The following is a 68,806-nucleotide window of genomic DNA, read 5'->3' on the forward strand; positions in this document are numbered from 1 at the left end:
GGACGATCTAATATGTGACAACCGTTAGAGCAATAAACAGGACAAAAAATAATGAAATAGTTCATTGAAATTAAAACTTCTGAACAAACTGAAGGTGACACAAACATGGTAAATGAGTTCATCCCAACTGTCCAATCCATCCATGTTAAAGTATGATGAGTTGGAGGATTTTGTGGCGATCATGTCAGTCAGTTGCCATTCTCCTTTAGTCTCCATGTACTGTAGAGATTTTTTGAGTGTGGCCTCCACTGGCTCCAAAAACAATATCTGAACATCTCGAACTGTAGAGGGAGAAATCGATTTGCATTAGTTCCAAGTGGCTGTCAAAAGACTGTTTAATGTGTAAAACTAAGTTTATAGGTTTGAGACACACAAATTGCCAAATCCAAACAAATTGCACATTTTGTATTGCTTCCTTAAATTAGAACTGAACTGAAATTGGAACTTTAATGGACAGCCTAAAAAAAATACTTACTTGTATGCTTGTAAGAGCCAAATGTGATCGTGCAGTTTTGAATGTCAAAAGGAAAGGTGTAGATGTCTAGGTTGCAGGAGCTTATCACATGGATTGGCAGACGATCTTCTGCTTTGCCGTTGTTGTAAAGATAAAGGTAATAGGTCTTTGGGGCTTGGTTGTCACTTATGCTGCAATTAAATAGGACAGCATGTCACAGACAGCCACAACAGTTATGCTTATTATTGCAGCAATAAAAAAAAAAAACGCTGTTGAATCTATAGCAGCCATAGAACCACTTATGGGAAAGTTGAAAATGTTATAATTTAATTTAATATAACAAAAATATAATTTTGTTTAGAACTGAAAAGTTTGGCCGTAACATTGGTTTTGATAGATTTGGAATGGCATACCAAATCAAACATTACTCAGTTTTTCTATGTCGGCCATGTTGGATGTCTTTAACAGGCGTCTCAAACCCTGCTTATACTGCAGAGTTCAGCTCCAACCCTAATCAAACATACCTGAACCAGCTAATCAGGGCTACTTGGAGCCTACTTGGAGCTCTAGAAGCAGGGTTAGAGAACCCTGGTTTTTAGTGAGTAATTAAAGATTCATTAAAAATTCATTTTGCCTATGTTGCGCTTGGCCCATTAATTGCTGCTTGCAGCTATTTCTTAAGTTAAAGTTGTAGAATAGTAAAAGCTTATATAATAACCTTATGTAATGGTTTGATTTTTAAATCTGTATTTTGGAACTCACAATTCATTGATGATAACATCAGGCCTCCAGAGTTTTTTTCTTGGCAGTGTGATACGGTCTGTTCCACATTCAACGGGATCCCAGCTCAAACCCTCAATAGTCCAGTCCTTCAATACACCAATGTCATTACCGATTAGCTTTTACTTATATAATACAAATATCAAAATATTTTATTATTTTTAATAATACTATATTTATAATACAACATTATAGATTTAAGTAATTGAAGGCAAAGAATAAATGGCAAGGTAACAGTTCATAATAGATAGATCTCTTACAAACTGCAGCCAAATAAATGAATCCAAGATTTGGGCTTTCTCATCCTGAAAGGGAAAACATTCACAATTCTTATGGAGCTATTTAGATATGTAATATGATTGCATATTTGGTATTTTTGGATATTTTCTCACCACATCTAAAACTGCATACAATATGAAACCCAAATGGATCTTTGTAGGTGTCCTTGGATTAATAACTGGCCGCATTTCGGTTTTGTTGAAGACACTCTCTCTGAGCGCTTGTAGGAGAGACTCTGCAGTCGGCTGGGAGCAGTTTATAGTGTCTGCAGATCTCATGAGAGCAGCTGTGTTTCAGACCCAAAGAAAGAAGGGAGTGCAAAGCGATATGCTTATTAAACCAAAAAGATGGATTACTGTCCTAGAGGCCATGAGCACCAGGCACTTTTTTATGATTTGCGCATATTTTGGACTTAGTGAACTGATTCTTACATTGCATAATGAAGCAGATGAAGATGAAATGTGTTATAGAAGATTGGCAGTTCATTGTTTAGCCTGCAATGACAAACATGTTTCTGAATTCATAACAACCAAATCTCTAATAAATCAACAAGTAGGGTTCTTGAACACAGTTGGACCTTTTGGACTAATCAATCAACAGTTTGATCAGACCAGACCTACATGAATATTTCCTTACGAGTTATATCTACAAAATGCAAATAAGATTTGGACCTAGTATTCAACCAGTTTACTTATGATAGGCAAATGAAGGTCCACATTAAGATTTAGAGGTTACCATAAATATACTAAACATATACCAGAAACAGTTTTCACTTTGCTAGAAATTGCTAGTAAATTTACAGTTAATTACAAAGAATCATCTCAATGAACAATTTTTTTTTTACAATGAATTAAACAAGAAATTTTGAAGAAGAAAGACTGGAATAGTATTTTCTTGTAATACCCCAATAATCTTGTATTTACAGCTTTGAAAACATATTTTAGACATACAGTTCATGAAATGCAAATTAAAAAAAAATATTTTTGGTAGGAATAACCTGTCACACTTTATTTTAAGGTCCAAATCTCGCCAACTATGACTATTAACTATTAACCATTAACTTAATCTTGCCTCAATCAACTCATAATTAGCTGCTTATTAACTATAGTAATAATTTTCAGCTTGGAACCAGGCCTTTTTATTAATTACCAAATCTTACCTTGAATGTTGACAGAAGTTCTATATCCATTAAGTTCTTGGTCAGTGTTGTGACTTACTGGGCCCCACAGATTTTCATTTCAGAATCATTTCTCAGTTTGACAGATAATGAGTTAGAATGGTGTGTATGTATCATAAATACAAATAACTGATTTGCTTAGGCAAATGAATTATTCATTGGAGACACAAGCCCAACATGCAAAATATCAAACGTGTGTCAAAATAAATGTGGCGGTAACTGGGGTCTGTGGTGGAGCATACTTTTGCATGCTTAAAGCTGAGGTTAAGAAACGTGGCATTGTCTCAAATTGTGGTATAGATATGACATTAATAATGCACGGTGCGACACAAAATACGAAAGTCTCCCTCTTTTACATCACATTTCCATTTAATGCTTACGCACTTTCCAGGTTAATGAAACACCAGTTACCGTACACTATCAATAACAGATATACAAACAATTATATCTTAAAAGTACTTTAGAACAGTGATTTACACATTATTTGATCTCACTATTTTAGATAATGTCACCCTTGTCTCTTTAGAGAAAAATCAGTGCGTGGAAATTGCAATGGAAACTATATATAGATAAAACCAAAATGCTAAAAGCCAATTTTAGCAAAAACATTATATATTAAACTAATCCAGGGTTAGTCAACTTACATTCAAGTGTTTGACAAGCCTCGTATAGAATCCCATTGATCAAAACATCATGTGATAGTGTTTCTAGTCATTATTTACACAAACCCCCCTGATCTTTTGGTGACAATATTTCTTTTCTTGCTGCTCTAGGATTATTACAAATTGAAATGAGACTTAATGATTTGCAAATTGTTTTGTAAATTAATCTGTTTATCTACCTATTAAATGTAATTGTTTGACACCCTTGTACAGTACATGTGACACACTACACATAAATCAAGAAGAATAATGTAAAGTTTTAAACTAGACTGAATATAGATGCACGGTAACACTTTAAAATAGGGAACACTTATTCACTATTAACTAAGACTTTTCCCTCAATAAATTCCTAATTTGCTGCTCATTAATAGTTAATACGTTTAGGTATTGGGTAGGATTAGGGATGTAGAATAAGGTCATGTAGAATAAGGCATTATTATATGCTCAATTACTACTAATAAATGGCTAATAATCTAGTAATATGTATGCTAATATGCAACTTGACCCTAAAATAAAGTGTTACCAGATGCACAAATAAAAATGTTTTCTCAAATGTCCAACTCCTATTCTAACATATGCAAACAGATGACACTCCATATTAATGGTTTTCAGATATCAATCAGTTCCATTTAATACAGTATGCGCCATAATTTCCATCAAACATATTTTTGCCTCTTAATGCTGAAGGCATATGAATTCAGAAATATCTTTAGATAAAATGTAGTCCTTATTAACAATAAAAAAATACTAAAATAAAATGCCATCCATCAGCATAATGCAAGTCATGTCTTCCTTTGGGAGTGGTTAGTACTATCCTAATTTTCATTAAATTATAATCATACATATGTGGATTAAGGATGGATTATGAGGAGAAGATAAGGTGGTGTAAAGATTCATGTTTTGTGGAAACCCACTTGACATCCTCGAATCTCATTTAAAAGGTCATGGTCAAACTCTTAATTGGCATTTTTCCTAGTTTTATTTTTTTTCTTATGAACACAGGTCCTTGAAAATCAGTGACACAGTTCAGAAATCATACATTTATTGATTTCCTCTTTTCAAACAACAGCAAGGAGGAGTTTATTTTTGTCATATTTCAGCCATTCCCAACTTCCTAAGTGCTAGAATCTATAATCAGTGTTTCACGAAAGACCCAAAAGATGTGGGTAAAATCATGAACACGTAGATGAAATCATGAACTTTATCTATATATAAACACCCATTAATATACAGTGATCTAAAAGTGCATAGCCATATATAGCACATAAAAATAATATTTTTATAATTCGTTCATAGTTTCCAGTTATTTTTCCATGCTACTCATCCTTTGGCAATTGGAATAACAACAAAACAAACAAGTACGAAAGTACAGAACAGAACATTTTCAGAAAACATTGCAGACAATTTGATTTAATAATTGGTGACTTGTATTTACAGGTTCAGTTATCATAAACACTGATCAGCTACAGCATTTAAACACCTGCCTAATATCACATAGTTCCCCTCGTGCTGCCAAAACAGCTCTAAAGCATCAAGGCATGGACTTCATAAGACGTCTGTACGTGTCCTGTGGTATTTGGCACCAAGCAAGGATCTTTAATACCTACGTGTTGCAAGGTGGGGCCTCCGTGGATTAGATTTGTTGGTCCAGCACATTCCATAGATGCTCAATCGGATTGAGATCTGGGAATTTGTAGTCCAAGGCAACACCTTGAACTCTTTATCATGTTCCTCAAACTCTTCTTGAACAACTTTTACAATGTGGTGGGGTGCTTTATCCTGTTGGAAGAGGCCAATGCCATCAGGAACACCATTGCAACGGAGAAGTGTATGGGGTCTGCAACAGTCTTTAGGTGTCAAAGTAATATCTATGATTGCCAGGACCCAAGGTTTCCCAGCAAATCTCATCAGTAAAGCCGGCTCTGTGATTGGTAGTAAATCGCCATCACGTACTTTCAAATGGAGCGGCATTTACTACACAGAGCCATAGTTCACTGACAAGCTAGGCAATATCTCGTTCATAATTGAATGCGATTCATCTGCGATCATAAACGCGATATTGCCCAGCTTGTCAGTGAACTGCAGCTCTGTGTAGTAAATACTGCTCCATTTGAAAGTAATCCGTGTTAATATCAGTTAATATAATTAGTGTTATTCACTTCACCTCTCAGGGGTTTTAATGTTGTGGCTGATCAGTTTACACATAGTTTTATTTGGTTTATTTATATTAAAGATGCTGATTTTTTGTACCAGCACATCCAAAATACCAAAATAGTGATGAAACTTACTGAGAGAAACAAAATGTAAAGGCAGAAAAACAAGCGGTCTATGACTTGTCCCAAATGCATCCACTCCTCTGTGCGCTCATCAGTTGTCAAATATTTTTCAACTTGCTGATGGATGGATAGTAACTCGTGGCTTATCTTCTTAAGTTCCAGAAGAGTGGGTGTCTTATGTATTGCTTCCCTCTGTAGGGTTTCAACTGCAGGATCACAGCATTTGGTCTCAGTTTGGTGCTCTACAGGTACAAGAGAAGTTATTGAACAACGCCCTTTTTACCTTGTCAAAAACACTTCTGTTCACAGTGACCCAATTTGTTGATAATTATCTGAGTGTCACAAATTCAGCATGATCACCGCACACTGTGTTTGCTTCTATGACCTACGTCTACTAACTAGCCAATAAAAATGTAAATGGTGTGAAATGGCATGTTGATCAACGCAACATGGTGCTAAAACTTAAAACTGCTTACATCAAACTCTTTCGCAGCTTCCTCGTTTTTTCAGCACACATAAACAGCACAACTGCCAAACTGTGGTTCGTCATGCTCTTTTTGTTTACTGCTAGCGCATACTGATGACGTTTTATTCTTATATAGTAACAGCCTACGAGTCACTAGGTTTCATCATCGTAGAGTCTGCATACATGTTGTACACGAGTTTATTAGGTCCATGTCGCACAGTATGATTTGAAAAGATCTTATAAGTTTGCTGAAACTGCACAGTCTTAGAAGGCATTACGACTCTTAATGCCTGCATTACAACTTTTACGACTCTTAAGAGTATTTACATTGGAAGTGTTTGTACAGCGTCACAGCAGTGGTGTCAAACCGCCTTATGTTTTACATACCGCCACTTTTACATCCAACTACAAAACACCTGCATTGCATACAAGTAGGGTGACCAGATGAGATTGGTTGAAATTCGGGACGGGGGGGTAATGAATAACGAATAATAAAGATAATGAATTTCAAACGAAAGTGACTGAACCGATCATGTTTTTATTAATATAAGTAGCCTACATATACATATAATTTTATATAATATAGAAGTAACGTTAGGCTATTTTTATACTTCAAACTGAAGTTAATGAACCAAAAAAAAACAAAACAAGATGCTGCAGCCAATGAGCAGCCGGCGGGGGCTGGTTGCCAGGCTGCAGGATGACTCAACCTCGCTCCACGGACAGTTTTTTATGTTTTATCAGACAATAACTATTTAAGATTTTGCTTCAGTATAATTTTCGGGACAATTAGAGCGGGATTCGGGACAGCAGCTTAGATTTCGGGACTGTCCCGAATGTCACCCTACATACAAGTCATAGTTGTCGCTACAGCCACTCAAGCGCAGAAAAAATGGAGGACAGCATACAACTGAGGGCGTAAATGTGCTACTACGGTCTCTAATAGAGTACTCTTAAATAAAATTTGGAATACTTAAGATGAACAAAATATTCTTAATTTTGGCTGCTCCTGTTAGGAGTTGCCACAGCTGATCATTCATTTAATAAACAAAACTAGATAGACTTACTAAATTTTACATGGGACGAATCACCTTCAAGATCACAGTTTTGGTTACTGGGTTTCTTGCTTAAACAAACAAGTCTGGCGACATAGTTGAGGAAAAGCGCCTTGGCCCATTGAGGTACAGGTCCATAGCAAATGGAGCCACACTGGATATTAGTGATGAGGATTGTCTCCAGAAGACTGGACACCATCAGAGCAAAGCAGAGGGAGAAAAACACATCTGGAAAGAGATTGAGTTTAAAAGAGAGGTAATAAACTAGAGAAGAAAAAGGCGCTTTAAAACTGTCGTAACCAGCAGTGACTGCGATGAGTAACAAGAAAACCTACATGTCACGTGGCTGGTTAGAATACAGTAAAATGCTACAACAAAGCTTCTATACAAACTTATGAGAGGTAAGGAGTTTCCAGTCACGGGCAGCAGGTCGTTCATTAGCAGCAGGAATACAGTGTAACCAAAAATGAGGGTCATTTTGAAGGCAGAACGATCCACGTTTTGGGGAGGCAGAAGAAAGCTGAACAGATCTACAGTAATAAGGAAGCAGCTGGGAATCAGGAGGTTCACCACGTACATGGTGGGTCGGCGGCTGAGAATGACCTGAATCATAAAAATATTTTAATGTAAATGTGAATCATGTAAATCACTTAAAAATTAATTTAAGTGATTTAATTCCAATAAAAAATAAATGTAAAAATGTTTAAATAAAATTCAAGATTTTTTTTTTTTCAATTTATCCTTATACAAGTTATACAATTGAATCAATTTGTGTCCATACATGGTAAATGAGTGCATCGAAAGTAAAAATGAGCTCTTCTGGAAGCATCTGAAGTTTCTCAGCATGCATGTTGACAAGCTCCCACTCTCCTTTAGTTTTCAGCACAGATAAAGAATTTTGAAGAGTTACCTCCACTGGTTCAACAAAGAACAATTGAAGATCCACTGCTGTAGAAAATGCCAAACCAATGAGATATAATGGGATTATGAAGTTAGGAGTTATAATTAATAATGCATCCTTCAGTCGTGCCAACTTACCAGTGAGCTTGTATGAATTAAAGGTGAATGTGCAGTTTTGAATATCAAATGGAAAGGTGTAGATGTCCATGTTGCAGGAACTGATCACATGAATGGGAAGATCATCCATTACCCAACCAGTATGTTCAACATAGAGGTAGTGTGTTTCTGGGGATTTACTTTCATCCATGCTTTAAAATAAAATGTACTCGGTTACTAACGTAACCTCGGTTCCCTTAGATACGGGAACGAGTACTGCGTCGCTAGACGATATGGGGAAAACTCCTTTTCTCCGAGGACTGAAGACTTTTTCAATCACGCAGTGTGACTGCACGGCCATTGGTTCGTGCAGTAAATAAAAACGAACCAATGGCTCGTCAGCGGCACTGCATGAGCCTATGGCGGCAAAGCCCGCCAGAGCCCGCCAAAAGGGGCGGGGTCATCTGGCTATATAAGCGGGCGCTTCGCCATAGGAAAACAGGCCAATTCGACTGAAACGACAACCTGAGTCGTGCAGCTGCATGGCATGACATAGTACGCAGTACTCGTTCCCGTATCTAAGGGAACCGAGGTTACGTTAGTAACCGAGTACGTTCCCTGTCGATACTTCACTCGTACTGCGTCGCTAGATGCTATGGGGAACAAATACAATCCTGCCATGCCATGAAGAGAAACGACAAACTAAAACTGGCCTTGAGCAATAAGGCTCAGAGGGACCAATTATGAGCAGGAAGAATCCTGCAGGAGGCATGAGGACCGAACTCTTAGAGGTCAGTCCAGCCTAGAAATCGTTTCAACGGTCATAAGTACAGCCTCAGCACCAGGAATGGGGCCAAGAGCGTTCTTGGAGAATCAGGCAATGCCTGAGGGGACCGCTTAAGACAGGCGTGTGCCCTCTAAGCAGAGAGAACCCGAGCCTGTAAGGCTGGGACATCCAAGTTATAGAACCTGGCAAATGTGGACGGCGAGGCCCAGCTGGCCGCCGCACAAATGTCTGCCATGGACACACCACTAGACCACGCCCAAGAAGAGGCCACGCCTCTAGTGGAATGGGCTCTCACTCCAATGGGGCTCTGGAGGCCCAGGGAGGAGTATGCTAGTGCAATAGCGTCAACTAACCATCGAGATATCCTGTGCTTTGTGACCGGAGACCCCTTGGTGCGGCCGCCAAAGCAGACAAAGAGTTGTTCCGTCTGCCTAAAGGGCGCGGAACGCTCAATGTAATTTTCAATGCCCTGACCGGGCAGAGAAGGTTGAACTCTCGGTACTCCTCAGAAGAGGGGAGTGCAGAAAGCGTAATAACCTGGGCCCTAAACGGAGTGTAGAGCGCCTTAGGGACATAGCCGTGTCTTGGCTTTAGGACGACCTTAGAGTCGTTAGGCCCAAACTCAAGACAGGCAGGGTTTACAGAGAGAGCCTGCAAGTCACCTACTCGCTTCACCGATGCTAGCGCTAGTAGCAGAGCGGTCTTGAGCGACAGTGTTTTTAAGCTTGCAGATTGTAGTGGCTCAAAAGGAGGGCCCTTAAGGGCTCTCGGGACCGTGGGCAGGTCCCATGCAGGGACTGTGAGGGGTCAGGGCAGATGGAGCCTCCTAGAAACTCTCAGGAAATGGACAACCAGGTTGTTCCGGCCCACCGACTGTCCGGCTATAGGAGCGTGAGAACCTACTATAGCTGCCACGTAGACTTAGCGTGGAAGGGGCGCGGCCCTTATCCAACAGCTCTTGTAGATATGACAATATCACTGATATGTCACATGTTGTCGGGTCCTCACCGCGGGCTTGACACCAGGCGGAGAAAATCGACCACTTAAGGGCATAGAGGCGTCTCGTGGACGGGGCTCTAGCCTGTTTAATGTTATTCAGGACATTCTCGGGGAGATCTATTGAGTCCCATCGAGTGCCCATAGATGCAGGTCCCACACCTCAGCTGGGGGTGCCAGATCGTTCTGTTTGCCTGAGAGAGGAGGTCTCGTCTCAGGGGAATGGGCCATGGAGCCGCTATTAGCAACTGAGATAACTACGGGATCCAATGCTGGTTCTTCCAGAGTGGGGCCAATAGAAGCACTCTGTGCCTGAATTCCCTGATTCGCCTGCTTACTTGAGGAATCAGAGCAATCGGGAGAAAAGCATATAGAAGGAGGTTGGGCCATTCGTGGGCCAATGCGTCCTCGGTCTTCGAAAAGTAAATTTGGCAGTGAGAGTTGTCTTTGGAGGCGAAGAGGTCGACCTCTGCCCTGCCAAAGATTTGCCAGATTTCTTGAACCGTCTGTGGGTGGAGCATCCACTCCTCTGAGGGGACGTTGTTCTGAGAGAGCATATCTGCTCCTTGGTTCAGCACGCCGGGCACATGAGCTGATCTCAGTGAACGCAGGTTGAGATGTGCCCATACTAAGTGGTGCTCTGCCATCTCGAAAAGGCGTTTCGAGGTGAGCCCGCCCTGGTGATTTATGCATGACACCACCGTCATGTTCTGCCGTGTGGCCAGAACACGATCTGGCGAGACTTTCGCCGTCATGCGGGCTGAGATGAAAACTGTCCCCAGGAACGAAGTTCGTTGGCTGGGGGACAGGGAGCTCCTGGCCAAATTGATCCTGAGTCCCAGGTCCAAGTGACTGAGGAGGAGGGACCTGTGGGCTACCAGCTCTGCCTTCGACTGCGCTAGAATGAGCCAGCCGTTGAGGTAATTCAGGACACGGATTCCCATCTGTCTCAGAAGGGAGGAGCAGCATCTATGCACTTCGTAAAAGTGCGGGGAGCTAGAGTCAGCCCAAAGGGCAGGACCATGTATTGATAAGCCACTCCCTCGAATCTCAAGAATCGTCTGTGACGGGGGGGGGGGGGGGGGGGGGGGGGGCTATCTGGATGTGAAAGTAAGCGTCTTTCAGATCCAGCCAAAAGAACCAGTCCTCTGGGCGAATTTGTGAGAGGATCTGCTTCAGTGTAGTCATTCTGAACGGCCATCTCATGAGGGCGCGGTTCAGATGTCTGAGATCGAGGATGGGAAAGAGAAAATTACTTAATTACTTACTTCAGCTTAATAGTGAAAATAGCGCTAGCAGATCAAAGAGCTGCGAGAGGCGCTAATCCTTAGTGCAAACACACCGGCAGATCAAAGCGCTGTGTGCAGAGTGAAACACGCGGGGCTATGCCAGCGCGCAAAAATCACTCGGGCCAGCCCACTCAGCCACGCGATCTCTCAGTTTCCTGAGAGTGAAGCGGGGAAGGCGGGGCCAACCAGCGCAGTATTGTAAGATCTGTATAAAAGGATTGTGCCACTCAATGCGATGAGGAGCGCTGATCCTCACGTGTTAACACACTCTAGCAGATTAAAGTGAACACACGAGATAAACCGGCATGCAATCACTCAAGCCTGATCGCTCGGCTCCGCGAGTTAAGTGTTCCTTCCTCCGAGGTGTCTGGGAGAAGAGGAACATGAAAGCGGGGAAGGCGGTGGGCGCCTTATAGCGAGCGAATCAGGGGCGGCTTTCGGCGAAAGCAGTCTGTTTGTGAGGGAGCAGCTTCAGCGACTCACACACACATCTGTCAAAGATAGCTTTCTACTCCGGTCCGCCCAAGAGGATATAGCCGCTCATGTAACGAGGGGCGGTGATTCTCACGTGTAAAAACACTGGCGGATCAGAGCGCTGTGGTAAGAGTGAGCACGCACGCGGGCTCTTGAGCCGGCGTGAGATCACTCAAAACCGGTTACTTAGCCCCTTAGCTCTATCGTTTCATTCTCCGAGCTTGCTGAGAGAGGAGAAACGGAAGAGCGGAGCTGCCTTACTAGAAGGCCAGCGAGTGGAGAAGAGCGAGACTCATACTCGAGTGAGCATTCTGTCTCAGTGAACGTGCAGCCTGTGTGGGCGTTGCCCACAGAGGTGAAGCGCTCACCGCCCTTCTGCATCGTGCAGAATTCCCTGTGCGAACCACACTTGCAGTGCGACATTTGCAACAACGTCGCTTGAAATTTGCTCTTTCAGAAAATCTTTCAGTCTTGAGTGTCAGCGAAGGGATGATCGTCATCGCTGAAGGAGAATTGATCTGTTTTCCTATGGCGAAGCGCCCGCTTATATAGCCAGATGACCCCGCCCCTTTTGGCGGGCTCTGGTGGGCTTTGCCACCATAGGCTCGTGCAGTGCCGCTGACGAGCCATTGGTTTGTTTTTAGTTACTGCACGAACCAATGGCCATGCAGTCACACTGCGTGATTGAAAAAGTCTTCAGTCCTCGGAGAAAAAGGAGTTTTCCCCATAGTGTCTAGCGACGCAGTACGAGTGAAGTATCGACAGGGAACAAAAGATTAGGAACAATTAATGTTGAAATGTTACAGAGCATTTCTTCTATTGTCCATCATATTTTGAGTCCGTCTCAAATGTACTAAAATGTACTAAATGTACAGGAGACAGATTTCAGATTTATTTGCAGTGTTCAGCATAAAATATAATAGCTTGATATGTTTGAACTCACAATTCATTAATCACAACATCAGGCATCCACAGTTCTTTTCTTGGCAATGAGATTCTATCTGTTCCACATTCAACAGGATCCCAGTTCAAGCCTTCAATATTCCAAAACTACAAACAAACAAAATAAAGTTGCATGAAAAAGCAGGAAATTGCACCACTTTCACAGAAGCCTAAAGACAGGTACAGAAGGACTTACCAAATACACCCAAATGAATGAATCAAATATTTGAGCTTTTTCATCCTGAAAGAAAAAGATTGAGAACATACAACATTTTATCGCTCAATTGCCTGAAGACCTGCTTACGAATGTGTGTCTTATAATGAATTATGGAGTATCATTGCCAAACCAATTCAATTTGACTTCAAAATAAAAACAAACAAACAAACAAACAAACAAACAAAAAGAAAGAAACTTGCATTTAAATGAAAAACTTCAAACAGTCCATTTTTAAAAAAAATCTAAATAAATATTAATGAATACATTTTAAAACCCCAGGGTTCGGTGCTTGGCCCCTTCCACTTTTTGAAATACGCAACCACAGAGCCTCTCCAATTACTGCTATGCAAATTATATGCAGCTCCATTTATCATTCCAGCAAGACAACTCAACAATGTCTGATCGTATTTCTGGCTGTCTCGCCTTTTTAGACTCTTGACACTAATTCTAGAATATGTGGCTTACCGTTTTGTGCTAATTTCCACGTTTGTTTGTCACTGATATTAATTAAACTTACCACACCTAAAATGCCATACAGAGTGAAGCTCAAACTGATGTTGGTGGGAGTTTTCTGGTAATAAACTGGCCTCACATCAGTTTTATCCAAGATGCTGTCCTTCAGGGCAGCTAAAAGAGCATCTGAAGTGGGTTCAGAGCAGTTGATAGTCCCTACAGATTTCATTAACAGAGCTGCAAGAATAAATTAATACATTAAATAAACAGCTTTGAATGAAAAATGAGAAATAAATGTTTTAAAATGTCGTCTAAATTTGAAAAAAGTAGACATGTTATACCATTTTAGACTAGCAACTGAATAATGTAGAAATCATGAGCATTTATCACTTAACATTCATTATTTACTGAACCGAAAAAGAAAAGAAAAAAAAAACCTTTTAAAAAACTCTGCCATTCCTTCAACTTTATTTATGATAAGTATTTTTAAAACAGTATTAAAATCTACACAAACAACTATGTCAAATTTGAATATTACATGACTTACTTTATCAATTAAAAGAATTAACTAAGTGATAAACTTGTATTCTTAATTAAATTTTAGTTTGATCTTACATTGAAAAAGGATACAGTAGATAATGAGCTGGAACTGTGAAATAACAGCTATGAATCCAGCAGCCTATAATGAAGAATAAATAAGTTATTTGTTGAATTATCAAGTATTTTCTTTCACCACATGTAATAAACACATAAATAACAACAGTTAATAGTGAATCTCTAAACCTCTGACAACAGATGCTTTTTTAGCTTATATGTCATTTTACATTTGTCATTATAGAATGTTTACTGTTATTAAATGTGAAAAGAGAAATTTATTAGTTTATTAGAAAAGGTATTTATTTTCAATACAAAAATTTCAAAGACTTGTGAATATTTTATGTTTAGTAATGGACATTTGGACTGAGTGACATTTTACACTACAGTATCTGTATTACATAACGAGTTAAAATAAGAAACAACTAAATGTGTAAACTGTTCCTGGAAGCGATTACATATTAAAAACAGTTCATTGCATATATAATAACACCATAATGTATAGAAGACAAATAATAGCGTATTATTCATAATTATTGTATTAATATTTTATTCAACAATTTGCATGCAGTAGACAGTGTTGAAAATAAACATTTAGAATAATATCAGAAACGTACTATTTTAACGTTATATCTTACCTGTGGTCGTGAGAGCAAAGCTACAGCCATCATCTTCTTAAGAATGTAAAAACAGTTGGCAAAATCTTACAAAATATCTTTAAAAATATTATTAAATCTGCAGTTCCATGTTGTCTGCAAGGATTAAAATAGAGTGACAAACTATATATCAAAACTGATTTGCCTAGATATTTGTCTGTCCCATAGTCTGAGAAGCCAACAACATGCAAAGCAAAAAAAAAAAATGTGGTGTAAACCCCACATTACAAATATGGTGGTTTCTGTGTTTTCCATTTGAAGAGCAAAATGAATAACTGGTAAGGATTAAGAATATATTTACAAATTTTAATGAAACAATAAACAACACAAATCAGTAATAACTAATAAAACCATCTTAGTTTTACAGTTAGCATGGCTTCCTTGACATTTCATAAACCTTATTCACACTGATTAGTTTGTGGTAGCTGACGAATGAAATGTTCATCTTCAGATATTGTTAACCAAATCCTGATAACATAACTAAAAAGTTTAAGTGTTAGTATGATAAAGATACAAATATAAAATTCCAGTTCTGATTTTATCTATAAAAATTCTCTTCATGTAATAAAATTGAGTATTATTATAGCAATTTGAAATGAAATGTGCAAACACAACAAAATGAACAGTCTCGATAGAACATACTGTACATTTCAAATATGATTGAACCTGTTTTGATTCTACTTTCAAAAATGACTCAAATGCAAAATCACTCATGTTGAGTCTTGGTAGTGACTCAAAAGTCTATTTTTAACTTTCAAGTCATAAGAAACAAAACCGAACCTAGTGCATACGCTATCTGTTTTGATTTCCAAAGGCAAGCTTCCAAAGGTCAAATTAAGAGAGATAGTGGACTATAGCAGAATAAATTATAGTATAAATATGTGATTTTAACTGTACATGTACACACAATTAGTATGAGAACCTCCTGATATTTAAGCTAATACCTCATCCAGTATTAGCTGATTGAAATTGCATGAAAACCATCACAAGACACTTATCTGTCATAATGTGTCCATTATCATGTCACTGCATCTGTCACAACTGATCAAGTCTGTGATAGTAGGAATCACAGAAATGAAAAAGAAAGTTAATTTTCATCCCCACCTACTGGAAAACAAGTGCAGATAATGTCAACATGAAATTAACGGACCCTATTTGCATTCGTAATTTTTGGTCATATCCTTATTGTGCATAATCATAAAGTTTAAATTATTAAAGTATAAACTATTAAATAATGAATTATAAAATACAAAATTAAAAGTTTCTTTTAAATATTTTTCTCCAACTCTGAAACAGCTTTTCATTTTCCTACATTTTGTTCTTTCTGACTGAAATAGATTATTTCCACACATATGATTTTTTCTTTATGAAGGAAAAAATAAAACTACATAGTGACAGATAAGCGGCAGTAAAATCATTTTTTTAATCCCAAAAAACATTTTTAGTCTATTTAACACATATTATAGCATTTCATTAAGTTAAAAAGGATTTAAACATTACAGAATTACATTTGTGACATTTTTATTTCCAACAGCTCAATATTGTTGAACATTTATTGAACGGCCTAGCGGTTATTGAACCGCTAGGCCACAGCTCTGATAGGACTAGAAATTTATGATAATTAATTAGCAGTGTAATAAACACAGAAAGTAGAGACAAAAAACAAATACAAAAAGTAAAGAAATTTTGCAGAAAATATTAACTATTAGCCATACAGCAGTATTACATTCCATTAATAAATAGCAATATAGGTTCAGTAGTCATATACACTGCAAAAAGTGAACCTCTGCAGTCGTTTCTTTAAGGAGGTATTTATATCTGATATTACATACAATTCTAGTTTTGTTGTTGTAACCTAGTGCAACCAAGATTATGTAATACAAAACAAGAAGATGTTACATCAATTTGAATCCATTACATTGACCCAACAAACAATTTCCAATCAAACTAAAAATTAACACATTCAAAACACACACACACCTGCTCCATACTGATTAGTGAATTTTGGTTCAATTAGTTGTTGTTTTTTTTAAGTTGCAGCAATGTGAAAATTACAATGGACAGCGCTACTCTTCAGCACAATGGTAACCACTATAAAAAAACAAAACAAAAAAATACTTAAAAATATAACTAAAATGTCACATGACTGGCAGCAAGAAAACATTAAACACTAACAGATCTCTTTCTCACTTATTACAATGCAGTCTAAATTTATTTCTTTCATATTAAACTTCTTATTGAGAATTGAGAACTGAGGTTTAGATGTTGATGTTTTATTGAAAATAATCAAGATGTCACCACTGTGGAGATAAGTGTTTGCTTTAACTGGGCTCTTGATCCTTGAATATTTAACATTCGTTTTCTCTGACTGCTGCAACTGTGTGCTTCTGAAGCACATTTGTTATTTCAACAGTTGTGAGAGAAACTGTAATCAGATGACCTTAATTACTTATTGATGATGACTGAGTGTAGTGGTCAGATTCACAAATCATATCAGGACCCTGATGTCTGAGAATGTTAGCTGTTAGTCTCGTGATGTTATGATAGTCAGATATCGTGAAGAATGAGCTCATGAATCTGAACAATGGTGACAATCAATGCAAACCTTTTTTGTGACTTTAGTAGCTTGTTTTGTGCTGTTCAGAGTTGACTGTCACCATTGTTGAGCTTCATACACAGATCCATGATGTCTGTGAGTCTATGTGACCTTAGCCCAAAAATTTCTGCGTAATGATTTAAAAACTTACAAAATCTGAAAGCAGTACAACACTTCAAAATGTGAAACTAATAAAAGCAAGCAATTTCAGCTGCATCAAATGTATTTTAGAAATGCACATTTAAAGCAACCCGATAAAACTAAAGCTAAAAAGTCAAGGATCAAGAGCCCAACTAAAACAAACACTTATCTTCACAGTGGTGACTTTATAATTGTCAATAAAACATCAACATCTTCACTTAAGTAATTTGATGTAACTGGAGAAATCAAGTTACATCTACTAACAGTTATGCTTCAGTAAAACTTGTTTTTTCAGGTTGGTTGAATTCAGTTATAATCAGTAACCTTAAATCATTTATTTCATTTAAACAAAACCAGTTATTGTAGATGTTAGTAAGTTGAACTGACTAAAACATTCTTTCAGTGTACTGTACTCATCAGCACTCATTCCTATATAGTTTTTTTTTTGTTTATTTATATTAAAGATGCATTTTTATTATACCAGTACAACCAGAAGGCTAAAATAGTGATGAAACTAACTGAAAGAAATACAATATACAGGCACAAAAGCAAGCGGTCAATAACTTGACCCAAAAGCATCCACTCATCTGGGCTCTCATCAGTTTTCAAATGTTTATCAACCTGCTGACGGACGAATAGTAACTCGTGGCTTATTTTCTTCAGTTCCAGAAGAGCAGGTGTTTTAAATGCCGCTTCGCTCAGAGGGTTTTCAACTGCAGGATCACAGCGTCTGGTATCAGTTCTGTGCTCTACTGGCACAAGAGAAGTTGTTGAAATAAATGTATTCTGGTATACAAGCACTCTGAATATTTAATTCTGATTGGCCAGTCGTGGAATTCAGTTATTCATGGAAACACTGTTGATGTTTTCTTAAGCCTGAGACTCACTGCACGATTTTCAAATTTACGATTTCTGATTCGCCACGATTGTTTCACGATGCCAGTCTTTCGTCTGGGACAGCTGAAAATCATGCAGTGCGTCTCGGGCTTTAGAAACACAGCTGTTGATATCTTCCATTTTAGTTTTGTTGCAGTATGCGTCTAGTTCATTGGTCTCAAACTCATGGAGGGCCACAGCTCTGCACAGTTGAGCTCCAACCCTAATCAAACACACCTAATCCAGATAATCGACGTCTTCAGGATTACTAGAAACTTCCAAACAGGTGTGATCTGGAGCTGGTTGGAACTAAATTCTGCAGAGCTGTGGCCCTCCAGGAATTGAGTTTGAGACCACTGGTCTAGTTGCTTGGTTGTTTTTTCAAATTCACATTATTTCACATTCAATTAAGCAAGATAATATACAGTCAGTGATTCATTATCGCAAAACCACAACAGATAGATCAGGTATAGAAGCTTATTTCTGCCACAGAATGAAAAACAAATGTTATTGCGAATTTTCATCTCACTGTTCTGACTTTTTCACTTGCAATCTTGAGTTTATATCTCACAATTCATTAATTTTCTCAGTTCAGAACTGTGAGATAAAATTATAATTCTGAGAAAAAAAATCCAACTGGCAAGATGTTAACTTGCAATTGTGAGATATAGCCTATATAGTCCAAATAGTGGACTTATAAACTTGAAAATGCGAAAAAGTAAGATTAAAAAGTCACAATTTCTGTTTTACATCGGAATTGAGTTTATATTCCGAATTAACTTTAAAAACTCAGAATTGGAAAAAGGATATTTTTTTTTTATGTGATGGAAATAAGCTTCCATAATATGGATCCTGACAAGGAGCGCATGACAAGATTCACCTTCTGGATCACAGTTTTGTTCACTGGGCTTCTTGCTTAAACGAAAAAGTTTGGCGACATGGTTGAGGAAAAGCACCTTGGCCCAGTGAGGTAAAGGTCCATAGTGAGTGGAGCCACACTGGATATTTATGATGACAATTGTCTCCAGAAGACTGGCCACCATCAGAGCCAAGCAGAGGGAGAAAAAAGCATCTGGAAAAACATGGATATACTGCTTCATTAATTAATTGTAATATACTGTATATATTTTAAGGTAATGTATGTTTTCTTAATGTATAATATTTCAATACGTAATATAAGTATATAATGTCTTATAGTTGACTCAAACTGCAACACCAAGAAATATTTTAATACCTAAAAAAACAACACAGTTAACAGTGTTGATGTATGGAGTAGAGAAGACACAAATTTTAATTTATAATGAGACGTCTATACAAACTTATAAGAGGTAAGGAGTTTCCAGTGACGGGCAGCAGGTCGTTCATTAGCAGCAGGAATACAGTGTAACCCAAAATAAGGGTCATTTTGAAGGCAGAACGATCTACGTTTTGGGGAGGCAGAAGAAAGCTGAACAGATCTACAGTAATGAGGAAGCAGCTGGGAATCAGGAGGTTCACCACGTACAGAGTCGCTCGACGCCTGAGGACGATCTAATAAAGGACAAAAGTAATTTAACCAACTTCAATTAGAATGCAATGCATATAATTAAAAACAATTCAACAATTTTCTGAGTTGGTATGAATTCTTACAATTTGATTTGCAGAAAAAAAAAAAAAACTAATCATGAGGGTCCACCCCTAAACCTTAACTCAGTGGAGATTGTATGAAAACATACAAATAAGAGTCATACGAATTTGCTGGCAATTAACCAAAATTTTAAATAGTAATGAATTGCCATGATAGAATGTTTACCTTGACTAACATTATTGTGTAGTTTAAATGTAAGTTTTTAATTAAGTTAAAATAATAATACATAGTAAGTAAGCTTGTCCCGCGAGATATTCATTTCCTGGGGAGGTATTATAGGTTTTTCAGCAAGCATGTCGACCAGCTCCCACTCTCCTTTAGTTGTTATCGCTTCAAGAGAATCTTTGAATGCTTCCTCTACCGGTCTATGAAAGGACAACTGAACATCCAGCACTACAGAGAAGACCAAAAAATGAGAGTTATTGGGGTCATACCACATGGTAGCTGTTATAAGAGAAATTTTACTCTTGAGTCAAGATAACTTACCAGTGTGCTGGTATGAATTAAAGGTGAATGTGCAGTTTTGAATATCAAATGGAAAGGTATAGATGTCCAGGTTACAAGAACTGATGACATGAAATGGAATATCGTCTATTACCTTACCAGTATAATCTACGTAGAGGTAATATGTGTCTGGGACTTTATTTTCATCAATGCTTCAAAGTAAAAAGAGGTATGGGTGTTATGATCTTTCTGGTATACATGCAAAGCGTTGAATTTTTTTAAATAAAAAAGGTTTCCAAAAATCTAGGAATCTAGATTCAGAAATACAGATATGTTTAAACTCACAATTCACTGATGATAACATCAGGCCTCCACAGTTGTTTTCGTGGTATTGAAATTATGTCTGTTCCACATTCAACAGGATCCCAGCTCAAGCCTTCAATATTCCAAATCTACAGAACACAAAATGTCATTATCAGTAAATCCGTAAACATGGATCCAACAGATCTACTACTGGGTCTCCGGCAAGGTCACTATACCATCGAGGCCTACACATATTTCTTCTGTGTGCGGATGAGCCAGCCAAGCCATGTCTGCCAAAAAGCATATGTGACTTCAACTTTGAACAATATGTTGATTTGGCCTTAAGACTTTGTCTTTCTCCTTACACTATGGACTATGGCTCACTGTCCCCCGTGAATCCCAGTAGTTCCCACTCAGCACTCCCAAGACCACTGGTCTCTGTGTTCCCTGGCCTGGTGGTCTCAAGTCCATTGGTCTCTGTGCTCCTTGGCCTAGTGGTTCCAAGTCTGATGGTCTCTGTGCTCCTTGGCCTGGTGGTCCAAAATCAATTGGTCTCTGTGCTCCTTGGCTCGGTGCTCCCAAGTCCATTGATTTCTGTGCTCCCTAGCCTAGTGGTCCCAAGTCTGATGATCTTTGTGCTCCCTGGCTCGGTAATAATAAAATAAACTAAACTGTCCCTGAACTCACTGAGCTCCCTGTCACAGCCATAGAGGCAGCCCCTGAACTCCCTCTCCCCTGTGCTCCCTGTCTCTGCACCCGCCATGACCTACAGATCCCTAGTGGTCTCCAGCTCTACCCTGACTTCCCACTCCGCTGGCCTCACAATGGTTTCCAGCTCTACTCCCAGATAGAAACATATTGTCGGGCCAGCTCCGGCCCATATCCGGCACATGTGGAATGATGATTTGGCCCACATGTGGCGTGGAATGATGGCACTTGGGCGGACCGCTTCTGTTTGCCAGACCTGGGCCAAAAGCGGGCCATAGCAATGCCACATGTCAGCCAAGAGCAAAGAAATAAACCACACTGGACCTTATCTGAGCCACGAATCTTCATATATTATTTATCGAGTCCTCTCAGCTTGTCTAAGTTTGTTAACAAGCTAAATCACTGAAGGAAAGAAGAGAACAGAAAAAAAGAGACAAACAGAAACTCAAGAACTACAATTGCCACAGCCTTAGATGAATTCAGCTGAAGATAAAAGACATTAAATCTCTGAAGATCTCAGCAGAGGAGGATTAAACAGCTCCACAAACAGCATCACCAGCTTCACTTATTACTAACCAGACTGACTTTATTTCTGTTAGAGGTCTACAGAAATTCTTATTGAGAATTAACAGGGGTTTAAATCTAATGTTTGTTTAATTTGATGTCACCATAGTGTTTCCATTAGCTGGGCTCTTATTACTACTATTAACTCTTGTTATAATTAGTGTGTTTTTGCTTGCTGCTGTGTTTATCAAATACATTTGCAGTAGCAAATAAAGAACCAGTTAAAGATAAAGATATAAAAAGTAAACACAACTAATACACAAAGTAATCATAAATCAACACATGAACCTCAAGATTGGTGACAGTAAAAAGTGTAACGCTGCAATGCATGCTGGGTACCATAGTACAAAACTCCCAGCATGCATCACAGCATGAATAAATTATGCAGCTGAATTGTCTTAATGTTTTCTTTAATTCTAACTTTAGTTAATCTATTTATTTTGTATATATAGACTCTGGAGATGAACTAATCAATTCTCTTTCCGGCTCAGGCTGCATTGGTTAAGTGTATGGGGCTGTCACGTGACAAAAGGATGAGACGTTAAACCGAGGTCCTGACTCTCTGTGGTCATTAAAAATCCCATGGCACTTCTCGTAAAGAGTAGGGGTGTAACCCCGGTGTCCTGGCCAAATTCCCTCCACTGGCCCTTGTCTATCATGGCCTCCTAATAATCCCTATACACTTGATTGGCTCTAAGACTCTCTCCTCTCCACCTGTAGCTGGTGTGTGGTGAGCGCACAACTGTACTGCCGTTGTACTGTGGCTGCCGTCGCATCATCCAAGTGGATGCTGCACACTGGTGGTGGTTGAGGAGAGACCCCCCACATGATTGTAAAGCGCTTTGGGTGTACAGCAATACACAATAAAGCGCTATATAAATGCATCATTCATTCATTCATTCATTCATTCAAAAGAACAAACGACTCAAACCCGAGACTCGAGAGGTGAACTAATCAATTCTCTTTCCGGCTCAGGCTGCATTGGTTAAGCGTATGGGGCTGTCACGTGATGAACGAACGACTCAAACCCGAGACTCGAGAGGTGAACTAATCAATTCTCTTTCTGGCTCAGGCTGCATTGGTTAAGTGTATGGGGCTGTCACGTGATGAACGAAAGACTCAAACCCGAGACTCGAGAGGTGAACTAATCAATTCTCTTTCTGGCTCAGGCTGCATTGGTTAAGCGTATGGGGCTGTCACGTGATGAACGAAAGACTCAAACCCGAGACTCGAGAGGTGAACTAATCAATTCTCTTTCTGGCTCAGGCTGCATTGGTTAAGCGTATGGGGCTGTCACGTGATGAACGAACGACTCAAACCCGAAGATTCGGGAGGTGAACTAATTCCAGTACAGGACCCATAGAATGTTGTGCAATTCGCATGCGTGACTGAACGAATCACTCCCCGAGACGACTCGTTCTTCCCGAGTCACATTAAAGATTCGTTCAAAATGAACAAATCGTTCAAGAACGACCCATCACTAGAAACCACATCAAACATCATGTACTGCAAATGTGTCAAACACACTGTCATAGCAATCAACGAAAAACAACAACTAACAACCAGAGTTAAGAGCCCAGCTAATGGAAACACCAGTCACCATTATGGTGACATCAAATGAAACAAATGTTAGATTTTGTAAAATTTAATGTCTTTTATCTTCAGCTGAATTCATCCAAGGCTGTGGCTTAAGTCAGTTGTAGTTCTTGAGTTTCTGTTTGTCTCTTTTTGTCTTCTTTCCTTCAGTGATTTAGCTTGTTAACAAGCTTAGTCAAGATCTGAGGACTCCATAAACAATATATGAAGATTCATGGCTCAGATAAGGTTCAGTGTGGCTTATTTCTTTGCTCTTGGCTGACATGTGGCGTTGCTATGGCCCGCTTTTGGCCCAGAACAGGAGCGGTCCGCCCAAGTGCCATCATTCCACACTACATGTGGGTCAGATCATCATTCCACGTGCCAGATGTGGGCCAGAGCTGGGCTGACATTATAATGCTATCTTGGCTGGCTCCACCATAGTGATTTCCATCTCTTCTGTGGTGTTCTTCAGCTTTACCGGCTCCACTGTAGTCTCTTGCTGTGCTGGCTCCCCAGTGGTTGTCTGTTCCACTGTAGTGGTTCCAAGCTCCACTGCCTCACTGTGGTGGTTCATGGATCTGTCTTCTCTGTCATGATAGTTTTCCTCTGCCAGCTCTGCCTTGGCTTCCCGCTCCACCATTGTTCCCATTGCTCCCCCTGGTCCACCTCTGCTCCTCCACCCTTGTGGACTTTTTGTTGTTGTCCTTCAGTGGGGAATTATGTAATGTTTTGTCTGTTCTCTGTGCTCTTGTTTTATATTCTTTTAGTTTGTAGTTTACCCTGTTCTGTTCCTGTTTCCTGTGCCTTGTTCTGTAGTTATTTTGTAGTCTTTATTGTGATTGGTTACACTTGATATACTCCCCAGGTGTGCCTTTTTATCTGAATAGCCCATGTAAGCCCCACTGTTCTTGTTTTCTTTGATAAGTCTTGTCCTTTCTATGGAAGATTTTGTGTTCGAGCTCTTTGTGTTCTTGGTGTTTTTGGATGTCTGTACTTTTGTTATCTTCGCTACTAAATCTCTAGCTGCAATTGGATCCTGCTCTTACATCATCTCTGAGCCTCCTGCACATTACACCTTTTCACACTTTTGTACTGTTCTCATTTTTAAGTTAAAATGAATCAGTTTCATTACTTTATCAGTTAATAAAATAAGAGCTATTGTTGCAGTTGCAGTATGACTTACCAGATTCACCCAAATGAATGTGTTAAGTTTCTGTGCTTTTTCATCCTGAAAGAAATAAAAAAACTGACTTGATTTTGTCACTATTACAATAAGCAATTGCTATTCATAAACCAGTTGCCAGTATGGTGGGTGTGCAAATTTACTTGAAGTCGTGAAATTATACAATCTTAAGTATTACAGTACATGTAGTAGCAGCAAAATATATGTTTTTAATCCATTGTTTTATAAAATGTAATTTCAAACTGAATTATTTAAAGACCCTTTATATATGTATATGGAATGCAAGATTGGTTGCAAATGGTTGAGCACAGTTTCTAAAGCAATGAATACTGATTTAGTGTGGCCATAATTGAGAATTGTTGGATTGATTAGAACTTACCACATCTAAAATCCCATACAAAGTGAAGCTCACACTGATGTTGGTGGGAGTTTTCAGGTGAATAACTGGCCTTATTTCAGTTTTGCCGAAGATGTTTTCCTTCAGGGCTGTTATGAGACCATCTGTAGTGGGTTCGGAGCAGTTGATGGTCTCTGCAGATTTCATCAGTAGAGCTGGAAGAATAAAATGGCAAATTAAATATTAAAAGTTTTGTCTGTTGTATTGTCACATTCTGGGTTAAAGGAAACCTTAACATGTTGAAACACTATTTTTAGTGTTTTTTATAACATATAAATAACAATTAAAAAAACATGTTATTTATATGTTAATTATATATATTGTAAACATAATTAATAACGTAAAACATCAATGATTACAAAACTATTAATACAAATATGTATATTAATTATAATTTACATTATTTGTAAAGTTGCAAATGTTAATAATGTAAATCACGAATGTTTACTACATTAATATAAATAAAAACATTAAGAGTCATGAATCTAATTATATACAAACTACTGTGGGTTTTTGGTTCTTACATAGAGTATATAAATTTGAAATCTAATTTTTTTCTTACACTGCATGATGAGACAGCAGATAACGAACTGGACATGTGGAAGATTAGCTGTGAATCCAGCAGCCTGTGATAATGGTTTTAACAGACACTGCAATATTATACACTTTAATAAAACACTAAACAATGCTATAAACTATTGCATTACTATTTCATGACTATGTCTTACCTGTGGTCCTGAGAACAAAACTAAAGCCATCACCTGAAGAATGAGAAGGCAGGTAACATTAAAGATGCTATAAAATATATATTAGGTTTTTTTCCTCACAGCTTCATGATCTATGTGAGGACTGAAATGGACACTCAGGCAAACTATATACAAAAACTGATTTGCTTAGACAAACTAAAACCAAAAGAGACATTTGACCACAACATTTCCATTTATTTCATAATCCCAGAATACAGAAGCAACAACATGCAAAGCACAATATATGTGATGTAAAACCCACAATAAAAATATGGTGGTTTCTGTGGTAGCGTGCTGTTTTACATTAAGCAGGGCTGCAGTGGTTTCAGTGAAAGATTAAAACAGAATAATCGATTAACAAAGAGTAGAAGTCAACCAATAAGATTAATCTTGGGCAGTAACAAGTTTTTCATTTTAGCGAATATTACAAATGTTTTCAATAATACAGAATAACTTAGAAGATTTGAGCAATGAAATCAATCTTAGTTGGCTTGACTGCAGATGCCAAGCTGACAGGCTTCACAGTGAGCACTTTCGTGTGGCCCATCAAATCTTCCATCGAACACTGAGGATCTGTTTGCTTCACCCAGGTCTTCTCCATAGCATTTCTTGCGGATATTTTTAACTAGTTTCTCAACCAGCACATCAGTGTTTTCCACTGGGAAGTTTGGCTCCTCCCACTGAGCTTCATTGCACGTCCTACACTCCTGTTTGTAGCATCGCAGTTTAATGGTTCCTTGTCTGCTTTCTCTGTTCAGGTGGAAATGAAACACCACCTGCACTCTACTAGACCCCCAGGTTCTTCTACAAAGAGAACACCTGAAACTACAATCAAAATGGAAAATAAATCAGTTTATGCATCTACTGATACTTCCAGGTCCAGTCATTACTATGTATGATGATTTAATGATTAAATAATTTATTGTTATTATTATTATTTATATTGGTTGGTGGTATTTGGCAACTTTATGTAGTATTTCATTTATGTAATTTTAAGTTTTATCTGATAACATTTTTACACTGTAGCAGCAGTTTAACTGTAATAAAATAGTTGTGAGGTTTATGTGTTTATGTGTAGATTTCTGGATACTGTACTTCCTTAAACTTCATTTTATCAAAATATGTCATAAAAATTCAATAAGTATCCTGTTTTAGTTGATGGCTTAACTAAATTGTCTGTTTAAAAATAAGTATATAGGGTAACACTTTAGAATACTGATCCTTTGTTAATGAATAACTACACAGGAACAAGTCACTAATGCACTATTAACATTGAAGTAACTACTATGACCTAACAAGAAACTATGATAAGTGATTTAGTAAGTAATAGTGCTCAGTTGAAACTGGTAGTTCACTATTAGCTAATCAATAACTACTATTTTTATATACATCCTGGAGAACTACTAAGAACTACTGTATACAGGTTGTTGTGATTCATTTGTTTCCTTTTATTTTTTATATTTCTATTATTTACTTTGCACTACATTTCCCACAATATATTCCCTCCATATATGGTGCACTACATCACCCATGTTCCCTTGGTTAAGGTCTATAAATAGACCTCACTTCCTTCCTTTTGTCCCCTTTTTTGCATTGGTGAGGTGTGGTTGTTTGAATGGGCACCCAACCATGTAATTTGAGTCCTTTCCTTAGGATGCGTTACGTAAGTTTGTTTGTCAATTGTATAGTTTGAATTTGTTTATTTGAATTTAGATATTTAATACTTATTTGGATTGAGTAAAATATTGATGTATTAATGAGTTGTTTGTATGAGTTTGATTTGTTCTTTTTTTATATGTATTGTTTGTAGTGACCTAAAACCATCCTGTTTACCCTGCACATCCTGACCATGTCCGTCATGGTAGTCCTGTTCCACATGAATTTGTGAACTGCATGTCATGTCAGCTGTTAAGATTTGTGATTATTCACTTCAGTGGAATAAAAAGAGAGCAAAGGACTGGTGTTCCTTCCAGTGTTTTAATCAGACACGCTTTCAGACTCAAGTGTTACTACATCCTTCTGAACAAACTACTAATTATTTGGATCAGTATTCTAAAGTGAAGATCACGACTAGTAATGATTTAAGTGTTAGCAAAATGAATTACTAACCAAAACCTTACAAAAATCTTCACTTTAGAATACTGATCCAAAAATGTGTAATTCCTTCAAGAAGGATGTAGTAATATCTGAATAATTACTATTCAATGCTTCACAACACTCTCAAAAGCTTACATTGATTTCAGTCGTTACTAGGGAGTTATCATGATCTTCACTTTAGAATACTGATACAAATAATTAGTAATTCCTTTAGAAGAATTTGGTAATATTTGAGTCATTACAAGTGACCTTTACTTTAGAATGAATTATACATTATGTATTATTAATATTAATTATGAACCTGTATACAGTAGTTCTTAGGGAGGTATGAAAAAATAATAGTTACTGATTAGCTACTGGTAAACTACCACATTCAACTAAGCACTATTACTTACTAATTCATTAATCAGAGTTTCTTGTTAGTTAGTAATAGCTACTAGAGTGCTAATATTGTGTTACTCATGTGTTCTTGTGTAGTTATTCATTAATGATGGAACAGTATTCTAAAGTGTTACCGTATATTGTAACACTTTACAATAATGTACCATTTGTTAACACTAGTTAACTACATTAGTTGACATGATCTACATTCACTAATCATTTTAAAAATCAAAAGCTGTATCTGTTAATACTAATTAACAAACCTGAGCTAACATGAACTAATAATGAACAGTTGTATTTGCATTAACTAACGTTAACAATGATTAATGCATAAATCTTAATACAGTAAAAAAAAGACTGTTTAATATATTTTACTGTGGTAAAGTTGTGCTCTTACTCTGCAAAGGAACCAGAAATGTACTGGTGCCAATTAAGATCTTGATTGTTTTCCACGATAGTCTGATCAGTTTCAATGTTCCAGGTGTCGCCAAAAAGATCACTTGCTTTCTTCTGTAAAGACCTGTTCCACAGCGATGCCATGTCTGTTTTCTCACAGAGATCTCATAGGAATGACGCTCTGCCTTGTTTTTAACCACTGGATATTTATACTGTAGCTATGTCTCAAACAACAGAAACAAAACTGAAAGTATGTATCTGTTTTCTACAAAACAAAAGTGAACACTGCTTTTTAAAGTAGTAGAGATGATGAATAAGGAATATGGCAGAATATGGACTTATGACCAATAATCATCATATTAATTTATACACATGAATGGTATTTATTGTTTTATTGTAAATATACAGATAATTAATTTAAGAACTTCCTTGACTTCCTGGTTACATAAACTGCTTAGACTAGTCTTACAAGTTAGTCATCTGATTATTATTATTTTTTTTATCTTAAAGACAGGTCATAAGACTGTTACATAAAAAAGGTAGATTGAGGCACACCCTCTGCAGTAAACAAAATATCTCTAAACACTTAGAATCTATATTACCTTATAGAAGGGCTCTTCAACCCGGCTCCTGGAGGGCCAGTGTCCTGCAGAGTTTAGTTCCAACCCTAATTAAACCCACCTGACCAAGCTAATCGATGTATTCAGGACTATTCAAAAATGATGTGCAGGTGTGCTAGATAAAGGTTGGAAGTAAACTATGCAGATCACTGGCCCCCCAGGACCTTGAATGAGTTATTGATCAATAAATCAATGCAGTTGTTATTGTTTTACCTCCACCTACTGAACAATATGATATGCAAAATGAATATACAGTGAACAGCGAGCTACAAGAACAGCTAACATTTCCAAAAACCTGCAGTACTCCGACAAGAAAAAGTGCTCAGACCCTGACGTGACGTTAAGCACTTTTCCGTGTCAAAGACCGTTTTTAGAAATATGAGCGCTGGCGTTGATTTAAGCATACGTTCACTTTTTAAATGAGGCCCCACATTTTACAGAGGGACTATCGAGAGCATCCTGAGCAGCTGCGTCACTGTCTGGTTCAGGAATTCACCCTTAACAGGGAGTTTGATTGGCAGGCGATCTGACCAATCATAACACCGAATGTGCCATTTTAGTCTGAAAAACAAACCAGACAGAGGAGAGTAGATTAACGTCGTTGGCTTTGAATTTGAAAGAATGATGTGTATTGATGTCTTTCCACGACTGAAACAGGATACCTTCTAATGTTCATTCATGTTTATTTCATGCTATAACTAGTTAAGAGGAAAAGATGGTCGGTTCACATGACACATTAAAAAGCCACAAAATGGTATTTATTGTTTGAATTTCTTAATAATGACACAATTTCAACTCTCAGACTTATTTTCATACCAAAGGCTGGCTACACTTTAGAAGATTTTAAGGCAGATTTTGAGCGTGATTTACACCCCTGAATGGTCAGGGTGTGTGGCCCAATTCAAAACAATTGGAAACAATTTTTGTCCAATAAAATCCTCTATTGAGTGGTGTCATTACGATTATTTAACTGCCCCCGAATGAGACAGAACATCCCCCCATCAAGGCTTGAACCTTGTATATTCAAAGCACTCTTGATCAGGCTGCCTCTGACGTGATACCCGTGATAGCCAATGAGAGCAAACAAGTGTCACCCACCGGATGTTGCGTGCTTCTATAGCTGAAAATTGATAGCCACAAAAATGCCACGAAAGCAGAATACATCACCCATATTCTTTTTTTATACTTTATTTTTCACTGTGAAACAGAACGCCAGAAGAGCCAGCTGACACCGTTGCTTGTTCTCCATTTGTTTTTCTTCTCTTGTCACGTTTGATCTCACGACTCTCCGTGAGATCTTGTGCCACTGTGAACAATCAACAAGTGTGTGGTCTGGTCGAATTGTCTAGTATGCACATTCAGAGGATTACAGTATAAGGCTAATAATTGGTTAAAACTCTCATTATATCCACCCATGGTTTTAAAATCGGTTAAGATTTGAAAATGGTCTAGTGTGTGGCCAGGCTAAAGTAACCTGCTCTGTATTGCCTGTCTGCACGTTGACAGTTTCCTCTTTGGTCTGTGATGTATTTTTCACTGATGTGTTGCATTAGAACGCAATGGCTTGTCGCAACAGTAGCGAAGGGGGGGCGAGTCTTTGTGAAGGGTCAATTGCGCCATCTCGGAATGCAAGATCCTGCAGCGGATAGAGAGGACAGCTGAGAAGATCACTGAGGTCTCTCTTCCCTCCATCACTGATATTTATACCACACACTATATCTCCAAAGCTGTCAGTATTGCAGATGACGCCACACACCCCTTGCACCAACTCTTCGCCCTCCTGCCATCAGGTACAGAATTATACATGCCCTCATGGCCAGAATGTGTGACAGTTGTTTTCCCCAAGCCATCAGACTCCTGAACTGTAACTACAATGGGCAATAACTACACCCACACAAACATCCATTTTTAAAGCAATCTTTGCACAAATAGACTTTGCACATTACACAAAACTATTTTGTATACCATGGATGCTGCTGTCCCACTAATGTGCCCTGACCCTCTTGTACCATTACTTTTTTCTTCTCAGGTACACATAATTGCACTTCATGTAGTCTTGTGAAGTCAGCATTTAAATGTTCATTTTTTTCTGTTTCTTCTTTTTTTCCTGCTCTTCTCTTTTAGTTTATCTTTCATTTTAGTCTATTTAATATAATTTAAATTATGCACAGTTTGTTTTTGTAATGCTTGTTGTGTCCTGTCTTATGTACTGTAGCACCATGTTTCACTGTGTACAGGCTGTATTGAGCTCAAATGACATTTCAAGGATCAGTACACATGAGTAAAAGGATCTACTCTGGTCTGTGGTCATCACACATATTATAATATCTATAACTCAGTGAAAAATAAAATGATAGTTGTCATTTGTGACATTCCGTTGCAGTAAAGTCACCCAATTCACCTTTTAATACATTTATTATTTTAGAGTATTATTCAAAATAAATATCCCGTCTTTTTTTTTCTTCAAGATTTATTTGTGTTTGCATTGGATACAACATTGGTAAAAAAAACATTTTATTATGATAAATAAAAACTAGCCACTATTTAGATCAATAAATGAAATCAATCTCAGTTGGCCTGACTACAGACTCCTTTATGACAGGCTTCACAGTGAGCAGTTTCATGTGGCCCATTAACTTTGCCATTGAACACTGAGGATCTGTTTGTTTCACCCAGGTCTTCTCTGTAGCATTTCTTGCGGATATTTCTAATCAGTCTCTCAATCAGCACATCAATGTTATCCACCTGGAAGTTTGGGTCCTCCCACTGAGCTTGGGTGCATCTCCGGCACTTCTGTTTGAAGCGTCGCACTTTAATGGTTCCCTCTCTGCTTGCTGAGTCCAGATGGAAATTGAACAGCACCTGCACTCTTTTAGACCCCCAGCCTTTTCTACAAAGGGAACACCTGAACCTACAAATTAAATGGAGAATAGATCAGTTTAGTGCACTCTGATTCTTCTAGGACCATTCATTAGTACAACAGGTTTGATGTTTTAATGATTAATGTATTTTTGTTTTTACCAGGTTGGCAGCTTTTGGCAGTTTTATGTACAGTAGTATTTCTAAATGCTGTAGTTGATTAAGTCTACACTGAAAATTGAACTGATAACGACTACAAAGTTTTGTAGGACGTTAACAATAATAGTTGTGATTCAGACAGTTATGTGCACCTTTATTTTAACGTACGTAGGGAACCATCAAAATATCTCACAAAGTGTCCTATTTTAGCTAATGGCTTAACTAGTTAACATTTACAACAAAAAATATATCTAAAGCATTTATTAATCTTAGGTATTGTTAGTTTTAACATTTACTAATACATTATTGAAACCAAAAGATGTATCTGCTATATTACTTGTACTTGGATGTGATCTTACACTAACAATGAACATTTGTATTTTTATTAACTAACGTTAACAAAGCAATACATTATTACTGTAACACATGTACTGCTCATTGCTAGTTACTGTAAATAATGCATTAACTAATGTTAACTAATTGAACTGTATTGCATCTATATATATTTTTTTACTTATAGACTACCAAGTCATTCACATAGCCAACCTCACTTTATGATGTCTAGCAGTTTTCTATGAATATTAGTGAAAAATTACATTAAAAATTTGCATGTCAGGGGATTTATCCTATTCAGTTGTAAAATGATCAGTCCTGCCCTCTATATCAAACTTGTTCTATCTGTCTGTAAGACCTATACATCTTTAAACTACAAAGCGTTTAAAACCAGAAATACTGTACTAAATAAACAATAAGCATAAGACACATATGATATATAGGCTACATCATAAATCAGTCTGAACACACATTTTGGAAAGAAATGTTTGATATCTTTCACTGTGGTGAAGTTGTGCCCTTACTGTGCAAAGGAGCCAGAAATGTACTGGTGCCAATCACGGGCTGGATTGTTTTCCACAATAGTCTCATCAATTTCAATGTTCCAAGTGTCGTCATGAAGCTCACTTATTTTCTCCTGTAAAGAACTGTCCCACAGCGATATCATGTCTGTTTCCTAACAGATATCTCAAAGGAAAGATGCTCTGCCTTGTTACCATCTGCTATATATATACAGCTAATCTCTCGTTTTGCTAAAAACGAAACTGAAAGTAATAATAAGTATCTGTTCTCTATAACACAAGAGTGAACACTGCTTTACAAGAAAACATAACAGAGACAGTGAACAAGGATTATGGCAGAATAAATGACTTATTACCAGTAATAATGTTTGAATAGTATTGATTATTTTACTGTATTCGAATGGAGAACCTATTGGAGTTCCTGATGTCTAAACCAACAACCAAACTTTTATAATCTGTATTTCTTTAACACACAAAGCTTTCAACAAGCGTGTTTATTTCTTACTGAAGTAAGTGTGTAGATAAACATTGTGCATTCCATTAAACATGCATTATTATCTATTTAACTTAAAATTGTGGAATTATAACTATACCATCTAGACGACTAGCAATAACAACTAGCCATTTATATCAAATAATGCTGTTTAACATAGACAGTGGTAAGATGTTTTTTTATTACTCGTTCTTAATTCTTTGAGAAACTGCAAAAAATGTGTTATAAATAACCAGCTGTCTTCTCAACATGAACAGTGAAGAAACCGTTAAGAAAGTTACAGGAAGAAATGGTTATTATAGTTTTACCTCCACCTACTGGACAACATGGTATATGCAAAGGGCAAGTTGTGTTGATTTGAAGTGTTTTGTGTTTGTTCTTTGATGACTTTTGCATTTTCTTATTTAAACGTGTTCAATCTAATATCATGTAGGTCTATTTTATTTTAGAAGTTGCAGATCTCAATAAGTAAATTGTGTTCATTTTTTTTTTTTTTGCTGCTATTGAGGAGCAGGGACGGATTACGAACCGGGCCAGCGGGGCCGCTGCCCAGGGGTCCTAGGGGTGCAGGGGGCCCGTGGGGCCCCTAGCCCAAAACAATTTGCAACGCTTATCAACAATGTATTTTCGTTTGTCTATTTTAGAGGGCCTACATTCTTTGATCCTCTGCCTACAAGGGCCCCTGACCCTATAGGGAGGGCGTTTGGCTGCCAAGGGCCCTTGAATTGTGGTGGTTGTGGTGGTGGTGCTGGTGGGGGGGTCGGTGCTTTCAGGGGGCCCCCGGCCCTGCTATAGGAACTTTAAAGGGAAATGGGTGCATGGGAGCCTACTTTTAGAAGGCCCTCTTAGGCCCTCCTATTATAGTCCTGGCTTCTGGCTACCAGGGGGTCCTAGGGAGGATGGGGGCTTTGGGGGTTTTTAGAGGGCCCTCTGATTATGAGGGCCCTACTAGGAGGCCCTAGGGAGGAGGGTGTAGTGTACCTTTAGAGGGCCATCTGATTACAAGGGCCCCTACCATGGGGCCCCTGGCTTCTGGGGGGAGGCGAGGGGGGCGTGTTAACAGCCTTACAGAAGGCCCTCTGACTAGGGAGCGGTAGCATGGTGGGATGGAGGCGGTTAACCTGCCCGCTGAGTGGCCCCCAGACCAGTGTAGCAGTGTAAGAGTTTGACCAGTGTAATTACTCCCAGGGCTGTAGTGGAGGCTAAACGCAAGTAAACACGGTTTACCCACCTCTGAAATTTCAGAATTAGAGTTTACCCACTTCTCAATTGATCTAAATGCACATCATAGTATAGTTTATGCACAAAATGTGATCACAGAATTCATAGTTCACCCACCTCTTATTTTACCACTATGGTACACAGGTGGATTCTGGCATGGTTCAGCTGGACACGGTACACATGTAGTGTGATCACTAACCGTGCCCCAACATGGCTCTCACTGTACGTTCACACCAGGAGAGACCAAAGCGAACACGTCGCCAAGGCCGTTGAAGAAGCTTCGTTGTTGAATTTGCTTTATTCACTTTGTTCGCTCATTGGAATGTTTGATTTAGCCTGTTACCGTGGGGCGTTGGTAAATCTATATATTAGAATTGGTTTTCACCAAACCGCGTCATAACTCATTACATAAGGTTAACTGACTTTTAACTTCTCTTTTTCGCTCTGGTCGCCCAATTCGCTTCGCTGCCAGTGAATTTGCTTTGTTCGGCCAATTCGCCGACTCTCCATAGAGAAATAATGACTTTCGTCGCTCTGGTCTCTTCTGATGTGAATGTACGTGACATCAATAATGACACTCCAAATAATAAATATTTGAATTAATTTGAGAAAGTTGGTGTTAATAACAGTTTTTTTCAAATTGAAGAACTTGCAATGCGTAAATCATGGGGAGAGACCTATCTTTTCCCATGGTAATAACCAGGCTGCTGAATAGAAATGGGATGATTAGCAAAAGTGCTTTGATTTAGAGCATGAATTGTATGACATTCAAACTGCATGATCAGTTTGCATTGTTGATTAAAACTGGACAAGTTCTAATATTTTCTGACTTCTGTCTGATGGTTATTTCACTCGATGCTAGAACAGCAGACAGCATGCTGTAGTAGACAGTTGCTACCAGTGGGGATTTCTTTAAGACTGCAAGGGAAGCTCGGCTTCCCCTATAATGTCAAAAAATTAATGGTCAAACATGTACTATTGTGTTAACATTTTATTGATTAAAAATGCGTTAGAACACGTTCATCTCAGAGACGAGTTCGTTCAGAATCAGCTACATATAGCAGGTGACTCGATTTCCTTCTCATATATTCCCGTAGCATCAGTGTATTTGCCTGTTGAAGCCCAGCTTCCATTGACTTCAATGGGGCTGCTTTGAACAGTTTTTTTTCAGTGCTTCAAAACTAGACGCTCATTGGATAAATGCTGCGATTATGTCCCGCCCCCGGACGCTCAGCGTCTCTGGGGGTGAATGGAGGAGTGGGCGGGGCTGGACTCCGGGCTTCTGCGTGATGATTGGAGGGTTTGTCGAAAGACTGCATGTCCTTTTGATTGACAGCGATTGTGTCCTATAAGAAGTCGCTGATGCTGAAGCTATTCGAGCCAGTGTTGCCAACTTAGCGACTTTTCAGACCACCCTAGCGACTTTTCAGACCACCCTAGCGACCTTTTTCCCCAAAAGTGACTAGCGACAAATCTAGCGACTTCTTTGACAAACCTTAGCGAGTCTCTGTGATCGCTGGTACTGCCGCAAAGGCGCGAGGTCAGCGCGCACGCACCTCTTTCTCTGTTCAGTGAGCGGCTGAGAGGAGCAGCGCGTTCAGTTCAAATAGATATTATGTTGCTTCTCTAATTTTACATGCAAATATAGTCGAAATCACAGCACAGGAATTGTCTTGTCTTATCTTGTATGTATTATTTGATTTAATCAGACGACGGCTCGATTATAAATTAGTATTTTTGTGCATACTAACTTCTTGGGAGGGAGAACTGGTTATGTATTCTTAAAGGGCTGCGTTTCAGTCACTAGTTCATATTTATCCCGTTGACTGACAACATAAACAGTAAAATATATAAAGGAAAACAGTTTTATTGAGAATTTGGCTGCATTAAAATACAGTATGAGCACAGAGAGACAAACAAATGTAAAAGGTAATATGACGCGATGATGTAATGAATATGCTAATTAGCGCATGGCGTCATCTGGCGACATTTAGCGACTTTTCAAACTGGCTTTAGCTACTTTCCATCGAAAGAAGCTGGCAACACTGATTCGAGCTCAGTCCCATAGTACGCCGCACTAGTTTGGACCCACAAGTGGCATGATGACGTAAAACTAGCCATCCCAGACAATGCTGGCGTTTTTTTTTTTTTAAGGGGGGGGGGCCCCTCGCGAACGTTTTGCCCAGGGGCCCACACAACCCATAATCCGTCCCTGTTGAGGAGGCATACAGTTAAGTTTTGGAACAGCTTTGCTGGTATGGTTATGTTTAAGTGTAGGTTTGACAGTGTAGATGTAACAACAGAAATTAGTTTTCCTGTATTTTGTAACTACAGGAAGGTATTTTTAAATAAAAGTACAAATGTAAAAACGTGTTTAATTTTGTAATGAATAAAAATGTAAAATTAACATGAATTAATGCATGGCAATGTGACCATTAACCAACATCAGAGAACTGTGATCATGTGAACGTGCTGTTAAATTATTCAAATGTTAACTTTAAATTTCAGGCATTTTTTAGGCCAAATGTGTTTGACTTAATAGTTTGGGCATTTCTGCATCACATGGGCAAACATTAATATACATGAAAATAGTAATGAGTCTTCCAGGTTTTAAACATTTTTGTCAGTTATACATAAGCAGTGTTTAGTAATTTGTGTAACTGTTTGGCTCATATGTGGTATAACTGACTAAGAGGTGCATTTGTCCCCAAATTCAGAAGCATAGATGGCAAACTAATTTACATTAAACAGCCATTCTACTGTGAATATTCAAAGCTTAATGATATAACAGTATAATTTGTTTTAGAAAGGAAAATTTGAAAGAGAAAAACAGGAACTAGGAATAATTAATGCTGTCGCTGTGTGAATAATTTGTAATCAAATAATCCATAAAAATGTAACTGTAATCTGATTTGGAGCATTTTTAAATGTAATCTAATTACAAGTACTACATTTTTGGAATCTGATTTTTTAATCCAGATTACATGTAATCAGTTACCCAGGATTGACAAGAGTCAAAAATAAAGTTTAGTGTGATTATAAAAGTATTTGCCTGCAAATGTTATAACCCACCACATTTCCTGAATGCCTTTCAGTCGTTTTATTTGTTTCACGAGTTCGCACTAGCATATAATATGATTGAGCAATTAGTAAGCATATTTGGCGTGCTGTCAGGAGGGAGGGCTCCGAGCTCGGGATGGAGCCCGAACCCAGAGAACTCCCCCCCTCATCCCAAGAATGGGATGAAATTTAGATTGGAGTGCGGAGTTGGGGTGGAGGCGGGATGCTGGAAAACCGTAATAGAACAGAGGTGAGTTGGCTGTGTATATATACACCTGATGTGCTTGTTAAGGTGATTAGCTGACGAGCTGCACCTGGCCAGACTGATTATCTGATCGTGCTCCTCCCGAACCTTGTTAATAAAACATCATATAGTGACACTGTGTTATCAATCAGACATTAATGACACTATCGGAAGGAAAACTTGAACTGAAATGAACCATATAATGAAACTAATGTCTTAAAATGCTTTAAAACTGGATGGAGTTTGTTTCAGAATTAATGAAATTTGCAACATCGACAATTTTATTGAACTGAGATGAATCAACTTGACTGGTAGACGATAGAACAGTGACGCAGGTATTGACCTAAATAATGACAATACTGTCATCTGTAGAGCTGTTTAGATCTGAAACTTAAATAGTTTCATAATTGACTAATTTTGCTTAACGCTGTTATTTTCCTGTTTACTACCGTAAACCTGCTTTTCTAAAATTCACTAATAATTACATTGTTTTTACTTTTTCAAATGTTTTATAAATAATAAAGGTTATAGCAATATACTTACTTTGTTACTATTGCACAACATGATACATATATTATTGCTTAATTTTTGTAAGCCTACCTTAACTTAGCAGGATGTAGCCTCAAGGAGGGCCATCAATGGAAAATGAGACGCATGGTGTCTACGATAAATGCTTAACCAGCACTACGGTTTTGTTGATTGAAAGGAAACATTTCACTATAAACTGAGAATAAGTGAAACTTACATGCATCGATATAGGTCGGCCCACCGTTTTTTTCTTCTTCTTTTAATAGGCCATATTCTCATTAGATATTCAGGACAAGCCTGTGTGGGTGCTGGAAACTTCGCCATGCAGCTTACAGTCATGCTTCTCTTGGTGTTTGCATATTTTGCGGTTTGAAATGTTAGGTTTTGATGCTCGCATAAATTTCTGAAAGACGTTTTCATTTTCTCCAGCTCTCGGTTTAAAATGCAGTATACGCAACTCCTTCAACACTCCTACTCACAACTGCCAACACATGCAGCCACATCTGATGTTATCTTCATGGCCGTGTTCATGTGAACCTTCACACAGAAGTAAACAAAATCAAACGCTCTCTGGTGTTCAGGAGGGTGTGTAAAGTGTATCGGTTTCTTTTAGTGTTAAATCAGGATGCTTGTGTTCAAAAATGACAGACTGTGTCTATATTTTTAACTCCACTTAGCATTTTTATACATTTCATGAGATTCCTTCCTGGCTATACATTCATATGTAGTACAGAACTCATTCAAGTACAATATTTACACAATAATAAGCATATACGATTTACATAATACACAAACTGCTGTGACTTACATTTTAAGATAGTGTTAGGATACACAGAAGCATTTTAATAGCACATACAAAATGATAACAGGAGAGCGACAAAGCCAAAACTTATCTTCACATTTTCTGAAGAAAACTGAGTGGTGTCTGTGAATGCAAAACTCGCTGCCACACATGACTCAGGTCCCTTCATGAATGTAAGTCACGGGGATTTTTGGCCGGTTTTATAAAATCGCAAGTCTTATTTTTAATAAATGTAATAGCACAAAAGCCTCTCCTCATAAGCCCCACAGTTTGAGGTATTATTCTTGTGTATACCACAGATGGTAAATAATATGCTTGTGGTTGCAACATGGGCTTATTGGAAAAAAACGTGCCTCTATATTTTTGCAAAACTCCACAAACGAACCCATGCATACACCTTGCTGCAGTTTCCAGTGGCAATGAACACTAGTGTTAGTAAAACAGCAACAACTTTAATTCCTTTTCATACAAATTATGATTAAATGGGGTCAGATTATCGATTTTTCATGCAGTTCTAAGTAGTAAAACACTTTCACCACAGTGCATGAATTATAATTGTGATGAATTTGCATCACATAATCAGCTCCATATGTATGTGTCACACATTAAATTTGCTCAGTAGCGCACCCGGTACAGTATAGCACTTGCTAAGGTACAAGTATTATGAAGCACAAGTCACGATAAAACAGCTCAAAGATTTGTTGTAGCAAACACAAATAGCACGTTTGCTTCAGCAAATGCATTTTTACCTTATGTTTGCTTTAATCAACACTATTGTTAGGTGTAGCTGTACGATATTTTCAAATGTGCAGTTCTGGGTAGTAACTGATTGCATGCATTCTGGATTACGTAATCAAATTCCAAAAATGAAGTACTTGTAACTAGATAATATTATATGTGAAATATACATAATCAGACTACAGTTACTTTTTTACTGATTACGCAATTTCATATTATTCGCACACAATAGCATTAAATTCTCCCTAATTCCTCTTTTAAATGTTCATTTCTAAAACAGCCTACCACTATCGCAGATTATGGGCCAGATTTACTAACAGTTTGTGCCAGTGCAAACCTTAGCGCTGAAACGGCGGAGACACAGTCATTTTTGCGACTGACCTTATTGCATATACATTTGTAGGAGTTTACCTTTCAGATGCAAAATTTTGTGAGAGTACTTAAATGAATCACGCAACATGATTTACTAAGGTTTGCACTAGTCAGTTTACTAGTATTTGCGTGGTTATTTACAGTCTGTGTTCTTTAGTGTGCACATTGTCAATAAATCATCTGCGTTTTTATGCTATTGTGCGCTCACGCTAATTTGCCTTTAGTAAATCTGGCCTTATATTACCTAAATTGTGTAATGTAATGGATTATGTCGCGTAATTTGTAATCAGTCACAAAAGCAATCTACCCAGCACTGCAAATGCGGTAGAGCATTAACCTTTTAGCGCCACCTACCAGACATTTCATTCATGGACTGCCGCGATACACATACAACAACCAACTCAATAAAATGTCGCCAAATTCACATTGATCTGTTTTAGATTGAATTGAACGTCCTTTTAGCACCACTCACTGGACATTTCACTTGGAAAGTGTAGCAAAATGTGAAACAAACCAACATATCATTTTGTAGACAAGGCACGTTCTTTCCAATGAGCCTGGGTTGCTTAATACTGTACAAATATATTCAAGTGCCTCAGGTTTCTTTATGGGGGCTTCTGTGGTTAGCACCTCACTATGACTCAAGTGTTAAACTCTGTGGCACGTTTACAGTATCATTATGAACTCGTTAACAGTGAGAAGATGACTTGCAGTATGTGGCAGATTGTGATCATGTAATTATTATCAAAAATCAGTCTTAAGATTTCTACTCACTCTCAATAAAACTCCCAAATAGGATATATTAGGTTTACATGAGCAAACATTTAAACAGACTAACTTTAGTGGAAAATGCATGATATGGTTTTATGAGTCTGACTATCACTTAATAGCAGGTACTTGCTGTTTATATCTCATCCGCCCACTCGGTGGCTGTTTTTGCTGAGGGAAAATGATGGCAGCATATTCCACTCCGTCCTGGTCCTTTGATGTTGCATCGGCAGGTTTTACTCTGTCATCTCTTTCAGGTCTATTTTGAAAGTCTAACTCTCCATACTCCACACAGCTGACAAACACAGAACCGGATGTCCCACACTGCCCCTGCTAACAGCCCAGGACATAACATACAAAACGTGAAGAAAACAAAGCTGAAATGTAATATGTTTTAAAGTGTAATTTAATGAAATAAAGAGGCTATGACATACCGGTTGTGTTGATTTGTTGCTGTGAACTGATGGGTTTTCTGCATCTGAGAAGCCTTACAGTTACTATCAGCATACATATTTTAACATAAAAAATTGAGTAGCTTTTTATTTTTAAAAATCTTTTTGTGTGTGTGTGTGTCTTTATCATAAGGATGTGTGGGGGAGTTCTTGCTATTTTAGTAATCTGCACATTTACTTATTAATTTAATATTATGTTTTTGAAATTTCCTTTTCAGACATTTTGTCTATATTTTTCCTCTATTTTAGATTTCATTTGTAACACAATGTGGTACAATGTGTTTTTTTTTTTAAATACAGTGTATCAAATGTGTCTTCTACCATATTTATTTTCCCTTTTAAAAGCTATGAACTACTCCACAAATCATTTAATGTTTACAGTAATGAACGATCGATGAATGTCAACCCTGTTACTGTGGTTTTGAAAGCTACTGGAGATTAAGAAGTGGACATTCGTAGAAATCTAATAAAAAAGCATCTAGTTTAACGATTTTGAGCACAAGGCTTGTAAATATTAATCTGTAACTCTTCAAACCTGTTACTTTTCTGAAAGCATAATTATATACCAACATAACACTCACCACCATTCAAAAGTTTAGAGTGTTTTTAACTGTTAAGTGCTTTTGAAAGCAGTCTCTTCTGCTCATGAAGGCTGCATATATTTGATAAAAATACAGTAAAAACAGTAATATTGTGAAATATTATTGCAATTTAAAATAACTGCTTTTTTTGTGAATATATTTTAAGATGTAATTTATTCCTGTGATACAAAGTTGAATTTTCAGCATCATTACTCCAGTCTTCAGTGTCACATGATCCTTCAGAAATAACTCTAATATGCTGATTTGCTGTTCAAGAAACATTTTTATTATTAGTTTTGCCGTATTTTTGTGGCAACCGTTATGCATTTTAAACTCTGGTTTAAAATTGATTTAAAAGAGCAGAATTTATTTGGAATAGAAATCTTGTGTAACAGTATTGATGTCTTTACTCTCAGTACTGATTTCTTTCTAAAAACATCTTATTTATCCCAAACTTTTGAACAGTAGTGCATAATGATAAAAGGTCTGAATTTAGCCTAAGATGGCACAATGCAATTCAATAACACTTAAAACTATTATATGTCTGATGTACAAAATCTAATAAAAAAACTTTGGATATGGATCTTTAAGATCACCCTATCAAACTGTAAAATCGGCTGTTTCATAGAATAAAATATAAGACATTTGATTCAAAACAATGCAAAAATACTACATTACCTGGTTTTCTTGGATAGGTCCTAAAAAGCCAACACAATATGCCCACAAAAAGACATATAAATATTATGACTGATGCACTGAACAAAATGAAGTACGGGTTTTGTTCCGATAGCTCCAGTTTAGGTGAATTAGTCACTACATATTCATGCACAGCTGTGGTTGCAGTTTCTGAAAGAAAAATCACTTTTTAAAATGGTATGCAACACTTATTTAATTGTATTAATACTACTATAAATAAAGCATTCATTTGATACATCTAAAAGTGCAATTACCAACAATTACAATAGCAACAGCACATAATATATATGAGTACTTCACTCAACAACAACAAAAAAAATTAAATGGATTCTGTAGATCGAGGTTTTAAGAGAAACGTACCTGTTGTTTTTTTGCTTAATGTGACTTTAATATACATTTTATTGCTCTCAATAAGAGGGTTAACACCACCTGATATCACCACAACATGATATGTTCCTTCATCTTCCAGTGTGAGATTTGTGATGTGTAGTGTGACAGTTCGGTTTTCCACATCACTGAGTATAAACCTTTTTTCGCAAGGGCTGATTGGTTTCCAACATCCTATCTTGTTCCCATTTTTGTACAGACTAGGTTTATCAGAGATTTTGTTGATAACATTATCTTGTAAAGTGAATTGAACAGAGATGTTTTCTTCCAATGTACCTTTGACTTCACACGTTGATTCCACTGAAATAAAAACAACACTTGGTCACTTCAACAGAAAGCTTATAATAGACAGTTTAATGGCAGGTTCATCAATGAACGCATCTTTATTTATTTTTTTTTGCAAATGGGATCAACAGCTTTTTTTGGTAGCCAAGATTTCAACCTTTGTGTCTATAAAGAAAAAAAAAAAATCACCTTACATCATGAAAACTGAAATCTCAAACAGTCTGCGTCATGATGTTTCTTTTAAGCATTAAATAAACCTACTTGCTGCTATCTCACTGATGGCATGATACAGGTATGAAACTCTTCAAAAGGAGAAAGAGCTGTTGTTTTGCAGCTCTCGCTCACATTTTCCGTGAGTCAAAGGAAATTTCTTGGTACTTCAATTGTCTTGTTTTTTTTTGTACAATATTACAAATCCTTTCAATAAAAGTGGCTCAAAAAGTTTTGAACACTTAAAAACGCTTAAAAAATAAATCATCCATCAGATTTTGCCTGTATGGTTAAAAATGAAGAAAAAATTTTTATTTGATGTGTGATGCAATAAAATGAATACATGTTTAAGCATTTGATCCAACTTGAGAGCACAAAAGCGCTCAGATTTCTTAGGTACATATCGTCCCTTAATGTGAGAAACATTTAGCAAAGTTGAAGTTAAAATACCGTACAAATCAACAGCCATGAACTAGAACTCAACACAGAGGAAAGACAAAACCCAAAAAACGATCGTGACCTCTTTTACTCACCGTTAAGAATCAAGTGCAACATGAATGAAAAAAGTAACAGTTTCTTCTTGAGGTCACACTTCATGCTGCAGAAGGAAATTGAACACAGGCAGCCACCGGAGATGCAAACGTCTTCCCGTTTCTGCTGATTTATGCTTTGCACTAACATGCTGTTTAGAAGAAAACCTACGTCTTTCAGGGGGAGGTACAGACAGGAACTGAATGTCAGAGGCAGGTTTTTTTTTTTAATTTTCTTTTCCTTTTGTTAACTATTAGATATCTAGAAACCAAAAAGTAGATGTAGCAATTCCAAAAATAAATAAATGAATAAATAATACTAATTAATTAAATGATTACTTTTAGAGCTATAGAAAAAAAAGTAGATGTAGCAATTCCAAAAATAAATAAATAATATTAATTAATTAATTTAAATGATTACTTTTAGATCTCTAGAAACCAAAAAGTAGATGTAGCAATTCCAAAAATAAATATATAAATAAATAATATTAATTAATTAAATGATTACTTTTAGATCTCTAGAAACCAAAAAGTAATGTAGCAATTCCAAAAATAAATAAATAATATTAATTAAATTAAATGATTACTTTTAGATCTCTAGAAACCAAAAAGTAGATGTAGCAATTCCAAAAATAAATATATAAATAAATAATATTAATTAATTAAATGATTACTTTTAGAGCTATAGAAACAAAAAAGTAGATGTAGCAACCCCCCCCCCCAAAAAAAAAAAAATAATAATAACAAATAATAATAATAATAATGAATTAAATTAAATGATTGCTTTTAGATCTCTAGAAACCAAAAAGTAGATAAGTGAAGTGAAGTGAAGTGACATTCAGCCAAGTATGGTGACCCATACTCGGAATTCGTGCTCTGCATTTAACCCATCCAACGTGCACACACACAGCAGTGAACACACACACACCGTGAACATACACCCGGAGCAGTGGGCAGCCATTTATGCTGCGGCGCCCGGGGAGCAGTTGGGGGTTCGGTGCCTTGCTCAAGGGCACCTCAGTCGTGGTATTGAGGGTGGAGAGAGCGCTGGACATTCACTCCCCCCACCTACAATTCCTGCCGGCCAGAGACTCGAACCCGCAACCTTCGGATTACAAGTCCGACTCTCTAACCATTAGGCCACGACTTCCCCCTAATATTGCTTTTAGATCTCGAGAAACCAACAAGTAGATGTAGTAATTAAAAAAAAAAATAATAATAAAATAAAAAAATAATAATAACGAATTAAATTAAATTTTAATTATCTTTTAGATCTTTAGAAACCAAAAAGTAGATGTAGCCATTCCAAAAATAAATAAATAAATAAATAATATTAATTAATTAAATTATTACTTTTAGAGCTCTAGAAACAAAAAAGTAGATGTAGCAACCCCCCCCCCCCAAAAAAAAATAAAATAATAACAAATAATAATAATAATAATGAATTAAATTAAATGATTGCTTTTAGATCTCTAGAAACCAAAAAGTAGATGTAGCAATTCCAAAAATAAATAAATAAATAAAATTAATTAAATTATTACTTTTAGATCTCTAGAAACCAAAAAGTAGATGTAGCAATTCCAAAAATAAATAAATAAATAAAATTAATTAAATTATTACTTTTAGAGCTCTAGAAACAAAAAAGTAGATGTAGCAACCCCCCCCCCCCAAAAAAATAAAAAAAAATAATAACAAATAATAATAACAATGAATTAAATTAAATGATTGCTTTTAGATCTCGAGAAACCAAAAAGTAGATGTAGCAATTCCCCCCCAAAAATAAAATAATAATAATAAAAAAAAATAATAATAACAAATAATAATAATAATAATGAATTAAATTAAATGATTGCTTTTAGATCTCTAGAAACCAAAAAGTAGATGTAGCAATTCCAAAAAATAAAATAAAATTAATTAATTAATTAGATAAAAATAGTAATAATAAAACAAATAAAAAACAAAGCAAATAAATAGTAAATAAATTAGATAAAAATAGTAATAGTAAAATAAATAAAAAACAAAACAAATAAATAATAAATAAATATTATTATTAAGAATAATAGCAATAATAACACAATCTAAATAAAAAATATAATAAACTGCATATTTTTAAAAAAGGTGGCCTGTAACATATTTATGATGTAACTGTGTGGATCCTAAATTTGTTTGCCAAATCATTTCATCTCTGATCACATGCTCACACATCACCTCACCGCAAGACCACCGCAAGACCACCTTGACTTTCACAATCCCACAGAGGAAGTGTTTGGGTCTTTATAGCAGACATGAGCATGTGAAAATCCCCTTGCTCTAAGATCACAGTACAACTTTTCAGATAAAATATACCTGCATTGGGCCTATATAGCTCACCCTAATACATAAACACATACTATAGTAACTGATAAAACTGTAAATACTACAGTGTTTTATAGTAAAGTGTATTACACTGTATTTATTATAGTATTTTAATACTATACGTTGTATATGAATACTTTGCTATACTTATAGGCTATTAATATAGTGAACTGATACAATAAATACTGTAGTATACTTTAGTTTTACTACAGTAAACTGTGGTGTACTGTAGTATAGTACAGTATTGGGTAAAGTACTTTGTTTATATTACTATAGCCTAGTTGCTACATTACCCCAGCATCTATAGAATTACCACAACAAATTAATTCAAGTACTTTACTATAGTATGGTTCAAAAACACTATACTATATACATGTGGGATGCTAGCTTGGTTGTACTGTTTAACTAATTGATATCCTCCAGACTCGGCTATTTCTAGAAAACAGATTTAAGACAATGTGTATTTTCTTACCTGAGAGCACGCTGAGGACGTTTAAATCCGCGGCTCGTGCTTTGAAGCGAACGCAGCCGGTGCTCGTGACGCCATGACGCTCGACGATTTCATTCGTTCCCCGGATGAAACCGAGTTGTTATGACAACCACTGTAAAGCGAAAGTAGCGTTGCACACGTTAAACGTTTGAGGCGATTCATTCATGGACGCGGGAGCGAACACGTACCTCATTAGACCGAATTATAAAGACAAGTAAGACCTTCTTCTTGTTTAAACGTTTTACGATTAACCTAGCCGGCTAAAATAGCAGCTAGCGAAGCTCAAGGCTGGATTTGAGTGCTTCTAAACTGCGTTCATGAAGAGGTGTTTCCGTAAATACCGTTCTCGTTGTAGGTTCAAGGCTGGAGTGGCGAAAGAGTGCATTAGAGAAATCCTGCGGGAGCAGCTGTATGGAGTGCAGTACGATCCTGAGGAGGTTCCCACATTATCCAGCTCTTTAGCAGACTCCATTAAAAACAAGCTGAAAGGTGACAGGCGCTGATGCTGTTTCTGACCGGCAGGGGTGTTAATTATTTCATGATTTGGGGGTAAAATGTTGTTTTCTTAGGTTCGAATCAGCTTTTGACATAAAAAAGTTGTTTAACTCCGTTTAAAACGGGCCGCTACTCCTGTGATGTATGGACTGTTCACTGGGTTAATTGTGATGCTATGTCATGTCTAATTTTAACAATACGTTTTTTCCCCCTATCTATCCAAATGGTTGGTATCTATCTATCTATCTATCTATCTATCTATCTATCTATCTATCTATCTATCTATCTATCTATCTATCTATCTATCTCTGTTACTTCAGACCTGGTGAAATTTGGAATACATTTGGAGGACAAAAGTGTAGACTTTATAAATAATTTAAATATGAAAATATTTTAGATACAAATGCAAAGTTTTGAAAGTGTTAAAAAGTATGAGAATTTATAAAGCCAGGAATTGATTTGTTCAGTCGGTACGATTTTGTTTGACCGCCTACAGTGTATACAGTCAAACCAAAATTTATTCAGACACCTTCAACATTGCTCACATTATCACAGTTTATTCGCTGTAGTTTAGAAAATGGTAATAGCAAAATGACAAGAACTCAGAGTTAATCTGTGTCAGAACAAATACATCTTGATAGTGTCAGATTGTTGGGCCACCCTTAAGGCCCATTCACACCAAGCATGATAAGGATAAAGATATAGTTCTAAAAATCGTTCTCAATATTAAAGAATAGCAGAATCCACACCACAGATATAACGATAAAGGCACAAAGAAATGATATCGCAGGAATCACTTTCAGAACGATTTTTCTCCAGCTGATGAACAATAAATTGATTGACAGCCAATCAGAATCCATCCTGCTATAACGAGCTCGAGAATTTAAAGCGGCAGAGGCTCGTGCGCTTACAGATGATATAGTCCGCTGGTTTGGATGCTAATATCTTTAAAGTTATCGTTCTTGGTTTGAGAGGGGCTTTACCCTCAATGACAGCCTGTAGTCTCCTGAGCATGCTGCCAACCAGGTTCATGCAAGATTCAAGATTCAAGATTTTTATTTGTCACATACACAATTATACAGAGTATAACCAGCAGTGAAATGTAAGTCAGGTCCGCTCCAAGGACAGTGCAATTATATAGAAAAAATATATTATAATATATTATATCTCCATGCAAACCTGAACTTCAGTATTTTCCCAGACTCGCTGTTGGTTTTTTGGCACTTCATCCAGGCAGCGACATTCCTTCACCTCCCAGAGATGCTCCATCGGGTTTAGATCTGGACAGTTTAATACTGTAATCCTTTTCTGCTTAAAGAAATCACCAACCTTCTTTGCAGTGTGTTTGGGGTCGTTCTCATGCTGAAAGATGTAACGATGGCCCATGAGCTTCCTGGCTGATGGCAGCATCTGACATACATTTCTGAGTTTATAGTTCCATCAATGAAATGTAGTTTACCTAGTCCACTAGCTGCCATACACCCCCACACCATAACATTACCCCCACCCTGCTTCACAGTAGGAGTCAGACAGTGGGGTTTCAAGGCTTGTCCTTTGGTTCTCCACATTTTCGTTTTGCCATCACTGCCAAACATGTTAAATTTACTCTCATCATTCCAAATGACAGATTTCCAAAACTCTGCCGACTTGTTGATATTCTTTAGCAAACTGGAGGCGTCTTATTTGATTTCTCCTGCTGATCAAGGGTTTCTTCTGGGGTATCTTCCCATGCTGCCCATTGTCATTGAGCCTGTTGTGAATGGTTTGCGCACACTGCTCTGTGTCAGTGGCCTTTTTGACTTTCAACTCAATTTTTTTCTGTTTTTCATTGCTAACTGTCTTATAAGTCTGTCTGTTCTGGGTGTTGTCTTTTTCTTTCTTCCACAACCAGGCACATTCTTCACCTCACCAGTCTCTCTAAATTTCTTCACAATGGAAAAGACTGTCCCTCTAGCAGGGGTAGACAATAAGGGGAATTTGCAATTCACACAGCAATTCATTATATTATGTTCATACCATAGGTTTCATACACGTTAACTTTTCTCTAACTTACTTGTCTGCATATGTGGGCATTGATCTGCAGAGCTCACAGTAAACCTATTTTTTTCTTGATCGTAGCCCAGCTAGGGGTGGGCGATATGGGAAAAATATCATATCACAATTTTTTTTAGAAATATCACGATTCACGATTTTATCACGATTCTTTGTCATGTTGGTTTTACAAGTTGTCTGAGCATTACAGCCAAACTAGAAAGACACAGCCTTTCAAGGTAACAAAAACAAACAAAAAAGACATGGCAGATATTTAGGCCAAAGTGGGCGAAGATAAAAATCTTTGTCATCATTCTATCTTTCTTATTAAAAAATAAGAACAAAGATACACGTTACAAATACACATAATATACAAATAAAACAAAAAGTGCTTTATTTTCAGGTACAATAGGTGTATTTAGCAGAGCATTCAATGAAATTGAATGAACAAGTATAAAAATAAAACACTAGATAGACTGATTCCTAAAGCAACTGTATTAAAGATTTTCAGTCAAGAATAGTGAGGGATTTTTCTCTTTGCGTTTTGTTAACGTTAAATGAATAGTTCCCCCAAAAATAAATATTCTGTCATCTGTCTGTCAATTCTGTCATAATGTTTTATTTTTATACCATCATTTTCTCAAAAGTTGTTTTAAACCTGAATGAGTTTCTTTCTTCTGCTGAACATAAATGCTATTTTGAAGAAGGTGAAAACCAATCAGTTGCTGGTCCTCAGTGACTTCCATAGGATTGTTCTTTCCTGCTATCAAAGTCAATGTAGACCAGCAACTGTTTGGTTACCCTCATTCTTCAAAATATCTTATTTTGGGTTCAGCACAAGAAATTAATAGAGGTTTGGGACAACATGTGAGTGAGTAAATAATGACAGAAATTAAATTTTAGGGTGAACTATCCCTTTAATGACAGTCGACAGCATGTTTAGTGTCCTGTCTCTTTAAGAGCTGCACGCATCTAATATACAGGCACGCATCCGTTTCTCTCTTAACTATTTACTTTCATTTTAGAGATAACCAACTGAGTCTGTATGTAAACCTTGTGTGTTTTGACAGTATTAGCGCAAAAGATAAGTTAGTTGAGTAATCAGGCGCTGTTAGACAGGCTTTTTAGTGCGCGTGCTTCAGGTGTATCCGCTCAGAAAAAGCTCACGTCAGACCAGCGCGCGAATTAAACATTTAACCAGCAAGGCTTGTGTGCAAATAATGTACTTTTGCGATCGCGAATAAGTGCAGTGTCCTGTCAGAGTAACTCTACTGCTGTATGTGGTGTTGTACAGTATATAGAGACGGAGACCAGAACTGTATTTGACAGAATGTGCGCTGTAGCACGATACTACGATATTTCTTCAAAAGCAGATCGTGGAGACATTTTTATCATCCAAGATCAAAAATCGTCATATCGCACACCCCTAAGCCCAGCCAATTCCAGCGGTCTCGCCACTGGGGCTGAAACTTTCTCTGCCTTTTCTTTTCGTATTCCCTTTCGCTTTCCCTCAATTCCTCTGGTGATTTTCTCTTCCTTGCCTTCTCTTTTTTACCCGGCGTTTGGCCGGGTGATGTGGGTTTCAGAAACATGTAGCCTAGCTTAATAGTAGCTATAGGTAGGTGCTGAGCCGCAGTGTGCAGTTTGCGCGCGTAACCGCGGGAGCGAGCAAGGCGGTGCAGAGCAGACGTCACGGAGCGCATAAACCGCTGCATCTGTAACTGTCGGGATCACGTAACGTGTTAGCGGTGGTTACCGAGACGATTTAACAGAAATCAAAACACAGAACCACAGGTAATTAATGTGAAATTAGACTTTTTTTAATCGAGGCATTATTTTTACTGGCCCCACCGGGCTAGTGGTTGGAGCGATCTGGTGGCCCTGACGGTTTTAAAAGCACGTCCGGGCCACCGGGCCAATTATATTGTCGACCCCAGTCTAGGCATATCTAATCTTTTTGCTATATTTCTTATTGCCCTCCTTGTAGAATTTGACTACCTTTCCTCTCAAATCAATTGATATTTCACTGGTTTTGGCCATCCTTCTCTTAGACTGTCTCGCAAATAGCTGTCAGCTGTTAAATGTAAATACACAATTAGATAATACCAATTTAGGTAAGCCAATTACCAAGCAATGCTTAATTTTGTTTAGTCTGTGGTGTAGAAAGGTCGCATTAGCAATTAAAGAAAAAAACACTTATGCAAAACATGGCCAGGTAACAGTTTCTGAGTAATTTTTGCACCTAAATTTTTTATCAATTTTACTGGTAGTCCATTGTATGAATTATTTTTGGTATAATATGTCACAGTTAACTTTATTTTGCTATCCTCACTTGCATAAATGAACTATAGTGTCCTTCACCAACAAGTAAAAAAAAAAAATCTAAAATTATATCTGGTGTCTCAATAATTTTTGGTTTGACTGTATATGTATTTAATTAAATTATTTAATGTAATTGTGACCTGTACCTTGCTTGTTGTTTCTCTGTTGTAGTATGTATTAATAAGTATATCTGTAAGGACTTTTAATGTTGAAATAAAAAACAAAACCAAGTCCTCTGCCTGATTCCAGCAGTCAGTGTAAGACAAATCGATTTACATACAATTGAACATGGAAACTTTTTTTTTTTTTTTTTTGGCTAAGCTTTGGTTTTGATTGATTCTTGAGTTTCAGCAGGTTTTTGTATTTTCAGACGTTGGCTTTGACAGATACAAGCTCATCGTGCAGGTGGTGGTTGGAGAGCAGCGTGGAGAAGGAGTAAAGTAAGAGCAATACTTCTTAGGAAAATGAATGAATTGTGAAATCGTTTAGACATTTACATTGTCATTTGGCAGACGCTTTTATCCAAAGCGACTTACAATTGGGGAATACAAAAAGCGATTCATCTTGAAGAGGCAATCAAACAGAGGAAGTGCTCATAACACCAAGCCTCAGTCATTGTTCAAATAAGTACAAGCTAGTAAGCGGAGAGAAAGATAGAGGGAAAGAGTTTTTTTTTTTTTTGAGTTTAGGATGAAGTGAAGTACTGCCGAAAGAGATGAGTTTTCAGTTGTTGCTTGAAGATTGACAGGGATCCGGCGTCCAGCCAGGGATCCAGCCAGGAATGGTGAACGAGAATGTTCTGGAGAGTGATTTTGAGCCTCTCTGTGATGGTACCACAAGGCTTCGCTCACTAGGGATGTAGGTTCGTAATAGTGAGTGGAAGTAGGAGGGTGCTGAGCCTGTGGTAGTTCTGTACGCAAGCATCAGTGTCTTGAACTTGATGCGAGCTGCCACTGGTAGCCAGTGCAAGGAGATGAAGAGAGGTGTAACATGCGCTCTTTTGTGCTCGTTGAAGATCAGTCGTGCCGCTGCATTCTGAATCATTTGTAGAGGTTTGATTGTGTTTGATGGCAGACCAGCCAGAAGAGCATTGCTGTAGTCCAGTCTAGAAACGACAAGGGCCTGGACAAGAAGTTGTGCAGCATGCTCTGTCAGAAAGGGCCTGATCTTTCTGATGTTGTGTAGTGCAAACCTGCAGGATCGAGCAGTCTTTGCAATGTGCTCTTTGAAGGTCAGCTGGTCATCAAAGATTCCACCAAGATTTCTGACCGAAGTTTATGGGGTAATCATTGATGAGCCTAACTGAATCGTGAAGTCGTGCTGTAGAGTCGGAGTGGCAGGGAAGACAAGAAGTTCCGTCTTTGCCAGGTTGAGCTGTAGGTGATGTTCTTTCATCCATGCCAAGATGTCCGCCAGGCAGCCTGAGATCCGTGCAGCTACCGTTGGGTCATCTGGATGAAAAGAGAGATAGAGCTGTGTGTCATCGGCGTAGCAGTGATAGGAGAAGCCATGTGCATGTATGATGGGACCCAGCGATGTAGTGTATGTGGAGAAGAGGAGGGGTCCAAGAACCAATCCCTGAGTTTTACCTGAGGTTACCTGAGCCTGCTTGAAAGCTGTGGGGAAGATGCCTGTGAGGAGAGATGTGTTGATAATGTGTGTGAGTGCCAGTAAGAGTGTGGGAGAGATTGTTTGGAGAAGGTGTGAGGGGATTGGGTCGAGAGGACATGTTGTAGGATGGCTGGAGAGGAGAAGTTTGGATACTTCTGCCTCGGTGAGGGGACAGAAGGAGAAGATGGGATTTAGAGCAGTGGATGTGTTTGATTGGAGGTCCTGTGGAGTTGAGAACTGGTTACTGATTGTTCTAGTTTTGTCTGTGAAAAAAGAGGCAAAGTCGTCAGTGGTTATCAAAGTGGTGGAGGAGGGGGACAGAGGAGAGAATTAAATGTTCTGAAGAGATTACGCATGTCTGGAGCGCTGGTGATCTTGTTGTGGAAATGTGAGGATTTGGCAGTGTGGACTTCAGTAGAGAAAGATGAAAGCAAAGACTGATACCTACTCAGGTCCGACGGATTGTTTGATTTGCGCCATTTTCTCTCTGCCACTCTGAGTTTGGTCCGATTGTCACGAAGAACATCGGATAACCAGGGGTTAGAAGGGGCAGCCCGTGCTGGCCTGGAGGAGAGAGGACAGATGTCGTCTAGACAAGAGGTTAAGGTAGAGCATAAAGTGTCAGTGGCTGCATTTACATCCAGAGAAGTGAAATGGGTAGGCGAGGAAAGAGAGGAGGATACTACAGAGGAAAGAAGGGAGGGGGAAGGGAGCGTAGGTTGCGTCTGAAAGTAACCGGTAAGGGAGATGGTGGCACCTGGGTAGCAAAATTTAAAGTAAATGTAATGAAGAAATGGTCAGAGATATGTAGTGGTTGTACCAGAATGTTATCTGTAGAACAATTGTGTGTGTAAATTAAGTCGAGTTGGTTACCTGATTTGTGCGTGTTAGTAGTGGTGAGGCGTTTGAGATCAAATGAAGCTAGGAGTGACTGGAAGTCTGTAGCATAATTCCTGTCTAGGTGAATGTTGAAATCGCCGAAGACTAAGAGTGGTGTGCCGTCCTCCATGAAAGAGGACAGCAGTCTGTCCAGCTCATCTAGGAAGGTTGGTAGAATTTGGCCCGGGGGACGATAGATTACCACAATCTGGAGTTTTATAGGAGGCGTTAAAGTAACAGCATGAGATTCAAATGAGTTGAGATTGCCTAGGGGAGAGTGGGTAGAGTATTTCCAATTGTTAGAAATGAGCAAACCAGTGCCCCCACCCCGGCCAACTTGCCTAGGGGTGTGAGAGAAAGAGAAATTGTGAGAGAGAGCAGCTGGGGTTGCCAAGTCTTCTGGACGAATCCAGGTCTCAGTCAAGCCCAGGATGCTGAGTGTGGAATGTAAGGAAAATGCAGAAATGAAGTCAGCTTTGTTGACAGCTGACTGGCAATTCCAAAGACCTACAGAGAAAGAAAGAGGTGCAGTGGAAGATGTAGAGATACATGTAGAGAGGTTAGCAGGGTTACGTAACCTTCTGCGTGTGTTTTTAGAGCGAAGTTGAGAGAGAACCGGAATGGTTTGGAAACACATGATAGACGTGGAAGGATAGAGGATAGGAAAGTGTGAGGGAAGATAAAAACGATACTTAAGTGTGTGCTCGGTGTCGTTGCTCGGTCAAAGTCTCGCAGGAAAAAGTCGTCTGTCTTTACACTCGTTGGGCTTCACACGAGGAAGCTGAACGCTTCCAGCGCTCTGACATCAAATAAATACAGTCTAGGAAACTAGAGGGAAAACAGCTGTGGCTGGCTTCTGATCAGCCCAGCCAATAAGGTAGGACTGCTAATAGCTCAAGACGAAACTAACACTTTGCACAATCACACAGGCTCATTCTCAGCTGAGGCGCAAATTATTCTAATTACCAGTAAGTGCAATCAAACAGAAAAACCAACGAAAATGCAGAGTAGAAATAGGTAGGAAACGAACTATACCTTCCTAGTAGCAAGTAAATAATTTAAACAACAGAACTGCGACCAAGTTATTCAAAACATTTACGCGAGCTGCCGTCCGTCTCTTCTGGTCTGTTTGAAACCATGCTGATCTGAAATCAGCATGGTTTCAAACAGACCCTTAGTGCTCGTGCTGTAGACCCATGACAACAGACATTTTTATGTGCAAGACATGTCCTCACGTGCAAGGCTGTGACCTTTGGGTTGTTTGTCACGTATCTGAGGTTTCTACTGATCTTTCTAGGACACCCACATCGAGTAAGATACAGTCTGACTCACTGTGGGTTCAGGATATGAAACCAATATTGCAGGGCATCTGAAACCCAGAGCTGTTTGTATTTGCAGATCTGACTTGACAAGATCTTGAGCCAAAAAAAAAAAAAAAAAATCCTAAAACTGCAGTGCAAAAAAAAAAATTGTTAGTTATATAAGACTCACCTTTAGACGCATAATACAATGGATTATATTTAAATATCTGATTAAATTTTTTATGTATTTTACGTATTTGGGTGATTATAATTATTCTATAGAATTAAAATAATTTACTTATATTATTGTTTTTTATATTTATATATTTTTTTAAGATACAGTTTGTGGCATAACTTTTCACTGAATATGTTTTCACAGGATGGCTGCGCGCTGCTTCTGGGATGCAGATACAGATTGCTATGCTCAAGATATATTTATGAATGTAAGTGAGGAATTATTTTTACATTCATGTGATTTTCACCGCTTACTTTATCGTATTATGTTCTTTTTCTAACAGGACAGCTTGTTCTGTGTGGCCGCTGCGTTTGGTGTGTATTATTACTGAAGACACACAGGAGATGTGCTGAAGACCAAACAGTTGATTTTCTAATAAATGTTATGCGATATTTAATAACTTCACTATTTTTTAGTATCTATCGCATCCATGTTTGTTTGTCTGAATACCTCTCTGTATGATTTTACCTACATTACCGTCTTTTGTCACAGTTGGTATTTTCATCTTAATAAATATTTATATAAAACACATACATTTGTCACTATTCTGTATTAGTTGGTCAAGCATTTTAAATATAATATTTTCACTTTTCACACATATTAATTTGATATGATTGACCGTGATATTGTTTTGTTATATTATTAAAGTTATATATTATATTATATTATTTAATATTAATACTATATGACACTGGACCACAAAACCAGTCATAAGTGTCAATTTTAATAAGTGTCAAAAGATGAATAAATAAGCGTTCCATTGATGTATGGTTTGTTAGGATAGGGCAATATTTGGCTGAGATACAACTATTTGAAAATGTGGAATCTGAGGGTGCAAAAAAATCTAAATATTGAGAAAATCGCCTTTAAATTAAGTTCTTAGCAATGCATATTACTAATCAAAAATTAAGTTTTGATATATTTATGGTAGGAGATTCACAAAATATGTTCATGGAACATGATCTTTACTTAATATCCTAATGATTTTTGGCATAAAAGAAAAATCGATAATTTTGACCCATACAATGTATTGTTGGCTATTGCTACAACCTGTGCTACTCAAGACTGCTTTTGTGCTCTAGGGTCACATATTATCATCTAACAACATATTATAATAGCTTCAACATGCGCTTGCATGGATATAAATGCCGCATTAATTAAAATAATGATATTGTAATGGTTAAATGTGTAAGGGGGCCCCCTATTGATTGTTTATGTGACTTACAAGAGCCAATTTATTCACTTTCACCCTACTTAAAAAATATCTGACTTTCTCACCATACTGCAGAAGATTTCTAAATGACCTTTGACCCTGCAAGAATTATTATTGTGTTTCGTTATTATGCACATCAGAAAAATCAGCAGTTACATTTTCAGGCAACTCTTTTCAGTGGGGATTAACATCTTTTCCTCCACGAACTCTAAAAATTGGGCTGTCATTTCTGCATTTCAGTCACTGGTGTCCTTTTCCCTGCCCATCGGTCACTGGCCTTTTGTTTTGCAGCTGTCTGTGTTGCTGAATAGCAGTCAGTGTGATCGCTGGACTGACAGTGATGGAGTAGCAAAGAAAGCCCACGGGTGTGAAAATAACAACCACAGATGAAAACAGATCATACTCTCACAATCTAACCTAAGCACTCAGAGAGGACACTGAAAATTGCACTTAAGTGGTCAGATATCAGAAACATGCCAAAAGGCCAGTATTCTTGCAAATGGATCCTTGTTTAAGGAAGGTTTAAATTAAGGATTCTTAATTGGTTTAAATACTGAACATTTAAATAGTTAATAATAGTCCTGCATCATGTTTGATGAATGGAATCCAGTACTTGTTTCTTACAAATTTTGGGGTGCTGATTTTGAAAATTGTGCCCATTTTGCTCAAGCACGTCGATTCTCTCTCAAAATATGATTTACTCTTAGCATTTTTGCTTTCGACAACTATCAATAAGGTGAAGAAGCCTTGTGTTATCATTTAATCTGCAGAATAAATGCCAAAAAGAAATGATTTCTGTCTTCCTCTGAGCCAAATTACAACTGTTCTTTCAATTCTCAGCCCATTTTCAAATGTATGAATGATTATTCAGAAATTCATATTTAGTCCAGATTTCAACTTCCATTGCAGAGTGTAAGTTAAATAATACATTAAATGATACGATTCTTGTCCATAAAACCAAAACTTTTAAGATTTGATACTTTTGTTATTTTGATAAATGCACTAAAGCTAATTTGATTTTTTAAATTTATATTTTTGAATTCAGCACCCTCAAATCAGGTAATATTAAGCCTTTTTTCGCGAATTGCCAAAAATCATATATACAGTACCCTCCATAAGTATTGGAACAGTAAAGACAAAATTGCTCTGTTGGCTGTGGAGTCAAGACATTTGCAAATAGACATTTTTCTCTCAAAAGCCCCTTTCACACAGAGATTCCGGAAAATACACGGGTAATGTGTTCCGGCAATTGTTCCCGGGTCGTTAGATTTGCTGCATTCACACTGCCAGTGATTTTCCGGAATCTGTGCGCGTGTTCACACACAACCCGTAAATGTTCCGGAATGACACGTGACGTCATCATGTGACGTATATAATGCTCCGCGCACCATTTCACTAAACTGGCGAACGAAAAACAAGAAAAAAAAAACTAAATTGGCGAACGATTTCAGCTTCAGCGCGGATAGTGAGGGGCTTCGATCGCTGCTTCATTCCAGTTTACACATTTTTCGTTGTGTGAATGTTGATCTGCCTTCAAAACACCTGGTGAAAGAGTCGCATGATAACGCGCGTCATCAGCCTTTACGGCATTTATCCGGCTTTTGTTCACACAGCGCTCGTTCCGGGACTGAACCCGGCAATGTTACTAGGTCCCCAACCCTAATGCAGAAGTAATGGATATAACTGATACGACACATTCCCTGCTTTTAATATCTGAAGAATTAATGCAACAGGACACAGATGATCACTTAGAAAGACCTGTGAGGCAACTGTTCCAATACTTATGCTCACATCAGATAGAGGGATGAAAATATAAAAGTGCTGAACGTCTTAGCTGGTGAAACATCTATGTGTTGAATCACCCAATAATAAAATGTGATATTCTGTAGTTTTGTCTCATATTCATCTTTTAATCATATTTGTAAATGTCTTGACTCCACAGCCAACAAAGCAATTTTGTCTTTACTGTTCCAATACTTTTGGAGGGCACTGTGTATATATATATATATATATATATATATATATATATATATATACACACTGAACAAAATGATAAATGCAACACTTTTGTTTTTGCCCCCACTCAAAGATCTAAGACCTTTTCTATGTACACAAAAGGCCTATTTCTCTCAAATATTGTTCACAAATCTGTCTAAATCTGTGTTAGTGAGCACTTTTCCTTTTCCGAGATAATCCATCCACCTCACAGGTGTGGCATATCAAGATGCTGATTAGACAGCATGATTATTGCACAGGTGTGCATTAGGCTGGCCACAATAAAAGGCGAAAACCGGTCACTATCTGTTGTGACCACCATTTGCCTCACTCAGTGCAACATATCTCCAAACAACAAAACAAAACAAAACCCAAACAAACAAACAAAACAAGCCTAACCAAAATAAATAAATAAATAAAATAAAAATTATATATATATATATATATATATATATATATATATATATATATATATATATATATCCCAGCTACCCATTTATTAGTGTGTGGAAAACAATATGATTTCTCCTATAGATTTGGCATGTTGAGGATATTATTGTTTGCCCCTCATACCCTCCATAAATAAAGATTTTATATATGATGGGAAATAATATATTTTTAATAAAAATGGTCTGTCTGATCAGAGCTCCTCTGCAAAGATTAAAGTGACCCAGAATTGTGAATAAACCTTCTGAAGCACAAGTATTATTCATGTAGGAGTACAGGATATTTCTTTGTGGCTTTTAGCATCACTTCCAAAAAAATTCTCAGGGACAAAATAACCTATATATCTGTCTTTCCAGACACTGTTTACCTTATCTTAGTGAACTTGATTTCATCAAAGTGAAGCTTTAGGCCTAATCATCATGATTTGTTTACACACCACGCCAAACCAGTGAATATATTGGATTTTACGTCAGACTCGGCTGTCTCTCAGGTACGCACTGTGGGTTGCGGGACATTGCTGTCTGGTTATGTACAACAAACTAACCTCCCTTGCTCTGGTTCGCCGGGTTCTGGTGGCGTCGTCTTGCCTGCGTGGAGTGCCGTGACGAGCGGGGAGGTGGTGGAGGCCCAGCGGCTGGGCACTACCATCATGGACCGGTGTCACACCGGCCCAGTGGATTCCATGTCGGATCCAGCTATCCTTCAGGTACAAACTTTTGGTGGCAGTATGTCACTGTCTGGCTATGCTCAACACACTAACCTCCCTCGCTTTATCTCGCTGGATGCTGGTGGCGGTGTTGGTGCGGGGAACGTCGCGGCAGAGGGGGCTGAGTTGCCGGGTGTTACCACAGCCGCAGTTAGCGTTCCGTGGCGTGTCCATGTGGGATTGTTGGCGTCTGAGGCATGCCTGGGTTCCCTTGCGGCGAGCGGGAGTGACAAGGACTTTCAGACAAGATCGTGCATTTTAAGACCTTTGAGGAATGAAGGGAATTCTGCTCCGTTGGAGTCACCAAACAGTTCCATTTCTGTTAACTCTGGTTTAGGTACTTCACAAGTGTTTGCAAAGTCTATGCAAAATGTAAAATGTAAAGTTGTAAATCAAGGTATTTTAAAAAAAATAAGAAATGGGGATTCTTTCAGACAGTAAATCAATCAAGAACAATTTGGGATCCTAAAGTCAAGCCAAAGGGTCTCTTAGGTGGGCATTTGAATATACGAAGTATTACATCAAAAAGTGATCAAATTCATCATCTTTTACTAGACTCTAACTTAGATTTTCTTTGTTTATCTGAGACATGGCTTCATGAAAATTCTCCATCTGCAGCATTAGAAGTACCTGGTTTTAAATTGTATAGGAGAGTGTAGGAAGAATTCTGCTTACACACACACACAATTTCCAGACCGCTTGACGCCTCCTGGAAGGCCCTCCCTTAAATCTCCTGGGACCAGAAAAACATATATTTTGGGTTTTTGAGAGCCCTTGTCATTTGGAGAAACTCCACAGAAAAACCCTCCCTAACTGCAAACTCCATTAAGTCGCAGTAAATTCAAGGACGATATCGCAGAGGATGATGTTTTTACGATCGACTCGAACTAAATACAATTTCCAGACTTTTCGAACCAAAGACTTTTACGACCTTGCATAGCAGCACATTCCAGGGAAACGCGCCTTTTCTGTGGTGCTAACAAAGAGAACCACACCTTTGAATTAGAAACGAGTTTTAAAAGGGAACATAAGTTACACTAAGTTTCTGTGGCTGAAATTCTACTTGAAAACAAAACACTACACACCATACATTTATAGATAAATATTAAAGGACGGTTCTGTTTGTGACATTTATAAGCTGTTGCATTATTTTAAATCTATGGTAAATCTGTTTCCAGAATTTAGTGCCCGTCGTCGGCGCTGCAAACGTAAACAAAGAAGGGGTAAGCGGAGCGGTCTGCGGGCTAAGCTAAAGCTCAATCCGCATCGTCCAGCTCTACCAAGCATCTTCCTTGCTAACGTACGATCTCTGGCAAACAAGATCGACGAGCTACGACTTTGGATCACTCAGCGAATGTTTATAGACTGCAACATTATGGTTTTCACAGAAACTTGGCTCAATAACACCATTCCAAATAGCGCGATTGAGCTAGAGGGGCGCAACATCTACAGGGCTAATAGAACGGCTGTGGACTCCGGTAAAAGCAAAGGTGGGGGTGTTTGCCTCTATGTAAACAGATCCTGGTGCTCCGATGCTATTATTATTAAATCCCACTGTTCTGCTGATATTGAATACATCTTTATCAAGTGCAGACCCTTTTATCTGCCCCGCGAATTTACAACTGCCATAATCGCTGCAGTGTATGTACCCCCGGATGCTAATGCTAAACTAGCCATGAAAGAACTATCTTCTGTTGTTAATAAGCTGCAAACAACACACCCGGATGGAGCTTTTATTATTGCTGGTGATTTCAATCATGCCAGTCTGAGAACTACTCTCCCCAAATTTCATCAAAACATTGCTTGTCCTACAAAAGGAGACAATACTCTTGATCATGTTTATACAACCATCCCTGATGCTTACAAAGCAACTCCCCTCCCCCACATTGGACAATCTGATCACCTCTCCCTGTTCCTGCTACCCAAATACACCCCCATCATCAAACGTGTGAAACCCACTGTGAGGACTGTTAAAGTTTGGCTAGAAGAAGCAGACTCCTCACTACAGCAGGAGTTCCTGGACACAGACTGGAATTTGTTTGCTTCCCGGGCCACACTGGACTCCCACACAGATGTTAACACCTACACCAGCTCTGTTCTGCATCATATCAACAGATGTGTTGACAAGGTAACCACCCATAAAGTAATTAAACTGTACCCCAATCAGAAACCCTGGATGAACAAGGAAGTCCGGCTCCTGCTGAAGGCACGTGACGCCGCCTTCAAATCTGGCGACCGTGAAGCCTACAGCTTATCCAGGTCCAATCTGAAGAGGGGAATTCAATCAGCTAAATACAATTATAAACTGCGCATTGAGGACAAATTTAAAAACAATGATCCTCGGCGAATGTGGACAGGCATCCATGCCCTCACAGACTATAAACCAGCAAACAGTACACCCCCAAACAGCAATGCCACCCTCCCTGACGAACTGAACAACTTTTATGCTCGCTTTGATCGTGGAAACACAGAACCACCCATCAAAGCTGAGCTCACACCTGACGACCTGCCGCTCACACTTTCCACCAGTGACGTGTGCGCTACCTTGCGTAAGGTGAACTCACACAAAGCTGCCGGCCCTGATGGCATCCCTGGCCGAGTGCTTAGGGCCTGTGCAGAACAGCTGGCTGAGGTCTTCACCAACATTTTCAACCTCTCTTTGGCCCAAGCCATTGTTCCCAACTGCTTCAAAACAGCCACCATTGTACCTGTACCAAAACATACTGGTGCAGCGGCCCTCAATGACTTCCGACCAGTTGCTCTTACTCCCATCATTGCAAAATGTTTTGAGAGGCTGGTTCTTTCCCACCTGAAAACATGCTTGCCCCCAACACTGGACAGGATGCCATTGCCTCAGCTCTCCACTCCGCCCTGACGCACCTAGACAGAACCAACACATATGTCAGGATGCTATTCATTGATTTCAGTTCCGCCTTCAATACAGTGATCCCATCCACACTGATCTCCAAGCTCACCGATCTTGGCATCAGCCCCTCCCTCTGTAACTGGACCCTGGACTTTCTCACCAACAGACCACAGTCTGTTAGGATCAATAACCACACCTCCTCCGTCCTCACCCTAAACACTGGAGTACCACAGGGCTGTGTGCTGAGCCCAATCCTCTTCTCCCTTTTCACCCACGACTGCATACCTGTATATGGCTCTAACGCTATAATCAAGTTTGCAGATGACACCACGGTGGTAGGCCTGATCAGCGACAATGATGAGACAGCCTACAGGGATGAGGTCCAGCATCTAGCAATGTGGTGTGCCAACAACAACCTTGCACTCAACACCCAGAATACCAAAGAGCTGATTGTAGACCACCGGCGGACTAAGAAGGACCACACACACACTCCCATCTACATTGATGGGGCCGAAGTGGAGCGCGTGGCGAGCTTCAAGTTTCTTGGTGTCCATCTCTCTGAGGATCTCTCCTGGACCCTCAATACCTCCACCCTGATCAAAAAGGCACGACAGTGCCTTTACTTCCTTAGGAAATTAAGGGAAGCTCACCTGTCCCCCCACATCCTGCTGAACTTTTACCGTTGCACTGTTGAAAGCATACTCACAAACTGCATCACAGTGTGGTACGGCAACTGCACTGTTTCGGACCAGAAAGCCCTCCAGCGGGTGGTGAAAACTGCCCAATACACCACTGGTGTCGTGCTACCCTCCATCAAAGACATTTACCACAAACGCTGCCTAAGGAGAGCAAAAAGTATCATCAAAGACTCCTCTCACCCCAGTCACAAACTGTTCACTCCTCTCCCATCTGGGAGACATTATAGGAGTCTTCGCTGTCGCACCAACAGACTCAGGAACAGTTTCTTTCCCTCAGCTGTCAGCCTACTGAACTCCAATCTCAGGCGCTGAACACTACACCCAAGATGGACCACCTAATGGTTTAAAAAAAAAAACTGCACTGTTCAACAACCTGTCTGCCCTCCTCACTCACAATGTTTTTTATTTCCTGCTATTTGCACATTCCTGATATTTGCACATTCCCTTGCACATTTCTACCTCTGGATGCCGTGAAGGTCACTGGCCATACATATGCTACTTACATACCTCTCTTTATAATGCACCTTCTGTTTATATTTCCTTGCAACCTAAATTGTATGTACAGTCATTTGCACTGAGCTAGTCTCTCCCCATCTACCTCATAACTTGCACTATATGTCATAAAACAATGTATATACACATTTTTTATATCTATTTATAAACCTGTTATTTGCACTTCTGGTTAGATGCTAACTGCATTTCATTGGCTCTGTACTTGTACTCTGCACAGTGACAATAAAGTTGAATCTAATCTAATCTAATCTATAAATTTACCTGATCACTAGATGTTCAGTTCACCTGCTATTTGTGTCGTTTAGAATTTGGGATGGTTTAATCAATGTATTTAACCCAGTAATATCCTCTGTGGTCACGTGTATTTTTGTGCATATCAAAATATAAGTGTTTGGTTTCTTTATAAAGCTAACCTTATGAAGAATATTATGGTTGAATGAAAATGATCCGTTTTATCAACCCATGATTACAATAACGGAGAGAAACTTGCTTGCAATAATTTTTTGTTATGTGATGAATAACTGCAAAAGATAATGTATGCAGGACACACAGCTACGCAGGGCGGGGCTCCGCCCACAGCTACACTTGCGATTGGATCAAACGCCCCGCAGGAAAGGAGCCGATTGGACCACGCGCCCAAAGGCGGGTCTCAAATTGGCCCGTTAAAACCAGATGCACAACCGAAAGTTTTGTGCATCTGGTTTTAACGAGAGTCGCGAGTCTCTCGTTCTGCTGCAAAGCGCTTCTGGCCTCGAACATCACGGCGAAGCCCAGCAACTAACACCAAGACTCAGTTAAACTTTGAAAGAACTTTAACATTGGAAGCTAAGACCTGAATCGACTTCCTGAGAGTCATTGAGTCAGAACGAAGCCCTCCAACCACTGAAGAGTGTTCTAGTCACACGACCAACCGAGCAGCCAATCCACACGCAGTCCATCTCGACCTGAACAAAGGACGGAAGTCACCGGAGAGCAGAGAGGCTCTTTGAACCTACAGAACACAAACAGTAAGGCAAAGCAACTTTCTCTTGAAACCTGTTGAACTGGTGTTTATCTTTTAAGAAGTAAAGATCAAGGTTCTCGCGTGTGATTTTCCCTCAGGCTAAAATGAGCATTAAGTTAGAACCTAAGACTCTCTTCAGATCCGAACAATTCATTGCAACGAATGTGTGTGTTTATGTCTTTTTGTTTTGTGTTGTCTAGTCAAGTAGTGTATTTAGAATAGTGAATAAACTCTGATTTTATTAAGAAATCTCTTGTCTGTGCTATGTGATTTTGCATATCGTAATTATTTGCCAAAAAGATCGCGTTTCACCTACGCTCATGACTCTGAGAACTAAGTTAACTATTTGGTTATTTTAATCGTTGGCCACGAATTAAATAAACAAAGTGTTAAGAGATAACTTGCTGAGATTAATGCTTGCTGGACAAGTCGTTAACAAAGCATAAGTTGGACGTTCTGATTAATATCAATTAATCATATGAAGATCGAATCTTAAGAGTGATTCCCTAAAAGCTAAAATAAATAATAATAATAAATATATGTAGGATTATTAACAATGTCTTACAAGAGATAGAGTTGGTTCTAAGGGAGGTGGTGTTATGATTTATGTGAAAACTGCCATCCAGTGTAATGAAATCGCCTGGGCAAATTGTATGGATTTGGAATGTATTGGTCTGAACCTTATATGATCACCACAGATGTATTTTGTATTAATTGTAATTTATCGCCCACCATCTTCTAATATTAGCTTTTATGAAAATTTGAAACAATTACTAAAGCAGTGTGATTTCAACAAAGAAGTTATTATAATGGGAGATTTTAATATTAATTGGGAAGATAAATCTCAAACAGATAACTGATCACTTTGATCTGAAGCAAATGATTAATGGGCCTACAAGAATAACTAATTCAACAAGGTCTCAAATTGATTTAATTTTTAGTAACCGAGCAGAGAGAATTTTAAAAACTTTTAATATGTTAACAGGTCTTTCTGATCACAATTTGATTCTAGTGGCCAGAAAATTATCTAGCAAGATAATCAATTAATTCATAAGGAAATATGACTCTTATGGCATTCCAAAACGCAAACTAGATGACTTCAGAAAGGCAGTCCATCAGATTGAATGGGATGATTTATTAATCGGAAAAGATCAGGACGAAGACAGTCAAACATTCTCCAAAAAATTAGAGAGCACTATTAATGATTTCAGTTGTAAACTTAATCCTAAAAATAAAAAATATACTGTTCCTTGGATTAATTCAGATATCTTAGAACTAATGAAAAAACGGGATCTTGCCTTAAAAACAGCAAACAGATCAAAGTTTAGCCATGATAGACAACATTTCGCTATGTCATTTCTACACTGTCAACATTAGTATTGTATTCTTGACAATAGACTTCTTTGTACTATGTTGCTCTCTTCTGCTGCTCTCTTTCTCTTTCTCTCTCTCTTTCCTTTTCTCATGTTTATTTTGTTTTAGAAAATTCACATATATTTTGTATTTTAGTAGTGATTTCTCTGTTTGTGTGTGAATTTGTTTTCTGTAATTTATTATTATTTTATTTTTTCTCTCTTTTCTCTCCATATGATATGTATGTGTGATGCTCTGTCTCTGTTTTTAGGGTGACCTTTTAACATTCTGTCAAGGGTCTACAGATGGAAAATAGCGTTTTGGGCTAATTCTGGCACGTTTACATTTATGTTTATTAATGTACATTGCCCCTGTAAATAAATAAACTAAACTTAAAAAAAAAAAAAAAAAACTGTTATTATCCATTCATCTTCCCTTTATATCCGGACTTTCACCAAGGCCACTTTTATACATACATATCAGCAAAGGGTTTGAAAACATTCCACTGTGTTTTGCAGAGAAATACATTTTATTTACAAAGCTTGTCACAAGAGGAGATAGTAATTTCACAGTCTGAAATATAATACACTATTGGACATTAAACATTAAATATAAAATATTTCACCATAAAATAAAGCTTTTCTGCTATATTGCTAATGAACATTCCACGTAAGCCTATATAAGTGTTGAATAGTTGAATAGTCATTCTTGGCAATAATGTGTCCTGATAAATCATGGACAATAAGATCAGGTATGTGGTTTGAGAAAGTAAACAGGGCCACTTTTGACAGTTTTGAGTCACAATACATATCAAAACAGTAGCAAATGTTTCCATATGGAAGGATCTGTGGGTTGCATTGACATTTGCTTTGTGTGCATGGTTCATGTCTGCAGTATATGCCCTTAGCCTTCTGTCTTATTCTCCTTTCTGTAAGCCTGTACATTTTTTTTTTTCAATTGTTCTCTGTATCTAATGTCAAATGTCATATTTTAGGTCATGCAGCTGCACAGCAAATACTCTAAATGAAATATTTATACATCTTGCACATAGAGCCAAAAATACAGGTAATAGTCTTCAGAGAATTCACAAACGTTGCACCACTAGTTATTCACTAAACACTATAATTTCACTATAACACTTTATACAACAGTTATCCTTGAATCCGATCCTCAAATCTGACTAGTTGCACAGCATTATGAGTGTCAGTTCACTTAACTGCATTCACAGATTTTCAGACGGACTGTCTCTTTCGACATATAATGTTTCTGACTGTCTGTGTATTAGTGATGGGGATTTTCAATGACTCTTTCTGCAGATTACACTGTACACCAATAGGTGGCGGTCTTTTGAGTCAGTTATTTCATTTAACACCGCATCGGAGCCCTTTGTCTGCGATCATAATCACAGCTGTTTACATTCCCCCTCAAGCCAACACAGACCAGGCACTCAAGGAACTGTATGGGAATATAAGCGAACAGGAAACCGCGTACCCAGACGCGGCGTTTATTGTTACGGGGGACTTCAACGAAGCCAACTTCAGAACAATAGCTCCAAAATACTTCCAACACATCACCATCAACACGCGTGGTGATCGTGTACTTGACCACTGCTACTCTCCATTCCGGGACGCCTACAAATCGCTCCCCCACCCACCTTTCGGCAAATCGGATCACACTTCCGTTCTGCTCCTGCCTGCTTATAGGCAGAAACTGAAACGAGAAGCACCCGCCCTCAGGACAATTCAATGCTGGTCGGACCAATCAGACACTATACTACAGGACTGTTTTGATCACGTGGACTGGGACATGTTCCGGGCAGCGTCTGATGACGACATAGAGGCGTA

At 38.1% G+C, this 68,806-nt stretch overlaps 5 protein-coding genes across 8 annotated transcripts; 1 reads left to right on the plus strand and 4 right to left on the minus strand.

Moving 5' to 3' along the window:
• Positions 1-4,344: 4,344 nt before the first annotated feature.
• LOC306874844 (5-hydroxytryptamine receptor 3C-like) lies at positions 4,345-14,653 on the minus strand. The gene is made up of 10 exons (XM_079425125.1): positions 14,536-14,653; positions 13,919-13,982; positions 13,368-13,540; positions 12,830-12,874; positions 12,635-12,741; positions 8,188-8,357; positions 7,931-8,097; positions 7,542-7,752; positions 7,162-7,377; positions 4,345-5,870 (listed from the first exon to the last, which is right to left on the minus strand). Exons 1-10 carry the CDS (start codon positions 14,566-14,568, stop codon positions 5,575-5,577), a joined length of 1,482 nt encoding a protein of 493 aa, XP_079281251.1. The 5' UTR covers positions 14,569-14,653; the 3' UTR covers positions 4,345-5,574.
• Positions 14,654-15,957: 1,304 nt separating this feature from the next.
• LOC306875354 (5-hydroxytryptamine receptor 3A) lies at positions 15,958-25,817 on the minus strand. 2 transcript variants are annotated; one of them, XM_079425859.1, is made up of 10 exons: positions 25,699-25,817; positions 25,533-25,596; positions 24,953-25,125; positions 24,574-24,618; positions 20,583-20,689; positions 20,280-20,449; positions 20,020-20,186; positions 19,486-19,696; positions 19,047-19,238; positions 15,958-18,042 (listed from the first exon to the last, which is right to left on the minus strand). In XM_079425859.1, the coding sequence occupies exons 1-10, from the start codon at positions 25,726-25,728 to the stop codon at positions 17,744-17,746; spliced, it is 1,458 nt and encodes a 485-aa protein (XP_079281985.1). In that variant the 5' UTR covers positions 25,729-25,817; the 3' UTR covers positions 15,958-17,743. The 2 variants fall into 2 exon arrangements, with proteins under 2 accessions (XP_079281985.1, XP_079281986.1); XM_079425860.1 differs by having other exon boundaries at positions 15,958-18,039; positions 25,699-25,725.
• A 381-nt stretch (positions 25,818-26,198) lies between these two features.
• Positions 26,199-33,241, minus strand: LOC306875356 (receptor-transporting protein 4-like; the record flags this gene model as incomplete). 3 transcript variants are annotated; one of them, XM_079425864.1, is made up of 2 exons in its annotated part: positions 33,086-33,241; positions 26,199-26,541 (listed from the first exon to the last, which is right to left on the minus strand). In XM_079425864.1, exons 1-2 carry the CDS (start codon positions 33,226-33,228, stop codon positions 26,199-26,201), a joined length of 486 nt encoding a protein of 161 aa, XP_079281990.1. In that variant the 5' UTR covers positions 33,229-33,241. The 3 variants fall into 3 exon arrangements, with proteins under 3 accessions (XP_079281990.1, XP_079281989.1, XP_079281988.1); XM_079425863.1 differs by lacking the exon at positions 33,086-33,241 and adding an exon at positions 28,592-28,767; XM_079425862.1 differs by lacking the exon at positions 26,199-26,541 and adding an exon at positions 31,759-32,121.
• Positions 33,242-38,895: 5,654 nt separating this feature from the next.
• Positions 38,896-44,599, minus strand: LOC306875355 (uncharacterized protein). The gene is made up of 5 exons (XM_079425861.1): positions 44,453-44,599; positions 43,398-43,724; positions 43,020-43,187; positions 41,743-41,786; positions 38,896-41,641 (listed from the first exon to the last, which is right to left on the minus strand). Exons 1-5 carry the CDS (start codon positions 44,514-44,516, stop codon positions 41,420-41,422), a joined length of 825 nt encoding a protein of 274 aa, XP_079281987.1. The 5' UTR covers positions 44,517-44,599; the 3' UTR covers positions 38,896-41,419.
• A 2,779-nt stretch (positions 44,600-47,378) lies between these two features.
• Positions 47,379-56,691, plus strand: LOC306875358 (dynein light chain Tctex-type protein 2B). Its single transcript, XM_079425867.1, has 5 exons — positions 47,379-47,508; positions 47,650-47,783; positions 52,513-52,582; positions 56,313-56,376; positions 56,452-56,691. Exons 1-5 carry the CDS (start codon positions 47,459-47,461, stop codon positions 56,497-56,499), a joined length of 366 nt encoding a protein of 121 aa, XP_079281993.1. The 5' UTR covers positions 47,379-47,458; the 3' UTR covers positions 56,500-56,691.
• The last annotated feature ends 12,115 nt before the right edge of the window (positions 56,692-68,806 follow it).

Source organism: Barbus barbus (genome assembly GCF_936440315.1).
Source record: "Barbus barbus genome assembly, chromosome: 9".
Lineage (NCBI taxonomy): Eukaryota > Metazoa > Chordata > Actinopteri > Cypriniformes > Cyprinidae > Barbus > Barbus barbus.

Bases quoted from the DNA above. Each gene is read 5' to 3' on its own strand.
- LOC306875355 (XM_079425861.1), bottom strand. From the start codon at position 44,516: ATGAAGTGTGACCTCAAGAAGAAACTGTTACTTTTTTCATTCATGTTG. The intron at 43,188-43,397 runs GTACGTTTCTCT...TTTTTCTTTCAG, and splicing joins ATTAAGCAAAAAAACAACAG to AAACTGCAACCACAGCTGTG. The intron at 41,642-41,742 runs GTATGTCATAGC...CTGGGCTGTTAG, and splicing joins GCAACAAATCAACACAACCG to CAGGGGCAGTGTGGGACATC.
- LOC306875358 (XM_079425867.1), top strand. From the start codon at position 47,459: ATGGACGCGGGAGCGAACACGTACCTCATTAGACCGAATTATAAAGAC. The intron at 52,583-56,312 runs GTAAGAGCAATA...ATGTTTTCACAG, and splicing joins CAGCGTGGAGAAGGAGTAAA to GATGGCTGCGCGCTGCTTCT. The intron at 56,377-56,451 runs GTAAGTGAGGAA...TTTTTCTAACAG, and splicing joins CTCAAGATATATTTATGAAT to GACAGCTTGTTCTGTGTGGC.
- LOC306875354 (XM_079425859.1), bottom strand. From the start codon at position 25,728: ATGGCTTTAGTTTTGTTCTCAGGACCACAG. The intron at 25,597-25,698 runs GTAAGACATAGT...CCATTATCACAG, and splicing joins TTTTGTTCTCAGGACCACAG to GCTGCTGGATTCACAGCTAA. The intron at 25,126-25,532 runs GTAAGAAAAAAA...TTATTCTTCCAG, and splicing joins CTGCTGTCTCATCATGCAGT to CTCTACTGATGAAATCTGCA.
- LOC306874844 (XM_079425125.1), bottom strand. From the start codon at position 14,568: ATGATGGCTGTAGCTTTGCTCTCACGACCACAG. The intron at 7,378-7,541 runs GTTTGTATAGAA...ATCTCTTTCCAG, and splicing joins AAACTCCTTACCTCTCATAA to ATGTGTTTTTCTCCCTCTGC. The intron at 5,871-7,161 runs GTAAGTCTATCT...TTGTACCTGTAG, and splicing joins TTCGTCCCATGTAAAATTTA to AGCACCAAACTGAGACCAAA.